A 72089-nucleotide genomic window follows, 5' to 3' on the forward strand; every position below is an offset into this window, starting at 1 on the left:
ATAGAAACCGACTTAAAAAATAAATATACTCTATTAAAAAAATGTTCTTCAAAATCACTGGATAGTTTATATGCCGTAAGTTATAGCTTATCTGGTGGTCTGTTATAGCATATCTGGTGGTCAGCACACTAATTCCCAAGATACCATAATAGATACTTGTCAACCCTCAATTCACCAGATCCGGGGGGGCACGTCTATCCGACCAGATTCATGGAAAAAAGGCACACCTTAACTAACCTACCAATATTCACAAATCATACTGTGTCTAACGGATGCATAACTAGCAGCGAAGGTCATGTGTCAATTTTATGCCCTGGTGGTGTGTCGAGGCAACCTAAATCAAAAGTTCCCTTTTAATACAACTCTTACAAGGTATCTTGATATTACCACTCCTCCTATGGGGATATCTTAATTGATCAAAACATCACTTGATTTGGGTCCCATTTATCAAACACCATCGTCACACTTAAGTAGTCGCAACACAATGACACAGTTCCAACAGGTTTGTCAACGCATAACGTTTGGATCACTTTTGATCATCAAGTATCAGCTTTTACAAATGTCCGATGACCGAAAGCGTAGTACCGCCTCGCATATTAAAGTCATGCGGAGATCTGGACACGCTTCCCGTCACAGCTATAACGAGCTTTCTGTAAGCACATGACCTTTTGGAGATAATCGTATTTTCCTTATAATACTATGAGAGTATTTAATTCTATGCCTTCCACCGAATCTACGAAGAAATCCGAGAAAAATACAAAAAAAAATAAAATAAAATAAAATAAAAAGTATATGCGACGCGCTTGCGATAAGTAGAATAACACGGATTAATCTCTGATCCTTCCTAAACCGATGTCCCCTTTCTAAAATTCTAATCCGACATGCTTCTCTTCAATTCTTCTAAACATAATCAGCGTATACCTGCTTTTTGTTCGTCTAATTGAATCAGCGTTCCAATCTTCTAATACAAATAAATGCATAAATATATAATTACATCACGATTGCATTATACACATAATACAGATCTGAAATACGTGTACATGTATTTCGACAATACTGCCATAAAACAAAAAAAAATAAATAAAACATTAATCTAGCCCTTACTGCAAGACAGTTGATTTATACGGGTGTTCAATTATTTAAAAAAAATGTCATATTTTCTTTTTATTTTAATTTCATTTTAATCCCAAATAAGGCACAGTGCCACTTTGATGTAGGAGGGACTACTATCGGGGGCAGTAGTTGAAGGGATACTATGTAGGGAGTCGAGCAGCAAGATGTCTATTCACATTACACATGAACTTCTTCATGTCAGTAAAGCTTGGGAAAACATAAACCCGGAAGGGAATTTCAGAGTCGTGTAGTTCTGGTGAAGAAACTATTAAAGAAGACCTTCTTATATCTAGGAATATCTACTGTGTATGGGTGGGACTTTGCCGTTTGTCGAGTCTGTCGGAGGTATTTACATCGAGTGGGTACAAAGGCGTGTAGTTTGTCAGACCACCCACCATTAAAATACTTGTAGAAAAGGCAGAGGGATGCAACTTTGCGTCGATGGGACAGTGGTTGAAGCTTGGATGACATTTCAGGGCCTATCACGATTGCTGAATCTCTTTTGAACCTTGTCCAGGAGCGAGAGACTAGAACAGGTGCACCAGACCAAATGTGACTATATACATGGGCAAAGGGTGGCCTTGCCTAGGAACTTTCAGGCGTAAGTAACATTCTAGAGCGCAGCCCTTACAATGCTCCCGACGTACCTGTTCCAACTCACTGATTTCTGTGAACGTTAAGCCGAGGATTATTAATGAAGTACTTTCATGTAATGTAGTTTTAACTATCTATCACAGTTGCTTTCCATTATTATTCCGAATCAAAGGTAATTAAAATAGTGAGGTAAGGCACCAAATTGGATGAAAATCGTTCGGTATACAATATATGTAAGTATATAGTCTGTAAAACTAAGGACTTATTAAGGGCATTACTATTTTAGTGGTTTTGGGATAATCTATTAAACGACTTTGTCCGTATGACGTCTGGTCGAACGAGAGGTACATATGCTAAAATTACAAGTTGCTTAGGGAAATCCGCACAGGGCGAATACTAAAATAGAATGCTATATCACTATTTTTTTTATGTAGATAGCAATGTTGAATATATATATATATATATATATATATATATATATATGTATACATATATGTATATATATATAAGTGTATGTATATATATATAAGTATATGTGTGTATATATTTACCTATACATACATAAATATAGAAAAATAAATAAGAGAGAAATATATACACATATAAGTGTGTATTTCTAAATACTTGCTTTCTCGGCGAGAAAAAATTGTTAAAATACACATTGAAAAGGTATATTTAGAATTGTAATTCAACGAAGAAACTTTTTAAATAAACAAAAATTCATTCATTTAGTGATCAAGTATTTCGGCGGAATCACGTCTTCGTCAGTGTCGACAGAGTTTTATCATAGTTTTTATTTGTCGTGGAATCATCCCACTTAGAAAAAAAACAGACTCGTCAGGTGTTAATCAATGGTTATTGTAAAATATACACGCCGATAGATTCGCAATTTCATTCGTGGAATGTGATATTAAGAATTTTTTTATCCGTTATTAAAGCGTTGTTTTTGTATAAAATATCAACAATTGAACGCCATCACGTCTTCGTCAATATTGACACGGTTTTTTATTAATACTAAAAGGATCTTGTTTCTCCTTAGTGGTATATATAGAGGGAGAGAATAATCGGTTCTCACAGGCGCGAAGGCTAAATATATAGCAAGAAAAATGGGCTAGTTTAGAATTGTAATTTATTTAATTATGTTGATTGAACAAACTTACGCCTATTTTTAAAGATCGATTTAATCCGAGTTCTATTCGTATATATATATATATATATATATATATATATATATATATATATATATATATATATATATATATATATATATATATATATATATATATATATATATTTCTTATTATGTCTCGGCAGTCGTGGGAAAAGCATATCTTATTTTTATTTTATTAATGTTATTGGGATATTTCCCTTTTCTTTTCTTTGTACATATTTGTGAATTATTCAATGGATTTCGGCGTTTTGGATTATTTTGGACCATCTTCCAATTACGTTATTTCATTGGATTTCACTTGTGCAAATGGAAACTCAATTTCTTGGAGCTATAATTTTGGATTTTACCGACATTGGATTATTTACCTTTCACCAAAATATCAATTCACGTGTAATCACCTTTTTCCTCACCATATTCCCTCTGCTTCATTTCTGTTATGAAGTAAGATCTTTGACTTACTTGTAGTTTCATCAAATACTTTTGTATTCAAAATTCGATCCAGCATGTTGCTAATTCCTACCCTCTGATGAGAAGGAAAGTATTTCTTCGAAACTCCGCGGATTAAGGACTATTCACTTATTTTGTGCTTCCTTTTTAAAATTAAACATGTAATTATCCGCGTACACGTGTTTCGTCGTCTACGACTCATCAGAGGGCTGTATCTAGAGGGATTCGAAATCGGGACCCAACTGTAATGAGCCTATATATATATATATATATATATATATATATATATATATATATATATATATATATATATATATATATATATATATATATATATATATACTAGCTTTACCCGGCCACGCGTTGCTGTGGCTCAGTTTGTTAAAATGGAGCACATGTGAAAGTAGAGAAAAGTTTGATTCTTTTTTTTTCAAGAGAATGTACACATTATTTATTTTTTTTAACAGATGTTAAGAAAATAAACAGAAAAATACTTCCATCATTAATTATGCAAAAAAATAAATAAAATGTTTATTTAGTGTTTCAATATGCTTATAAATTACGATAAAACATGCTGAACATGCACTGTTTTACGGTCGTTATAAAAATGGTACGGAAACTTAAATTTCGCTTCATTTTAATCTTTCTTCATTTTTTAATTGTACCCCCAAACGAATATAATCAAAACAGTAACATTCAACAATTGTACTTTATGTATATAAAGCACCACATATTTTTTTTTAAAATTAAAAAAAAGGTAATAAATAATTCCATTTTTAAACGAAAAAGTCAGTTTACCTAACTTACTGTATTAATGCTATTTTTTAAGCAAGAAAAAAAGGGTAAATATCCAGATACGCTACTACAGAAAACCGACCACTCTAATTTGTTTTTTTATAGGTAATTGAGGTCGCTGACAACGAATCTGATAGTCAAACTTGGGGCAAATTTACCGTTTGCATGGTATTTACCCCTGAACCCACGAACTTCTTTCCACCATTTTGCAGCTTCCGTTTATGCTACGCGTATGCACGCTGCAGCATAAACGACGGCTTCACCAAGCAAACTACGTTGGGGGGAGAGGATTTTTTTTTCCAGGACATAGAATTTCCTAATTTTCAAAAATACATTATAGCGCTTTTTGGGCGGAAAATTTTAAATTAGCTGAAAAAGAAATAAAATAAGAAAAGGAAAGTACACCAAGTTGGAGTAGGGGGGGGGGGTAATTTATCTGTTTTTTTTTTTACCTGGAACATCAAATTTTCAAATTTTCCGTAAGTAACGCACCGACATTTACAATTAGAATACCATTTACCATTTTCCGAAGATTTTACTTTGTACATTGGGGGCGCGAGCGGGAGGGGGGATGTGATGTTGGGGCGCGCAAACAAATTAGAGTCGTCGGGGTTCTGTAGTAGCGTATCTGGATATTTACCAAAAAAATATTTAGGTTTGGCTATAAATTCCTAAACTCATTTCACCCTAAATAATTTAGGTGACTGAAATAGGAATCTAATTGAATCTTTAATTTCCTGAATATTATGATAGAATTCGTTTTTCTTCGAGTTATATCGAATACATTAATACGGATTTTAGGGGCTTTTTTCGTAATGTTACTGTAAAAATTATTTTTTATTGTTACAAATTACCATGCTTTAAAAAAAGCAAAAATAAATTCTTGCGTTTTTTATTTACTACTTAATACCATAACTTTAGTAAAGTTATTTTTTGTTTAAACAAAATAAAACATTTTCACTAAGAGTTAAGTAAACCTAATTAGTTCATTATATTCAGCGATCATTATTCGAAAAATACTGCAATTTTCATTAAAATTCGTTAATTTCCTGATTTTTAGTGAATTTTTAAGTAAAGGGAGGAGTCAAAATGTGTATACACTTTGAGCGTCGGCACACGTGTGGTTAATTTAATTGAAGTTCAATCACATGGTTACATTATCAATAATCATGTAATTTAAACCCATTGAAAATTTACCGATATTGTAAACACATTCTGTTTACATTAAGCCTGTGGTGTTTTTTTAGTGATGCAATGTGTGGGTTTTATTACTGTACACATAGATTCGAAAAAGTTGTCAAAAAACAAATATATAACAAATAAATGTTATCAAAGGCAACATAAGTTACTTTTCTACCTAACTGGATATATTTTCGTGTTTTTATTCAATGTAACATGTTTATTCAGCACGAAAACCCTACAGTGTTTACCGATGTATTGGAACATTCGAGATGGAGTCTGATTCTCTCTTTAACACGGTAAGTTCGGGAAAAGATGTTATAAATAAAAAACCGGATAAAATACTGTTAAAAACTCGCTCAATAAATGTTACTGTGACATAGGTTGACATATATTCGGCGGGTTTTTAACAGTATTTTGTATAGATTTTTATTTATAACACCTTTTTCCATACTTACGGTGTTAAAGAGGGTGTGAGACGCGATCTTGAATTTTCAAATACATCGGTAAACACTGTATGTTTTTCGAGCTGAATAAATATGTTACACTGAATAAAAACACGAAAAATATATCCACTTTAGTAGAAGAGTAACTTACCTTGCCTTTGAAAACATTTATTTGTTATATATTTGTTTTTTGACAACTTTTTCGAATTTATGTGTACAGTAATACAAACCCTTTCGGAGGTTGGAATGCCTCCCCCACCTAAAATGTACTTGGAAAAATCGATTTTGTAGTGAGATTTAAGAATGGTTAGTCGAAAAAAAGGTGAAAAACAAAACAAATAATCAATAAATAATTGTTAACAAAGGCAATAAATGCTACTTTTTTTACTTACATGAATGAGTTTATTTTATGTTTTAAAGTATTTTCAATCGCTTTTCGGGTTTTCTTTATTTTTTAATAATCTAATGCGGGTGTGTGGGTTCCAAATATCTCCAGATTTTTCTAGAATTTCCCCGCTAGATTGCAAACGAAATCTCCAGATCTAGCAGGAAAACCGCTAAATTGTAACACTGGTGACGTGACAGGAAGCGGTAATAAATAATTGTCCCTATATAAAAAATGGCCTCTTGGTACAAAGAAAAACACCTATTTATCATATAAAAATTAAGTGTAATGTTATAATTAAAAAGAAATATATAAAAACACATATGGATATAGTAAACATATTATACCAAAACGTGGAAGACATCCGTCCAGTGTTTTTTTAGACAATTAATTCCGAACGAACCAACATTTACATTTATATATATATATATATATATATATATATATATATATATATATATATGTAGATATATATACAATTATGTACATAAATATATATATATAAATATGTATACATGTATATATAATATATATACATATATATATATATATATATATAATTAGATTTGCATACGTCTACATCACATTTTATATATACAACATTCAATGAAAATCTAATTCAAATTTAGTTGTGATAGTGCATGCAAATGGAGGTAAGCCCATCTGTAATATTTACATTGTTAATGTGTTATTTGTGAAATATAGACAGAATGGTTTATGGAATGCATAATAAATATTCACAAGGTTTCCAGTTTCATGAATTTTCCAGGGAATTAAAGGCATATTATTTCCAGTTCTCATTTTTATAAATGTATTTTTGATTTGCATTAAATTCATCGCATGATAACTAATAAGATCTGTATAAATTACTCTGGTATATTTTGCGGCATAAATGTAAATACATTTTAGAATTTGATAACATTTACTGGATTCATATTCTTTATTAGTTTTATTGAATTAATTTATCCGCGTCTTAAGAAATATATATATATATATATATATATATATATATATATATATATATATATATATATATATATATATATATATATACTCGGTTTTTTTATATTCAAAAGTAATGGACTAATGAATTCAACGAGGTGGTTAGATAGTGCTCAATAAAAAGAGCTGATAATACTTGTTTATTGTTATATAAACATGCTCACATCCCGCTGCTACAAATAGCCACTTATTTCAATCAAACAACAGATATCATCAGGCAGCGACTTGACTATTCAAAAGTTCAATGAATAATGGATTTTTATTTTAGGTAGGAACTCTTTAGAAGTTGGAGTTAAAAAACTTAAAACACAGGACTTTAATTAAATAAAAAAGTAAAAAGGGAGAGGCAATTTAAATAAAGTTAAAAAATTACAATGGGGAGAGAGTGATTGAGAAGAGGAAAAAGGAATAGAGACAGAAATAGAGAAAGAAAATATAGAGAAAACAAAATAGAGAGAAAAAGAAGAGAGAAAATATATATATATATACATATATATACATATATATATATATATATACATATACATATATATATATATGATATGGAGAAGAAAAGAAAAAAGAAATAAATGGTTATAATAAAGAGAATAAAAACTAGAAGGAAAAGGAAAGAATAATGAGATCTAGTTAAATAGGGAAAGAGAGAAAGTAAGAATTTGACAGTATATAGAAAAAGAAAAAGAAAAAGAAAAAAACCTGCGTGTCAACCAATTTATGAACAATTATACAATTCAGTAATGAAACATATTATTACAAATACAAACAGAAGATACAATCCAAGCGTCAGAAATGAACGTGTCAAAAAAGGCAGTGAATGTATTCGGCTAGCATATTTATCCTCTTACATACGTCCACGAGTAAAATCAACGCAATTCAAACATACGTCTACCATTAATTAGGCCCTTTATGCTAAATGATATAAGTTTAAAGTTTTCGCGTTTTTATTAGATAAATATATGAATAAAAGAATAAAATAATGATAAAACAATATTAAAATTATTATTAATAACAATAAACATAATAATAATAATAATAATAATAATAATAATAATAACAAAAACAGAATAAAATTAATATTTATTATCTTTTTAATATAACATATTTAGCCATAAGAGGGGATTAAATAAATTAAATAGGTCCAATAATTATAAATAAAAAACTACTAATATTTATGTATATAAAAAAAGAATACAATACAAAAATATATATATACACACACACACACACATATATACCCAAATATACACACACATACACACACATATATATATATATACATATATATATATATATACATATACATGCACATAAGTCAAGGCGTAACTATACTATTAAGTTGGAAGTTTAAGCTATATAAGTATAGATATAAAGTCATATTAAATCACAAAATAATACATTCAATACCAGATTACTAATAACACAGATACAAGTACACTTACCTATAAATATATTCAGGCAAAAGAGGTAATTAAATCAACGAAATACTCAAAAATAGCGACGCACAGGTAGATAGTACCCAAATTAAAAATAAGATACATATGTATATACTCACAGAGAACCAACCGACATACTAATAAGCACATATATACATATATATATATACATACACACATACATACATATACACATACATACATATATATATATATATATAAATCAACACCTCGGATTACCTTTACGTTAAAGCAGATAAGACGCAAAATTTCTACAAACTAACTACACATGAATATAACAAGCTTATTAAAGAAAATATTACAAAACATTACAAAAAATCAAATATAGATATTTGCAAAAAAATTGACAAGGATAGTAAAGAAATAACTGACAGACTTAAAATTAGTAATAGAGTGGGAATTTTACAAAAAAAAAAAACAGTCATATATTTTGCTTAAAGACCATAAGATAAATTTTGACAATAAACCTACAACTAGATTAATTAATCCTACGAAACCCGAAATTGGTAAATTAAGTAAAAATATACTAGAAAGAGTTAACTATCAAATTAAATCAACATATAAGCTAAATCTATGGATTAACACAGCGGATACCATTAAATGGTTTTACAATATACATAATAAAAAGAATTGTACTTTCTTACAATTCGATATTGTGAATTACTATCCCTCCATATCTAAGGAACTATTCGAAGATGTGATGGAGTTTGCTAAACTCCTGTCTGATATAAAAGACACTGAAATTGAAATTATACGGACATGTAGAAATACTACATTAATTAGTGGAAATGATCAGTGGTTGAAAAAAGATCAAAATGACCTGTTTGACATTTCAATGGGGTCTTTGGATTCGGCTGAAATGACAGACTACGTAGGTCTATTCATACTATACAACTTAACCAAAGACATCAATGTCATGGATATAGGCTTGTATCGTGATGATGGACTGATGATTATCAAGGAATCCAACGGCCCTAAATGTGAAAGAACCAAAAAGATTATCTTAAATGAATTCCGTAGAATTAAATTAAAAGTGGATATTATATCAGATGTTAAAACTGTAATTTTTTTGGATGTGAACTTTGATTTAAGGAAAGGCATCTACCAACCATATAGGAAGGATAACTCAAACCCAATTTATGTACACCCCCTATCAAATCACCCAAAATCTATCATTAGGCATATCCCCAAATCCATTAGTAAAAGAATCAGTGACAATTCTTCCAATCTTGAAACATTTAATAAACATAAATATTTCTATAACAGGGCCCTTAAGGATAGTGGATACAAAAACACCCAAATTGAGTTCATAGAACCAACACACCCAAACACTAATACAAATAGAAACCGTAAGAGAAAAATCTTGTGGTACAATCCCCCTTTTAATCTGAAACTTAAAACAAATCTAGGAATGAAATTCTTAAACTTAATTAAAAAGCACTTCCCTATTAATAATATACTACATAAAATGTTCAATAAAAATACAATAAAACTTAGTTATAGCTGTAATGAAAACCTTGAAAAAATAATTAAAAAACATAATAACAAAATATTAAACAAAAATAGCACACCCATTGCTACCGAAAGTTGTAACTGTAGAATTAAATCAAAATGCCCTCTTAAAGGAAATTGTCAAATTACTTCTGTAGTGTACCAAGCAACTATTTCTACTAAGGAAAATCCGAATGAAAAAAAATATTACATAGGAATGACAAATAACAATTTTAAAGAAAGATTTACCGGTCACAAGTGCTCTTTTGAAAATAATGAGTACAAAAATAGAACTTCCTTGTCTAAATATTACAATGAACTAGTAGAGCAAGGTTACTCCCCAATAGTAAATTGGAAAATTTTAAAGAAAGCGAAAACCTGTTCATCTTTAAACTCGCCTTGCTACCTATGTCTTTATGAGAAATTATTTATACTTACTTTTAGAGAAAGAGATAAATTATTAAATAAGAAGCACGAAAATTCAATTAATTGCAAACATTATAAAACCCATCTTTTAAGTAATTTAGTTTAGATATAAAATTTAAATAAATTAATAATTGTCACTGATTTCTATATTTTATTAATATTCTATTAATATACTTTCTCCTCTCCTGATTTCATTCTTTACTTCTCCTATCTTATATACCTGTGTGTCTATGTGTATATGTATGTGTCTATGTATTTATTTTATGACCTTGTGTACTTAGATCTATATATTTCTATATTATTTGGTATACCCTCCCATGTTTATTCAATCCATTTGTATGTTTCTATGTGTGTATGCATCTATCTGTACCCTTGCCAAATTATTTGTATTCTTATGTATTTCTATATATATAATTTATGTAAATTATACATACTTATGTGTGTGTATATATGTGTGTGTGCGTTGTTGTTTATTAGTATATGATTGTGTGCATATATTTGTGTATTTTTTTGTATGTATGTGTATACATAAGATTACATATATATGTGTATGTGTGTATATATATGTATGTATGTATATATATATATATATGTGTATATGTATGTATGTGTGTATGTATATATATATATGTATATATGTGCTTATTAGTATGTCGGTTGGTTCTCTGTGAGTATATACATATGTATCTTATTTTTAATTTGGGTACTATCTACCTGTGCGTCGCTATTTTTGAGTATTTCGTTGATTTAATTACCTCTTTTGCCTGAATATATTTATAGGTAAGTGTACTTGTATCTGTGTTATTAGTAATCTGGTATTGAATGTATTATTTTGTGATTTAATATGACTTTATATCTATACTTATATAGCTTAAACTTCCAACTTAATAGTATAGTTACACCTTGACTTATGTGCATGTATATGCATATATATATATATATATATGTATATATATATATGTGTGTGTATGTGTGTGTATATTTGGGTATATATATGTGTGTGTGTGTATATATATATATATATATATATATATATATTTGTATTGTATTCTTTTTTTATATACATAAATATTAGTAGTTTTTTTATTTATAATTATTGGACCTATTTAATTTATTTAATCCCCTCTTATGGCTAAATATGTTATATTAAAAAGATAATAAATATTAATTTTATTCTGTTTTTATTATTATTATTATTATTATTATTATTATTATGTTTATTGTTATTAATAATAATTTTAATATTGTTTTATCATTATTTTATTCTTTTATTCATATATTTATCTAATAAAAACGCGAAAACTTTAAACTTATATCATTTAGCATAAAGGGCTTAATTAATGGTAGACGTATGTTTGAATTGCGTTGATTTTACTCGTGGACGTATGTAAGAGAATAAATATGCTAGCCGAATACATTCACTGCCTTTTTTGACACGTTCATTTCTGACGCTTGGATTGTATCTTCTGTTTGTATTTGTAATAATATGTTTCATTACTGAATTGTATAATTGTTCATAAATTGGTTGACACGCAGGTTTTTCTTTTTCTTTTTCTTTTTCTATATACTGTCAAATTCTTACTTTCTCTCTTTCCCTATTTAACTAGATCTCATTATTCTTTCCTTTTCCTTCTAGTTTTTATTCTCTTTATTATAACCATTTATTTCTTTTTTCTTTTCTTCTCCATATCATATATATATATGTATATGTATATATATATATATATATGTATATATATGTATATATATATATATTTTCTCTCTTCTTTTTCTCTCTATTTTGTTTTCTCTATATTTTCTTTCTCTATTTCTGTCTCTATTCCTTTTTCCTCTTCTCAATCACTCTCTCCCCATTGTAATTTTTTAACTTTATTTAAATTGCCTCTCCCTTTTTACTTTTTTATTTAATTAAAGTCCTGTGTTTTAAGTTTTTTAACTCCAACTTCTAAAGAGTTCCTACCTAAAATAAAAATCCATTATGCATTGAACTTTTGAATAGTCAAGTCGCTGCCTGATGATATCTGTTGTTTGATTGAAACAAGTGGCTATTTGTAGCAGCGGGATGTGAGCATGTTTATATAACAATAAACAAGTATATATATATATATATATATATATATATATATATATATATATACTAGCAAAAGTACTGGGTTCAAAAACAACCTACAGAAAATGAACGCTGATTTATGAAAGTATGGTAGGTTATGAAAGGGAAGGGTTTTAAAGAGATAGCTTCGAATTTCGGGGTATCAAAACCAAAGCAAAATACGATAAAAGTAAAATAGATAAACGCCATAATTTATTATACCATACCTGTTCACACTGAAACACTTATCACAATATTCTCTGGGTTTATATTAAAAACCTTTTTAAACTTTGTGACATATTTTCATTCTATGGAGGTCAGGCGCGAACGAACACCCCATAATTTTATTATACCATATTTCTTCAAACTGAAACATAATTATCAAAGTATACTCACGCAGATAGATATGAAAAGTATTTATTAAAGTGTGTGTCTATTTCCGTTCTAATGATTCCAGGCGCGAACGCAGACCCCACAATTTTATTACACCATCCCTATTTAAGTTAAAACATACTTATCAAAGCATTATTACTAACATCTATATTAAAAACACTTGTAAACGTTTTTTTTTTAATTTGAAATTTTTTATTTCCATACTTTGTGAACCTGTGTGCCTGTGTCTATGACTATGCTTTTTTAGCGTATGTTTTTATGTAATCGCGTAAGTTGATTACATAATATTTTTTTCTTTCTATTGATTTAAAACTGAGCCCAGAAGTGTACGGTTTTTTTTTTTTTAATTGTAATTTTTTTGTCCGTGTTCAGAAAAGAGAAGTATAGATAGAGAGAGAGAGAGAAAGACAGAGAGAGAAAGAGAGGGGAAGAGAAAAAGAGAGAAAGGGAGAGAAAGAGAGGTTAAAAAATTTATTTTTTTTACTTGTCGTTTGCGTGAACAAAAAACAGAAATGAAGAGGGACCCAAGGGAGAGACTCTATAAAGAGGGGAAGAAAAGGCGGACACCGGTTAAAAGAGAAAGAAAAGACACGCCTGGCAACACGGGCAAGTGTAAACAAAACCGTAAAGAGAGAGAGAAATTAAAGAAAAATGCACCTAAAGAAGGGCGAGAAATAGGAAAGAAATGGGGGGGTGTAAGGAATGCGGTTGACAGCGACTGGCAGTGCATCTAGGCAGTATATGTCTGTATTTCTAGGCTATAGCAGACAATAATATGCGACTAACAAAGCCAAGAAAAAAATGTTGAGAGGGAAATAATCGAAGCGGTCAATATTCGAAGGCGGAGTGAGGACAGAAAAGGCGGGAAAATATTAGCAGAGAAATATACTATGGGTGAATGATAAAGTAAGGAAGGAAATAGCAAATTCTGCTGTGTCTCTAAGACGAGACCGAATAAAAATGCGAATGAAAACATGAAAAATAAGATTTGAAAAGAAAAAACACGCGGAAATTATCTAAGACTTAACCAGAATTTTATATAAAACAATATTTACCGTCTTCCTTTAATTTTATCCCCAGTTGTCGAAACTGTCTATACAAAGAAAAAGAATACACTCTCGTCAACGTATTTTGTCCCTTGTAACTAAAGTTTTCTATTTAAAGGAACAAAACAAAAATAAATATATATAAAAAAAACACGTTTTAAGTTATCTTTCTCTTATCTGTCTCGTTTTGGGACTAATTTTCTATGCACGTTTTAACTGTGGATATGATGGATTTTGCTCCGTGAATTTGATTGTAGAATAAATCCCATATCTAATACATCTATTATCTTCGGTTTTGTTTTCTATTTCTCTACTTTTTGTTACGTCTACAATTGATTTTAATGTTTAGTAGTAAGACTATGTCAAACTAAAAACAGGTATGTAACCGCCTAATCTCGGACATCATCATCAGCAGCAGCATCGTCGTCATCGTCGTCATCGTCGTGATCATCGTCATAATAATAATAATAATAATAATAATAATAATAATAATAATAATAATAAGGAGCTAGTATAAAAACTAAAGTAAAACAAAACCCTACCAGGAGAATTGACCAACAAAGCATAAATCGAAAATCAGACATTCTTGAAAAAGTAGCTACAGCTAAGTAGAATTAAAGAGAATCATGGAAAACGGATGTAATTCATGACTAAATTAACAACTAAACAAAATATAACTGCAAAACACGGATGACGAAGACAGTGCAAATATATATGAGAATATCGAAAACAGTAGACTTTGAAAAACATGAAAAGCTTTTTTTTATCAAATCAAAAATATAATGAAAACCAAAAACATAACACCGAACTTGACAAGAACAAAACATTCTGGTCAGATGTATAAGAAACGATATAACACAAAATTGCCGAATGAATGACAAGCATAAAAACAGGTTCAGGAAATTGTTAATGAAGAACTTTCGTGACAACTTAAAAAAAAATAACAAACAGGGAAGCGCACGGATAAGATGAGATGGGAGTACTCACTAACGATGAAGTTTATTATAGTCAACTCTACGGAAAATCGTATAATTGTTGAGATTTACGACTATACATGAAAAGTTAACATAAAAGTCGAGATATATAAAATAGGTTTCCCAAAATGTATGCCTAAATGAACAACCACATTAATTGCTGAATGATGCTGTCTATGTTGTTTTGTATGTAATCGTTTTTCAACATTTCTCGTTACCTGCGTTTTGATAAACGGATGCCTCATCTCTTATATTTAAATGTCCGTTCCCATCGTAGTTTAGTTCGAGGTTTAACAGTGTGCATATGTGTGTATATATAATTGATTTTCATTTGTGTTTAATAGAAATCATTATGTTAAATCTTAGAACATTCAATACAAAATCGACGCAACTTATTGTTCTTATGTAACCCCTCTTAAATTAGGTTAAAATTTTATCTGTTATTCTCTTTTTTATCGAAATCACCCAGACAATGTGTCCAGCTACTTTATGTAAGGTGCGAGGGGGATCGACATTAGATCATCGGAAACAAAGAAAACTATTAATTATCTTCTCTTGTAAAAACAAAGTTTATATGTAAAAGGTAAGCAGTAAGCGGAAAGAGATTTCCAGAAACATTCAGTTTCTTAAAAAAATGTTATTAGAATATAATTTATATACCAATTGGAAAACAGCAATTTTATGTGGACTACTATTCTAAGAATTCAAACGAAACAAAAGCAGTAAGGAATCGAATTTAAAGAAAAAATATCAAAAGCATGGAAATAGCGCACACAATATAAAGAAAATAGTTCACACATAGACTGATAGCAGATTTCTAGACATCAATTATAGCCGCGGAGTGGTATAGGTGTTTAAATGGAAAGAGAAAACCGGCCTTACAAGATGGGAAACCAGCAGTGCATCTAACATATGAAAGCTTAGAAAGATGGTATAATAAATAAAAAAGATTTTCAGAGTCGCTTTCACTTCAAATCTAAGGTAAAACATGCTAACCTGTAGAAAATTAGAGGCACATCTACGATTAAAACAAAACAAGCACTTTCGTACGACAATTCACAACTAAACCAAGTCCATTTATAGATACGTTGCATATTTCAACATCCGATAGAAAAAAGGCGATAAGCAACATAAAAATAGATGGATGTAAACCCTCTAGAGTTATCTCTATTTGTTACCTAATCGTAAAAGTTAAACGGTGTCGTTACATTTTCCCACAGAACCACATATTGCCTGTACAGAACAGTCGTAAATGACCAAAAGAAAGGAAAAACATCGATTCAGATTTTACAGTAGAAATACAATGCATTTATTTATGGTCTTGCCATAAGAACGCATTGCTTCTTGTTTTACAAGTAACTGTGTCATCTTACCTGTCACGTACTGTGCAAAAACTGCCGTCTCGATACAAGTGTAAAAGTGTCTCGCCGCCAAAGGTCACATGTTCATCCTAGAATGGCACCTACTTTTTCCTATCCTCTGCCGCTCATGTGTGTTCCCGTCGCTTGCTGACCACGTGTCTCCTTTTTATTCTCTCTTATTGTATTTTTTATATCTTCCGTTTTGACGTCATTCCGCCACTGGCTCGATTATTTGCACATGGTGCATGCCGCTGTTCGTAATACAAGCGTGACAGCAACTCTGTTTCATAGTCCCGTTATCATTTTCGTTCGGCAGATGCAATAACTGAAATCTATAAAAATGCGATGAAACAAAATATTTTCTTCTTTTAATAATAATAAAAATAATATATAATATATATATGTATTATTTTTATTATTATATATATATATATATATATATATATATATATATAAGAGCAAATAGTCCATAAAACATGTTTAAACACTTTGAAAAAGAGTTAAAAACATATTTAACCTGGAAAGGAAACACTTATTAAGTGGATAGTCCTTAATCAACGGAGTTTCGAAGAAATACTTTCCTTCTCATCAGTGTGTAGGAATTAGCAAAATGCGGGCTCGGATTGTGCATGAAAAAGTATTTGATGAAACTGCAATTATATATATATATATATATATATATATATATATATATATATATATATGCATATATATGTATATATGTACGTATATATATACACATATATATATACATACATATATATATATATATATATATATATATATAAAATTGAATTAATACATTCCAATAACTTTCACTCCTTTAGACTCTTGGTCTAATTTTCTTCTATAATATATATATATATATATATATATATATCTTTATATATATATATATTTATATACTTAGCGAATATATTTACAATACTTAGCAAGTAACATTGCATTTATTCAAGTCTTTTGTCTTCGATACATTTCCTCGTCATCTAATTCAATAGCACCTTGCCTATTCTTGTTATAGGTTTTACATTAGTCACTCTGCTATGTTTCCTGCCTAAACAAATCTACTAAATTCGCCATTTTACACTTTATATTCTTCCTATGTTAAGTGTTATTTAATGCTAAGCACCTAAGCTTACTTTTACTGGAGAATGCCGAGGATGTGCCTAGCCTCGTTTCGTGCGTCTGCTTATATTCGCTAGGGTTCTGATTATCCAATCCTACTTTGCGTTCATTAGATCCTATCATCAGCGTCCTGAATTTTCCGTTGAGAAAGCCGGCCATTCAATACAATAACTTTTCCAGGCGTATATATAAAGTCAAATATATATTTGATTACATTTAATATATTTTTCAATTGTTTTGTAACCATTTATATTAAAAGTGATAAAAAGGAATAATTACAGCTAACAATTATAAACTCAGAATAAAAATAGAGAAATAAAAGCAGAAGATGTCAGTCGTTGCACTATTGTAAAAAAAGAATCTTATAACCATTTTAAAGAACGGGGATTGTTTCAGCGACGTCAGCTGTAAATTAGTTGTTTTACATCCAAGCTATTATATTTCCTTTTCTTGTCAGGCACTAACAGTTAACGAGATAATATTTACTTTTAATTTTCTACTAACAATATATCAGGTTGACAATAATGTACTCGCGGTTTAAAAATGTTATATTCAAATGAACATATCTAAACTCTAACAAATAATTATTGATCGAAATATTTCGGGGAGAATTTGCCCATCTCCAATATTTACATACGTCTAGTTGGTTGCAATTTTACATACGCCCTATATAACTTATATACATGATCTAGGCATTTTAAGTACGGAAGCAATTATCTTGTTGATTGTTAACATAGGTTCACTTATTAATATTTTATATACACCCTATTATTTATATTGTGCTTGCGACAATTGCGTGATTAAGTAGATATTAAAAATAGTTTAAAAAATAAAGGGTTACTAATTTGGAGAAATTAGACAATTTTGGGATATAAATATTTAAAAAGAAGATTTCGTTGGGTAAGTATTTGAAGTAAAGGATTTCAAGAAATTATTGGTTTAGAGGTATACAGACAAATACTAAAAAATAATGTGGATACTAAAAAAATAACTAAAACAAATGAGTTTAAAATGACAATATAAAATGGTGTGGAGAGTAATGGGGTTTACATAGCTATATAACTGGTAAACAATAGGGGTGTTTAGTTAAAATATAGTCTAGATAATTAGATATAGAACGGTATAAAACTATATAAGATATATAAGAGGATGGAGACGGTACGAACATTTAATGATTAATAGGAAAATTGTTGTGTATTGTTTGTTAGTCATATGTTAACATGTGAAGGGTAATTTTTATTTATCTGTTAGTCATAAGCTAAAGTGGGTAAGGTAATAATGTTTAAGTCTGTAATTAGGCAGTTAAGGGAGTTATATTAGATTAACTTTTTTGAGAAGGTAAGATTTGTAGCACCTGCAGATAATTAATGTTTCAGCTTTAAAAGCTTAATACTTTTTTCTTGAACTTTGAACTTATTTATAAAGAATTTTCCGTATGAATATTCGAAATAGAGGGCGTTTAAACATTTACATACGTATATATATATATATATATATTTGTTTAAAAATTTTGCCTACCAAACTCCTCCGGGAGTCCTTGGTTCATAGACATGAGACTTAATATATAAGATATTTGAACCGATGCACAAATATTTGGGTTTTAGTCCAGTAAAATCGGCAGAAAAGTGTGAAAATTTATTTTTTAAAAAATGGAATTTGCCAGAGAAAAGGGCTAATAGCGGCATTACAAATATCCATGCATAACATAATAAATCGTAGAGTAAAACGTATTCTTTTCCATTCTTGGTGTTGACGCACGACTCTATTTGTTTTTAACTTTTTAAATCATTACTGTAAATATTAGCTCTAATATAATCTATGAATATAAAAGCGAAAATGTGTGTATGTATGTTTGTTCGCTTTTTGTGTATGTCTGTAAAAGGCTTTTTTTCCAAGTAGCGGTCGGTCGGCTCACAATTTTTTAAAACTTTTATATCACATATAAATAATAATATCTACGAGTTAACAAACGAGGTCGCCTGTCTAATTTGCTCGAATTTGAAAAGATAAATATTCAATATTTTTCGCTCGCCGCATGTGGATTAGGCTTTTTCGCATAATAAAAGCGACACTAATTCTGTAGGTATTTTTCCCCGTCGCGATCGCTGGAAATGTTTGAAAGCAATCAGCTTTGACAAATGGGGAAATTTTCCTTATATCAGACAATTGCTATTACATTTGGATAATCCCCTTGTTATGGGGAGCTGGTCCCCCCGCCCAATATATTTTCAAATAAAAATAAAAAAGCGTTCCCGCAGTAACTAAAATACTGTCCCGCAGTCAAAGTTGACCTCATCAAGTCATTAAAACATGCGCCTGCCAATTCTAAATAGTTAAATAAATTCAAACGTGTTTCCGTTAGTATTTCGCGGTGATCCAATGGTTAACGTCACATGTTTTTGTTTTCACATTTTAATTTCCAACTTTGCCTCAAGGGTTCGGGTTCGATCCTCATACATACTTACCAAAACTTTCTTTTTTTTATTGTAACCCCCTCTCGGAGTTTTTATTTACCCAAAACCACACACACCTCCAAATACCCGGGCAACGCCAGACACCCTCCACTGGTCAATAATATAAATGTCACTGTATGTATATATGTATGTGTGTATGTATGTTTTACGTCTGCCTAAAACTGTCTTACCTGTCCGTGTATATGTATGTATGTATGTATGTTTGTTTGCTTGTATGTCTTTCGATAAAATCGGCAGATTTACACGAGATCAATATCGTTTTGAGGCTCGACCCTTCAGAAGACAAATATAAAAAATGGCTAAAGCTATTTAATCCTTCGCCCTGAACTGGGCACAATTGTACAGGTATGGCTCGCTTTTTTCGCCGGTATTTACGAAGTCGTCCCCTCTTTCGATTGGCTTGCTTTAATTTAAACCTACACAAATTCTAGTTAGCGATAGGCACAACAACAAAAGCGTTATGGTTTTTTTTCACTTTCTTTTCCTTCTTCTAGGTACGAGTTCGAGCCTGTCTGCCTATTGCCAATTTTTTTTTTGCTTAGCACACAACTCCAAACACCCGGGTAATGCCGGCACCAAGGCTAGTCTAATATATGAAAGGCAAAATGGGCGCGCGTGTTTGTGTATGTCCACGAAAGACATTTTGCGTCGGACTTCTCGCGTCGGTTAGATTCCGGGAGAAGTGTTCTTATACTTCCTAGATCGTAATAACTCTTGTTTTTGTAATCGAGTCTTAAAAAATCGCTCGTTTCGAGGGTTTATTTGTCTTTTCCGTATAAATAAAGCAAAATAAATCGAATGCAGCGCCTGGCCTTCGCCGGGGTAGTATCTGTTCTGTAATCGGTCCTTGGTCAATGTAGAGAAACAATTCATACTTAGACAATTTCTATTTATTTTGATACTGCCAGAGTACCCCCTTTTTTGGGGAAGTAGCTCCCCCCCACATTAAAAACGAACTTCCTAGGACGTTTAATGTCGTTTTAAAGAGGCACCATTTCCCGGAGTCATCTTTTTTTATTAACTTATTTAATCTGAACGCTTCCCAATTCAGGTTGCATTATGGAGTATAGGTAAGACATCAGTTTTTTTTTACACTTTCTTTTCCGACTTGCCGTCACGGGTTTCAGCCTGCCTGCCTAGGACCATGTGTTAGTACTCAACTTAGACCTCCAAAAAGCCGGACAACAACGGGCACCCCCGCTATTCTATAAAATAAATCTCTCTTGTCGGGTAAATGCATATATCTATGTATATATGTATGTATGGATGTATGTGTGTTTTTATTTCTCGGCTATCTATTAACAGAGACGACGAATCCATATAAAATTGTTTCATCTTGCAGAATGTCATCTCGGACGACAAATATCGAAAAATTTGTAAAAAGCTGTAATTCCTTCACCTTAAATTATGTCGTTTTGTACAAGGAAGGGTCATTTTTTTTTCGCCGACATTTTAGCAAGTCAACTTCAACGTTGGATTGCCTTCGGTAATTTCAACGCTTTTGACTTCCGCTCGCGACATGGCGACATCGACTAAGACGTCATATTTTCTTTCACTTTCTTTTCCACCTTCGCTTCACAGGCTCTAGCCAACCTGCCTACTATAATATTTTTTAACACCTCTCCTCATCCTGGCGTCCTACTCTTGTTTTGATTCCCTCCCCTAGCTACTACACTTTTTAACACCTATCTTCGCATTCACAGGTTCGAGCCTGCCTGTCTAATACCATTTTTGCTCTGCTCAACACACACATCAAACACCCGGGCAACGCCGGGGACGCATTTTAGAATACTAATAAATACGAAATCTGCAATAATCAAATATCATATTTAACCGTATTTTTCGACCAGGCAATGCAACTTTTAATAGCTAACAAGTTTTTTTTTCTTTGTGGCGTCGATGGGTATCGGGTCGCTTGACGAAGTCTCATCGACTGAAACAGAGGGCTGTTTAAGCGACTATATATAACTGTTTACCCCCAACAAAAAATGTGTTGCTCTTGTTATTGAGCACTATTTAAAAACCTCGTTGTATTCATTAGTCCCGACTTGTGAACATCTCAAACCTGTATGTATATACATATATATATATATATATATATATATATATATATGTGTGTGTGTGTGTGTGTGTGTGTGTGTGTGTGTGTGTGTGTGTGCGTATACAATCTCGTTTCGAAAAGATAAGCTGCAGCTGGCGCATAATATTCATGAATTTATTTTAAGCTTTTTACATGAAGTCTATAATTTAATAATTCGTCAACGTAACGGTTTTAGGGTATTTTTCAAAAAAATTATTTTCAATGTGTTCGCATACGATAATAGTAAAATATGTAATTGCAGCCTCGTTGTGTAAATGTAAATGTTTCGTATCAACTGGATTTAATATATTTAATTGAAACCAACGGGACTGAATCAATTTTGATTGATTTGCATACATTTACCATGCAATTAAGTCCGCTGCCTTTTTCCCCATATTAATACGGCAAGTCGTTATTAATTTTTACATCATTTACATGTTTTAGCTTTGTGGTCTCCTGTGTTGACTTGCAATGTACGAACAATGAAGTTACTTTCGTATGATATCAAGAGTTTGCCATGATATCCAGAGCTTTTATTGTAATCAGCATAGGATTTCTGAATTAGTTCCAAAAGTATGTCTTGTTACCGAACCCGAGACTTTATCCTATTCCTAACCCAACACCGTCAAAATTACCCTGGCTTAATCTATAATCCCTGGGTACTTACCCCTAACATTAACTTTAACCAGAACCCTTATTCTACTCCATAACCCTCTCGTCCCTACCGTTTACATTAAAGTGTAAGCATATATTAACCGTGAGCACTGCCAATTACTTTGAAGCCCCAAACCAAAACTCGAACTGTAACTTTTATTCTACCCCTTAAGCTACTCTTAGGTCTGGCTACTAACCCCTAACATTAAAATCTAACAATAACTTAACTCTAATCACTAAGCATCAAGGTTCTATTACCCCAAGTAAAATATTAACATTTTTTAATTTCAGTTTAACCTAAAACAAGGCACAGTGACACTTTGATGTGGGGGTACTATCGGGCCCAAAAGTTGAAGAGCTAGCATGTATGGAGCTTGTCAGCAATGTGTCTGCTCACATTAATCTAGCAATACTGCATGCCAGTACAGTTGGTAAAGCTAGAACCCGGAATCGAATTCCAAATCTAGTTGTTCTGGAGAAGAAACTATGAGATTAGATGGTCTTCTTACATCTAATGATCTTTTCTGTAAGTGTGGGAGTTTGCTTACTGTCGGGTTTGTCGGAGAGCGTGTAGTTCGTCGGAGCATCCACTATCAACTTATTTTTATTGCAGAACAGATGTATAAATGCAAGAGTTCGTCGATGCGACAGAGAATGAAGCCAGATGATAGTTCAGAGGTTATCAGGTTGGCGACTCTCTCGTATAACCTTCAAGGAACGAGAGATTAGTAGCGGATACACCAGTCTAAATGTGACAAGTAAATGCCATATATGCGCAAGTTTTGGTCTTGAAGACGTACAAGATACCTTCTGGATGAATAACGTTTTAGCACGGAAGAGAAAGCCACCTTCTCTCAGCAGCCCTGGCAATGCTTTTAAGGTATTTGTACTAACACATGTTCCCTGTGAACGTTAGGCCAAGGAGTTAGAAAGAAGTATTGTCAGAATGTTTATTTGGCTAAAACAATGGATGTTTGAGAAGGTTTCTTGTAATTATTGTAGGAAACAAGCTTAGTCTTCGTAGCATTGAATGTGAACATCAACAGATTGAAGGGCTTTCGCTAGTGTTTCTGTCATTTCCTTAGATATGTGTTAATTTGTTTTCCCTTCTTGCCTGTATCAGAGCGTGGCGTCATCAGCAAATATACACATCTCATAGATAATTTTATCAGGGAGGTAATTTATGAATATTAGGAATAATAAAGGTCCAAGAATAGACTCCTTAGGAACACGTGCATTTTTTTGTTTAGATTTACGACGGAAAACCTGGACTTTTTTTCTTATTTAAGAAGGATTTAATCATGTTAAGTATTCGTCCAGTGATACCGTATGATCTGATTTTCCTAAGAAAACCATTGTGTCAAACGCAGTCAAAAGCCTTAGATATATCTAGGATTACCGTTTGATCAGTCGCTGTTTTATCCAGCGTATGGTATATACGTTCGGAGATTACAGTTAGAATATTTGCTGTAGAACGGGCTTGCCTAAATACACATAGTTGGTCAATCAGAAGTTTAGCAGCTGTAAGGTGATAACTTAAATCTAAATTAATTATGGACTCATATTTTGGCGATAATTCAATGGGCCAGTTCTTAATCTTTATCATAACGTTAAAAAAGCATTTCAGTTAATTATTTCATGTAAAAGCTGGAGAAACTGATTATTCTATAGGCTGGAGAACATATTCTAATTATTATCCAATCAATTTTCGTCAGTTGTTTAATAATTCCGCTAAAGTCCAGAGGATTTAATCAGCAGCCAATATGTTGTTACTCACACTAACACGCTTCCAATCATCTCATTTCCTGCTTATCCTATTCCAGCCCTTTTTACTCCGTTGATATGCCTTCCTAAATTCCATGTTAGGGTAGTTAATTATTCTAAATTTCCTTTTTGCAAGAATATCTATCAAAGAATTGCATATTTTTTGGATTCTCGTTTACTGTTTTCCTACATAATTGACCTTTTCAAGACTAGAGTCAATAAGAATATCTTGTATTTCTGTCGAGTTCTTGTTGAGCTGTCTTTTTAAATAATTTAATCGATTATTCCTGTATTTCTTCACTTGCTTCCCGACCATAATTAGCCGTTCTTTTTAAAGTAAACTTTAGGTCTTGGTAAGCAGTGGCCACTTAATAAAAGAAACACAAATGAATATTAATCTTTAATTGTTCAGCGACTTCTATTAAGAAAAATCCTGTAAGTCAATTATTTTATTTATTTATTGTTTACTAGGTTCCAATCTCTTTGGGGGTTTTTTTTTTGCGAAATTCTGGAGAAAGGATAGTAAATTATAATATATGTTTCTTACCCAGGATATTCTATCAAAGCCATACAGGTTGGTAGACATTTGCCGACTGCTTTTCTACTTTTCTTATCATTTCAAGTATATCGTGTCTTTCCCTCACTCATCGTGCATTCTTTATACCCCATTACTGTCCTGTGCAGCGTCTTCTTAGCAACTTCATTATACTCGTTTTCAAGTCAAAGCTAAATAGGTTCTTGTCAGCTGTCATCTAAATATTTTAAGTGTCAACTTTACTAGTCATCACGGTTTTCCTTTACCAACTTCCCGACACTGTTATTGGTAATCGTGATTTCCTAATAAATCAATATGAATTCAATGTATTCGTTTTGTTCAGCGTTTGTTAGTCAGGTAAGTGTACTTTGTTATCATACATCCAGTAACTTTACAAAGAATTGGAGGATATTAGACTCTCTTCCTGTTGATTGTTTCCTCTTTCCAAGCTACGTCAAAATGCAATATTTTATTAAAGATTAGAGATTATTATAGTAACGTTCGTCATTTATACACGTATATACCGCCCTGTAAGACGCTGCTTTTTCTGTTTGTAATGTTTCATGAGTGGTCGATTGTTTTGTTTGTTAAACTATAACAAATAAACAAAAATTCATGAGGAATGACACACAAGGAGACGGTCGCTGAGTTTTCTACAAGAAATCTGTCATCTCTACTCCGTCCTGGTTCCAGAAGACTGTGAACATGACGTAGCCAGCGGAGGGTTGCACCCTTGCCTCCTTTGAAGGCGGCGAGTCAAAGTGCTTCCACTGCATTGACTGGACTTTTGTCTCTGGATCATAGTGATGGACGCAGATTTCATCCTGTGTAATCAGCCTTTTGAAAAACTTTGACTCATCTTCTTGGCACATCTCCAAATTCATCCTCGAGCACTCGACGCGTTCCCGTTTCTGGAATGACGTGAGCAACCTAGGAATCTATCTGGCAGACACCTTATGCATATGCAAATGGTCATGAATGACAGTTTCCACAGACCATGTACTAATCTTGATATCTTGGGCTATTTGGCGAATAGTATTTTTTTATTATTACATTTTCACCCAAAACAAGGCACATTGACACTTTGTTGTGGGGGCTACTATCAGGGAAATAGACATCATGGGTACTGTGTGGGGAGTTGGGAACCAATATTTCGGTTCCTGTTGCACTTGAACTTCCGCATGTTAATACAGTTGGCAAAGCAGGGACCCGGCAGGGAATTCCAAAGTCTAGCACTCCTGGGGAAGAAACTATTAGAGTAGAAGGCTCTCTTACATTTAGGGATCTTTACTGTGAAGGGGTGTGATTTAGCTGCGTGTCGGGTTTCACGGGGGTATTTACGTCGGGGGACACAATTGATTGCAGTTCGTCAGATCATTGCCGTTTAAGTAATTGCAGAAAACGTAGAGGGATGCAACATTTCTTTGATTGAACAGTGGCCGAAGTTTAGATGACAGTTCAGGACCTATCAGATTGGCGACTCTCTTTTGAACCTTGTCTAGGAGCAAGAGACTAGTGGCAGATGCACCAGCCCAAATATGACAACAATACTCCATACATGGGCGAATGTTGGCCTTATAGAGGTATAGGATACTTTCAGGCGTTAGTATCTTTCTAGCACTGTAGAGAGAACCTACCTTCTTCACAGTGGTCCTGGAGATACTCTCAATGAAATTGTTCCAACTCATGTTTCCTGTGAACGTTAGGCCAAGGTGTTTAAAGGATGTACTTTCAGATAAAGAGTCATCGACCATTACTATTGGTGGTAGAGAAGGTTTTTTTGTAATTATTGAAGGAAACGAGTTTAGTATTTGCAGCATTGAATGTGACCATCCATTTATGTCTCCATTCCACTACGGATCGGAGGTCATTCTCTAGTGTGTCTGCCATTTCTTTTGATATGTGGCCATTTGTTTTCCTGTCGTGTCCGTTATAGAATGTTGTGTGGTCGGCATATATACTCATCTCACAGGCAATTTTGTCAGGGAGGTCATTTATGAATATTAGGAATAACAGAGGTCCTAGAATAGACCCCCCAGACACTCCCGCATTTATATCATATTGTTGAACAGGCTTGCTTAAATCCATATTGTTAATTAGTCAGAAGTTTTGCATCTGTAAGGTGATGGACTAGAGCTTGCTTAATTATTGTTTCAAATATTTTGGCAAAAATTGGAAGGAGGGTAATCGAGCGATAACTTACTAGGTCAGTCCTTTCGCCAGAATTCTTGAAAACTGGTACCAAAGATGCAGTTTTCAAGCAGACAGGAAAGCAAGATTCATTAAGGCATTTGTTGTAAAGTTTGGAGAGAACTAGAGCTACTTTGGTGGTGCATTTTTTAATAGCACATCCGGGATGAGATCAGGTCCATATGCTTTTGCAGTGTCAAGATTTCTTATGATAGCATACACCTGAGAAGGGGTGATTTTCAGATCGTCTAGTGTGGCGTCTGTCCACAAAAGAAAAATCAGGGAGGAGTGGTTGGTAGGGGCTAGTGTGGAGTTGGAGGCAAACCGACTGGCAAGCATGGTAGCCTTCTCAGTTGCAGAGCAAATAACCTCATGTTTGTTGGATAGTGGGGAGGGATTGTTGATTGCCCATTATTTACAACACTGTTGTAGATTTTCCAGAAGTCGCGGGTTCATAATTTCTGTGCTTCGATGCGTTTTTGGTGGTTTCAGTAAATTCTCTCTTAGCTGTTGCTATTTCTTTCTTACAGTTACTTCTGCCTTCAATATACTTCTGCCTGTTTGAATAGGACTTATGTCGGTTAAATCTGCGGTACGCATATTGCCTTTGCGCGATGGCGGCTGCACAAGTAGAAGTAAACCCTTGGGGAGAGTTGGGCTTGCTATAAAATTTCCGTGTGGAAACACGTGCTTCAATTGATGTTTTGAACCATTCAATGGTCTCATTTGTGCGCCGTTCAGCAGGAAGTGAAAAGATATTTCGCCATGGTGTGTGCCAGATGAGATCCCTGATGGCTTCCCAGTCAGCCTGTTTATAATATCTCGTTGATTTGAGCAGTGGCTCTTCAGTTTTGGCTCTAAATTTTAGGGCTATTTCAACAATTACCACTACATGATCGGTGTTCCCAAGTGGGTCGTGGGTATTAGTTACACAATCATCAGGAACTGTGGTCAGAAACAGATCTTTACTTGATGCGTGTTGTTTTTACTGGTCTGGGAAACGGGTTTCAAACGTAACCATCTGTGATAGGGAATGTGATATAGAGAAGTTGGGGGTTTTCATACCAGCTGCGTCTGTGTGAGTAGAAAATCAAAGCCAATTGCTGTGGTGAACATTGAAGTCACCAAATACATGCATTTGTGCGCTAGTGTCGAGGGAAAGTGCTGTATCTATGCTGTCAGAGACTTTGTTTATAAGGGTACAGTTCTTGATCGAGGGAGAGCGGTAGAGAAAATAAAAGTAGCTAATGTTATGTTGCATGTTAAGTCTAAAGCACAAAAAGGCTTGATCGTCCGATTCTAGTTTAGTTTCTCTAGTCAAGGGGAGGGCGTTCAAAATATATATTCCAAGTCCGGGCATATGTCTGTCAGAGTTCTTACAGCACAGTGGGAGATATCCAGGCATGTTAAAGACGTTAAAGTAGAGCGGATGGAGGAGTGTATATTATTCTCACTTAGTGCTAAGATACCCGGGGTGTTTTTTTAGGAGAAATGCTTCGACATCATTTAAATTAGCTCTAAGCCCAGGGATGTCTGTCAATGAAAGCCTCAAGCAGGTTGGTTTTGTTTGAGTTTGGGCCTGGTTTTAGCTTAATTTTTTTATTGTATTATCACTTTTCTTTCAAGAATATCAGTTTAGGTAAGGGGTGCTGAACAAGTGGTTATGCAGAATACCAGACATGCAACCCAAGCAGATCATCAGTTCTCCTATCATCTTCTAGGATTGTGGCCTCGGGATAACCTATAGGGGATGAGCGCAGGGTTCCTTTCCGTGCGCGACAGAGCACTACAAACAACCCGATACTATACAACTGTTAATGGAGCAGCCGCTCTAAGCGCTACCAAATAGTCAGTCGGGAACAGCAGCCAGGAACTGTCTATCCGGTCCCCTCAACCCATCAGACGATGGTCAACGTAAACTACTTGTACTGGTATTATAGCATTCAAGCACTCCCAAGTGCTCAGTTTAAGGGATGGAATATGATGGGAGTGGGGAAAACGGCGTTCATTGTCCTAGTCAGGAAACAACACCGACCACTGAAGGTCTGTCGACTCCCTGTGATTCGACCTCTACGCCTAGCTAATAGGCAAAGAAGGAGTATGGAAACCGGGCGATAGACAGTTCCTATCTACTCCTAATGCAGTTTAGGTTTGCAGACCGATAATTTGTTTAAGTCACCAGATATAGGAAGGTCGTCATCCAAGACTAGAGAGACCTTCCTCCCCTTTAGGTTTAGCTTCAGAGTTTTCCTTCTCCTAGACGGATGACCTGGGAAGATCTACGGGTCCATCAGCACCGAGAGGGGTTTCCCCGCGCCTGGATCCTAATCCAGATATTTCTGCGCCCCCATGTTGGTGGTTAATGTTAACGGGTTTATTTATAAAGGTTATATATCAACTAAAAATTATACTCCTCAAAGTGGTTACAAGGCATTGCTATATCATTGTTTGTTACTGGAGGAGGGGCTGAGTAAGAGTTAAGCAGTGAAAGCAGCTATATTTGCAAACAGGTATGTTGGAAGGAGTTAACATGGTTTGTTTTTTCATTTAGGTAAAAAAAAATATTTTTCTTATTTTTATGTTGGCTTAGGAATAGGATAATGCGTTGCAGAATGGCATGATATTACGAATTAACTAGAAAAATTGTACAAGCTCTGAATATTTTAGATGGTAGGAGAGTTAAGTTGTATATTCAATAGATACAAGTAACGCCATTTTTTGTTTGAAGTACATTACAGGACAGGTATATTTGGGAGTAAAGTATATGCTATGTCGTATACATTATGCATAATATAATAAAGAGATATATGGGCATATTTCCAGTAGATGCGAATATACGGAGATTGTAAGTATTAAGTAGTTTACGAATTCTAATGAATAAAATTTACATATTTACACATTTGAACGTAACGACTATTATTCTATAAATAGATAGGCACACGTGCACAAGTCATCCGGAAATAGAAATTTACTTCCTCTATAAAAATACATGGCCATATTCCAGTCGCCCCCCCCAAAAAAAACGGACGCCGAACCACTGTGCCAAACAGACGTTAAGTACTAATTTTAAAATTCACCTTAACTCCTGACAAATGTATTTCATGATGTTGCCTTGTTTAAATTTGTTTTATTTATGCATATTTATTTATTTGTCTCTATTTTTCTTGTCTTGCAAAATATTTATGATGAGGTTCTCCCTCATTCTTCCCGACTAGTATTCGAACAGGCAACACACTGCTCACTCATGTTATATTCAAATAAACTAGCGATAAAAAAACCCGGGAATTATTCTCTATTACTTTAGATAAAGTTAGGACTTTATTGAAGTTATATACTTAATACATACTATTACTATAAGCTTGCTTGTGTTGAAAATGCTTACTTCCTTGCTAGCCAATCAAACCATCGAGTATAGGTAGTCTTACCTTCAGTTATATTTGAAACTAAAATACACACTGTCATTAGCTACGTTGCTAGAACTATTACTGAATAGATACACAATGCTTTGAGCTTGACCAAACTGACTGAACTTAATTATTAATCCTAGGGCGCTATATACTGATAGTTTTTCTCATTACAGTACAAGCACCCCTACTTAATTGCTACGTATATCCAATATGTACTTGCCTCCAAGGCGACTGCCTATGTCTGATTTAGAATTTTTCTTCTCTCCTCTAACTAAACTTTACGTTGCACTCAAAACTCTAATAATTAAGTCTACTGTATTCTGTAAATTTATCCTCTCCTGAAAACTAATAATCTGTTCTACTCCCCAAGTTGCCACTTACACTCATACAATACACCCGACTTAGATGGGGGTATTTAGCTTTCAGCTCTTTACCTTCGCATGCTGGCCGATTGGAAGTCATAATCACTAAACATCTGCACATTTCTACCCCTTAGGTAAGCATTAGTTTATTCTTATCCAGGTAGATACTAACAACAGTATGTACTTAGATTTACAACTATCTATATTACATAGCAAAAGCTGTCCCTTCCTTAGCTTTGCAATGTTAAATACAAAAACTGAACCGATACTCTATAATGCAAAATACAACTTCATGATTTTTAAACAAAGGATGAAGATATCTTCATCCTTTGTTCTATTTATAAATAATAGTCGTTTCATTCAAATGTGTAAATATGTTAATTTTATTTTAAGTTTTTTTTTTTTTTTTTTTTTTTTTTGAAATAAAGTCCTAACTTCATCTAATGTAATACGGAATAATTCTCGGCGATCTTCCAAAATGGCAACCTCAACTTAACGGACAGATGTCTCGTCAATGGTTCAAGGGGGTGACCAGGTTTAGGAACTGTTTCCACAGACTTCCAGCCATGTTTAATTCACTATGTCAGTGTTTTACAAGGTCATATGATGGGACATTATCACTATAAGTTTCGCTTATTTCATCAAACGTCTCCTGTGGTGTGCGTCCATTCAAATACAAAAAAACGGATCACTGCTCGACATTCAACCGGCTCCATTTAACACCTGACTCAGTTCAAAAACCGGTAGAACAGAAACCACAATTAGTTCAGAGCTGTAATTTGCCACATAACCCGTAGAAATATAAATCATTGCACATGCTAAAGTTTAGCTAGATCAGAAAACTGGAAGTTGGTCAGGTGCATTACTTATTGCATGCCCCTTGTACATAAAGAGGTGTCAGTTCAGTTTAATTTGATCTCTTTTAATGAAATGCCGATGGAAAAGTTTACATTTGATTAGATTATGTCTTAATTGTCAGAACGATAGCATTTTTTTAGGTCTGTATAAAAAGATGTTGAAACAATAGATATAAATCAATTCCTTAAGCATAGGTTCTGTTAAAATCTAATAAGAATCAATAAGAAAATTCATCCAAATTTAAGGAAACGAAATAAAGGAAATAAAATCCTTAAACTAATTTTTTCACTATATATATTTATGTCTATATCTATATCTATATATAAATCTCTCTCTCTCTCTCTCTCTCTCTCTCTATATATATATATATATATATATATATATATATATATATGTGTGTGTGGGGGGGTGCATGTTTCACTTTTTTATATTCATTTTACGTCAATAAGTTTTAAGAGATCAAGGGGCTCCCCCCCTGGATCTAACACTTGATTTTGTTACGATTTAAATTTATATCCAAAGGCGCTTTTAAGCGTAGATGCTGTTACGTTTATGGTGGTGTGCGTACGTGTATGTTTAAAAAATGAATTCAGTCTCAACACCAAGAATAGAAAATTTAAGACATGTACATGGAGATGCTTTCTATGAATTCAATCTGGCCATGCTTCTAGCAAAATCTGATATATGTATTGCGACAATTATCGGTCGCTTTAGTTTTCTTAATTCAAAATCTTATATATCCTATGAAAGCCGCTTTACAAAGCAAGTCATCTTAACAAGCGGATGTTTACTCTATAATCTGTATTTCCTACTTATACACAAAATGAGACCGGGAATTTGTACACATTCGTCGCACTTTTTTCATGCAAGCACCGTACGGGTTTACTTTTCATTACAATATATTTACCATTGTTTCTTTAAGCATGATAACTTACAATACCGAATTTTCCTTCGAAAAATTCGGGAAACTTTATAAGCTTCTTGAATATGTTCATTAGATGAGGAGAATGTCAGATTCACTTATTTTCGTACGGATTCTAACTAAACAAAGGGCAGTCAGCCAACAAACAAGTTACATTCGACTGATTATTTTTCCAGAATAATCAGGCCAGTATTTCTCAAACATAATCTAAGACGAATATAGTGCCAATAGGTAAAACAATCGATAACTTATTATTTAAGAGACTTTCAATTCTACAAACATCCTTTGTTACACGTGAACGTAAGAGAAACGATCACAAACACAGACGCATTTATATATCGTATTTTTCCCTACTTTGAATTTAATTTTTACCCTTACATTTTCTTTTTGCTCACATATTTGCTATTCCCTTTAAATTATGTCTATCTACGGAGGCCCCGAAAAAATACTATACTTATTTTTCTCCTTCACAGTGCCTATGTTCGTAACACGTTAGAAAAGCATTTTGTGTCAATTATTGTTGTTCGTACAAAATATCTACGGACTCTACGAATGAATCAGATACCTAATTTTATAGCTGTCGAGTTTATTCTTAGTTTCGAACAATTCTAATTGGTAACGGTGAAAACTCTTACGAAACTTTTAGGAGTTTTCAAGTTAAATTCAAATTTTACGGTATATTTGTTTGTTAGATTGTGAGATAAAAGCACTGAATTTTTTTAAGTCACCACACTTCAGCTTCTAACTAATAGGTTTCTGTATTATAATGTTGGTTCCCGCATGGCATTTACTCGTTTTTATTACCAAGCAAACTGTTTTAATTACGAATGTTTAGTTACGATATAAAGTTTCAGTTGGAAATTTGTAGGCTAATATAGCAATTAAACTATCAACATAAAAACCACCACATAATAATGGTCGTCTCGGTGAATTACAAGGAAATATAAGAATGGACAGTAAATTGTAGGTCTTTAAACTGTTGAATCAAAATAACATCTCTTTGACAAAAAGAATTCTTAATTTAAACGTGTCTTCTTTTCTAACATAAATGTCGGAGAGAGTTTCACTTTACAACTGGTTTTCAAGAATTTCGCTGCCAGTTTTAAATAGTTAACATTGGTTCCTAAAATAACCCATATTAAGAACGGTGTCATAATTGTAACATTTATTAGCTCAGCACACTGAGCTAAAGGAAGATTATTTCCTAAGTTATTCTTATCACTAAGGGTATCGACTATAATTCTGTTACACATTATTATTATTATTATTATTATATTATTACTATTATTATATTATTACTATTATTATTACCATTGTTATCATTTTTATCATTATTTTTATTATTATTATCATTATTATTATTATCATTATTCTTATCATTATCATTATCATTATTATCATTCTTATCATTTTTATCATTATTTTTATTATCATTGTCATTATAATTATCTTTATAATTATCATTATCATTTTATTATCATTATGATTATTATTATCATTATTATTATCATTGTTATCATTTTTATCATTATTTTTGTTATCATTATCATTATTATTGTCATTATCATTATTATCATTATTATTATTATTATCATTATCATTCTTATCATTTTTATCATTATTTTTATTATAATTATCATTATAATTATCATTATATTATTATTATTAGTAGTAGTAGTAGTATTAGTAGTATTCACTAAAATCTTTCACACAAACAATCGCCTGAGAATTCTCTTCGAAAACAACCTGTGGTTTTCCCTGGTATCTGAGCCACAACAAGTCTACTAAAAAGTTCGTTATTCTTTCGAAGTTTGTTAGTATTGTTCGTAGTGATCCTACTATTATTGGTGGCATCTTAATTTATTTCATCTTTTATATTCCTTTTTGCTCCCTGATCAGAACCGTGTATTTGCTTTGTTTTTCACTCTCCCTCGTTTGCAGGGGAAAAAATGTTTAAACATAGTTTGGTAAATTGCGTTATTTTATAAGTGTAGTGTATTGCTGCAACTATTAAAAAAAAGCAACAGAGTTTATGTGTAAGTTTTAAACATTAGAGAGTTCTAGCAAAGGGCAACCTCAAACGCATGATTCTTAAATGATTACAATACTTATTTTTCATCTTCACATTGTCTATGTTCGTAACACGCAAGAAAAGCAATTTGTGTCAATTATTGCTGTTTGTACAAAATACCTACGGACTCTGCGAATGATTCGGATACCTAATTTTATAACTGTCGAGTTTAGTCTTAGTTTCAAATTTATTTTAATTGGTAACGGGTAAAACTATGACGAAATTTTTAGGATTTTCTCACGTTAAATTCATATTTTCGGGGTATATTTGTTTGTTAGATAGTGAGGTAAAAGTACTGAATTTTATTTAAAGTCGCCGCACATCAGCAACTAAATAATAGGTTTTTATATTAGAATGTTAATGTTTTTGCACGGCACTTACTCGTCTTTATTACAAAACAAAATGTTTTAATTACGAATGTTTAGTTACGAAATAAAGGGGAAATTTGTAGACTACAATATCAATTAAACTACCAACATAAAAAAAACACTTTCGGTGATTTTAAACGCACTACCTAATAGGCTTCACATAATAATGGTCGTCTCGGCAAATTACTAGTAAAGTTAAGAATTAACAGTGAATTGTCGGCCTTTAAACTGTTGGGTCAAAGTAATAGCTCCTCTGAAGGGTCCACACGTCTAGATTTCATTTTTGAAATTAACTCGCTGCGACAATAAGGTTTTAGTAGGGTGTATTCCAATTCCTGCTGTAGCTGCTGCTTTGAACTTGAAACCATATATATTGGTCAGTCATCTAATAAGATGTATAGCAATAAGATATTAAATTTATAAGTGTCTACGACAGTATAAAATATCAGTATGAAAAGTGTGGGAACTTATTGAAAGCACTTCGTACAGTGAGTAATGAATGAAAAGAAGTAGAACCTTTGCTTAAACTTAGCGTGTGTTCGACATCTTAAGTTTTCGTTACATCTAAAAAAAAAAGCACAACACTGTGAGAGATAGTAAGAAAATATATTCCCACTATATTAGTGTATGTTTTTCTTTCTGTCATATGCTGACACAATAATGACCCGCATCATTTTCCGCATAAATGTTTTGACTAGTAAAAAATGTTTTTTAATATAAAGATCACGAATATATCTTGAAACGTTGGGAAATGAAAAAAAAACACAAACAATTAACGTTCAATTAAAAGTTTATTGCTCAATTGTATCACACACATGTTCCTTGTATCCGATCTAGGATATGGAGGTGTATTTTAAACCGAAATTGCAGTAGTAATTAAGTAGTATTGCGTCCAGTTATTGTCTAGATATGATTACCGAACCACGATGGCAGTGAAAGATAAAAGCCGATTTTAATGTCATGACATCAAGCTTCTCTGAAAAGAAAATACATGGTTAGAGCTTGGAAAACAGCATATTGTTTTTATTGTTTTGTCTCTCGATTGTGTATCCGTTGATATCTTATATGCTTTTATAGAGAGTTGTATGGTTCTCGTTGATTACCCGTATCTAACTGTGTCGGATATCAACTCTAGAGTCAAAACAATGAAAAATATGTTGTTGTCAAAGCGCAAGTTATGATTAAGAAAAATAGTAAAACTGAATTAGTCTAAGAGTGATTCACCGTCTCTGCCTAAAAACGTAAAAATATAGTATCTATAGACATAAAATGAGTTGCACTTTATCAAAATTTTGTAATCGGAGTTTTTTTTCTGTCTGTTTCGATTTACTCAAAACCGCACACACCTCGTCTTCTCATGTATCGTTCTCTTCTTCCTCTTCTATTTCTTGCTCTTTTTCTTCTTTTTTCTTCTCAGTCGTCAGAAGCGTCGTCTTTGTCTTGACTACGTTTTTCCTTCTCCCTTCTTGCTCACAGTGACCCGTTTTTATGCTATACTGAACTCTCGTGTGTGCGAGAGAACACGAGATTTTGCGTGATTACTTGGCAATATTAACTGGCCGCCGCCATCTTGCCATATTTTTTTTATTGTTTTGTTTCTCGATTGTGTATCCGTTGATATCTTATATCTATAAAAGAGAGTGGTATGGTCCTCGTTGATTAACCGTATCTAACTGTGTCGGATATAAACTCTAGAGTCAAAACAATGAAAAATATGTTGTTGTCAAAGCGCAAGTTATGATTAAGAAAAATAGTAAAACTGAATTAGTCTAAAAGTGATTCACCGTCTCTGCCTAAAAAACGTAAAAATAATATAGTATCTATAGACATAAAATGATTTGCACTTTATCAAAATTTAAAGCCTATTATTAGACCATTAAGATGGAAATAAGGTTAAATCCTTCTAGTAGTGCATCAGTACTTTTTTAGATAATGACGACACGACATATCCGAAGAAGTTTGGAGATTATGAAAGTCTATGAAAACAATGTGCAAGAAATGTGTAGACAACTAATAAATTTGGTATCGAGGTTTAAAGTTAAGGTTCTTTTGGAAACCTGACAACTGCGTCTTGATTAATTGCGGGAAAACAATCGGCACGTCTGTCCAAACTAAAGTGCTGTTGAAAGGCGAAGTAAAAGTTACACGATGACAAGTATAAAACAACGTAATATATATATATATATATATATATATATATATATATGTATATATATTGAAATATATTGATATATAAATATATATAAATGTACGTGCATATATATATATATATATATATATATATATATGCATATTCACGTATGCATATATGTGAACCAATCCGTATTACCACATGTATTAAAGGAAGTCATATATATGTGTGAGTTAGTGCTTGTATATATATATATATATATATATATATATATATATATATGTATATATATATATATATATATATATATATATATACACGTTGATTGTTACGTACATCTACGTATATGCTCAGGTTTGCATAACTATTCATGCGGTTTTGGTTCAAGTTGATTAACTCCCGAAGCGGATTTTACGTTTGAGCGTTAAATCAAATCTTTTGCGAATGTAAACACACGTCCTCCATCTTCTACTCTTCAACCCGAATTACAAATCAAATACACCCACCCACTCCTCTTAAACAGCCAATCACTTCAGACCTGGACGCCCACCCCGTGCCTAGCTTTCATATCGATCGAAGGAGAACGTTAATGGTAAAGTGAAAGCTGAGCAACGAAGAAAAGATAGATCGATGAATTAAGAGATCGGTTAGCATATATATATATAAATATATATACATATATATATATATATATATATATATATATATAGTGTATCACAAAAGTGTGTACACCTCTCACATTTCTTCAAATATTTAAGCATACCTCTTCATCTTGTTGACAAGATTTTAATTACACTACAAACTCGTGAAATGAGCTCAATCCCGATTACGGTCGCGATGGATTGATGCACGAATGGATGGATGTCTTCAGGGGACAACAAAGAAAAAAAAATTTTATACACAATAAAAAGTAGTCTGACTGCAACATATATAACAGATTTTATTTATGTCCCCCTCCAAATAACACAAAATATAGCCATCAAAAGCTAAATACCAGAAAACAAAAGCGAGTACATCTCTTACGAAAAGTTGTCAATAATAACATACAGCATGTCAAATGTCAATATGTTGTATAACCACCATCGTCGTCTAAAACTGCTTTTACTCTCCTAGACATGGAGTTTACCAAATCTTTGAATGTAGCTAGTGGGATGATCTTCAACTCTTCAATTCAGACATCGCAGAGCTGGCGGATATTTTAGACTTTGAAGACTCCACCTTCTGCTTGTGGATGCCCCAAAGATGTTTTATTGGGTTTAAGTCTGGAGGCATGCTTGGACAGTACATCACCTTTACCCTCCGCCTCTTTAGTTAAGCATGGTTTATTTGGATTTATGCTTTGGTCATTGTCATGCTGGAATTGTGCTCTTCGACCAAGATTCCGGATGGAGGGAATCATGCTCTGCTGCAGTATTTGACATGTTAGATTTCATGTTTCGCTCAAGTAAATGTAATTCTCCAATACCTGCAGCACTCATGCAGCCCCAGACCATGACATTCCCACGACCATGCTTGACTGTAGGCATGACACACTTATCATTGTACTCCTTACCTGATCTTTTGTATCGTTTTATTTTTAACTTTCGAAACAGCTATTCACATCTTTCACTGCAGGACATTTACAATGGACTTTTAACGCTTGGATTTACTTGAAGCGGTTTTACATATCATGTTCTCCTATTTTTACAAACAACACTTTCCACAAACAATTTATACACACTTTTTTCTACAAACACTATTGACATTCCATGAACACAATCATTGGATGCTGATCCAGAAATAATAAAACCAGCAAATTTTCCAACACTGTTATCAATATATCTTTCTAAATATATTTCACTTCCTCTGAAGAAAGAATCCTTATATCCTTTGAATCCCTGCTGAATAAGGACGACCACCTAAAAATATGTTAATTTTCCGAGTACTTAATTATTTAGATATAACGAAATTTATTACATTTTAAAATTGAAAAATAAATTATCCAAACAAAAACGTTCATTTCGAAAGTCTTATCAGATTCTTATGGATTCTATTGTAATAAAACATCTCAAATAAACTTGTGATATTTGTAAAATGTGTTTACTTTAGTCAATTCGCTTCTTTCTTCTTTCATCAGATATATTCGATTATCGATCATCGATACTTACCGATGACATTTTGACACTAACCTATCTAAGAACACTGTCAAATTTATACGACGCATGTTGATGAAATTTCATAAAAATCGGTCCAGCTTTTTGTGGAATCAAAAGGAAGGGTCTCACAAGCTTGCATTTTTTTTATAATAGCAGTTCAGCCCAGTTTTGCGGCTCGGGGCTTATATACTCTTCATAACATTATGGCCATATATATATATATATATATATATATATATATATATATATATATATATATATATAATGGGTTTTATTCATGTCCAGGTAACCTACAACTAAAAGTTACCGTATTTAGACCCAAATTGGGTGAGGAGTTTAGTAGTGTCAACGAAGGTCAACTCTTTCAAATTTGACTCCTGGGCAGTTACATTTTCGCCTTAAAACAGAATAAGGATTTTGCTGCATGTACGAATTCTTTTTACGTGAAATTTCGAATGTTTACACCCGGAATTGTCATGATAGTTTCAAAGAAACCGCAAAAAGAAAGGCTTTACAACTTTGACAGCAAAATGCTCGGCAAAACCCATTTGAAAAGCTTGTTCTATGTCTGAATACACTTTATGTAAAATTTCAAATGTTTAGACAAAACATAGGCTGAGTAATCTGCTAGTAAATACAGAGGCCAATAATTTTAACTTTGCCCCCATTTTTGATCCTGTATTATTTGCTGTTTTGGGCCCAAATAAAATTAAAACGTTTGATCCATTTCCAATTTATCTACACCTAGAATTTCAACTGTTTTGGTGACAAAATAAGCAAAAGAGTTTTGTAGGGTTTCCAAATGTAAAAGTGTTTAACTTTGGTCCCTTGAAAGCCAAATTTCTGGCTGAAAACCGAACAAAACGATTCTCCTAACACTCGACACCCCTTATGTCAAATCCATAGTATGTACACTGAAAATTGACTAAGGTGTTTGGTAGGGAAATGTACACACAGGGACACACACAGAGACAATTTCACTTATATATACATATATATATATAAATATATATATATATATATATATATATATATATATATATATATATATATATATGAGTAGATTTTGGTTAAGGAATTGTTTATGGATGAAAAAGCGCTAAATTTTATCACCTTATTATATAGCGGTGTGTACCATATTGTATTTCGTTCTTATATTATAACTATCACCCTGCTCTTGTCTATATTTAATATCGATATTTTGTAAGCCACTATTAGATAGCCGTGTTCTTTTACTTTTTAAAAACTGTTTCTTCAATAGTATTACTACTTAGTCTACTACGAGAGAGATAGAGAGAGCGAGAGAGAGAGAGAGAGAGAGAGAGAGAGAGAGAGAACGGTAGACAGACATACAAACCAATAGAGAGTGTAAGAGAAATATATCGAGTAAATATAAAGAATGAATGTACATTATCCTTTACAGTTGATAATTTGAAGCCTTAAAATTAAACATAAGTTCTGTATATTCTTTTTGTGGATAGACAGCTCAATTTATATAAAAGTACATTTTTTAATCGAATTCTTTTGGATTGGATAATGTTAAAGGTTATCATGTAATTACATGATGGCGTATACCATATTGTATTTCGTTTTAATATTATTATAACTATTACTCTCTTCTTGTGTATATTTAACGTAAATAATTTGGAAGGCAGTATTAAAGAGTATGTTTCATTAATTTTTAAAAACATCTCGGCCACTAGACTTACTATTAAGTATACAAAGAGGTAGAGAGACAAAGAGAAAAAGAAAGAGAGACAGACATACACACACAGACCAATAGACTGTAAGAGAAATATATCGAGTAAATATCAACAAGGAATCTATGTACATTATCTTATACAGTTGATAAGTTAAAGGCTCCAAATTAAACACAAGTATATTAGGTATATATAATTCGTTCTTGAGTGGGATAACTGTTATTTTTCTCTGGGCAATATGTTCCGGTTTGAGCGAGATTTCTATCCATTGTATATTAGGTTAAATGTAATAATCAATAGAGAACTGTCTCCATAATAATAAATATATAATCTGCATGAATTAAGATATCATATTTAAGCGTATTTTACGACCGGACAACATTGTATTTATGGATGTATACTCCCTCTCCTCTCTCTGTCTTTTCACACTTCTCTCATCTACCCATGCCCTCTGTATTTTTGTGTGAATTTTGTTTTCATACTGTTTGTTTTAAGGCATATCAACTCCTTTTGATTTATTTAACACCTTACATTCATTAACCCTTATCCTCGAGTGGCCTTTATATATATATATATATATATATATATATATGGATAGAAATCTCGCTCAAACCGGAATATATTGTACAGAGAAAAATAACAGTTATCCCACTCAAGAACGAATTATATTTGCATCGAAGGTAGAACAGATAATACACTTTGATGAAGTGTAAAAGGTCAGCGGTGAATAGATAAAAAGAGCAGAGCAGAATAGTATTTAGTTAGCGAAAGAGATGCAGATGTATTTATCTTTAATTTTTATGCAAGCATCTATGAATATACGCATTTGTTGGCAGAAGCGTGCAATTTGATCAGTAGAATCAAATAAACAACTGCAGAACTTATCATTCACTATTTTAAGACTCTGGCTTACGCTTTCTGTTTGTCTTGCTCTCCTTTTCTGGTTGCTGGCCGCCTCGCCAATGGCCTTAAAAACTTCGATTATCCAACGAAAATGGCCGCCATCCAATCAACAGCCAGGGAACATTAATCATTATTTTTTTTACTATTGGTAGATCCGATAAGCCTTTGAATGGGACAATACTTAGGTTTCACCAATTCAATTTAAACACAGGAAGTACATCGGTGTTTCGAAATAGGAAAAGGTATGGGTATTTTTATTAATTAAGCGAGTTCAGCTCTAGTGGCAGGGGATTTAAGAGAAAGTAGCACATATACATGGCAACATACACGCAGGGACACTCAAACACACACACACATATGCATATATATATATATATATATATATATATCCTTTATTTACATCCAATACATATACACACATATCCATACATATATAAAGAGAGGCAAGGACGATTCGTGTCTACATTTTTTATAAGTAATTCACGACACACTAAGACGCAGAAGCAACTCGTCGATAAGTGTTTACATCTGGACAGTCCTCATAGTGATAATAGTGTAATAATCGTTCGTCATTGAAGCAATAGTTAGATTATTTAAGAGGTGGGTTCAATAATATCTTGTACATGTTTGATTTGAGTCCGACAATATTGGTTCTATTTCTCTCCAGTAAATATATTAGTTTTCTTGGTTCTGGCAAGAACTGGCTGATTTAACTGTTTTCGTCGCATTTTTCCATAAAAGATTATTAATAAACATGTCATGATATTTACAGACATATACTTTTTCCTTGACATTTTATTAACTACAATTGTATGTTAATAACGTGTGATTTAATCGATAAAAAACACTTTGGTTCTACAAATATAATATAAAGTAATCGGCGTAAATATTGATAGAACAATTCGATCCGTAGTTCAATAATTTGAAAATTTCTCTAATTTACTTATTTAATGTATTAATGGCTATACAAATTGATATAGGTGGCTTATATTATAATAAATTTGTAATTTGTTAAGGATATAACATCTTATAGAAAATTTTAGATGTATACTCGTATAGTTGTTGTATATTCCTCATTAAAACATGATGCCCCACACAATTAATTTTTATTTATTGCGAACTATTATCATCATCTTTCTCTTAGTTGTTTCACGACGTTTCGGCCGACTATTCCTCTGGCCTTCGTCAGGTGGTAACCCTGATGGATAGGAACTCTGAATCTCCTGGCTGCATTCACTGCAATTACTGCCTTTTGTAGTTGTTGTCGTCTCACCACGTTTTGGCCAAGGTTTGAAACTGCTATCTCCAGACAATTCTCACCTGGAACCGTAGAGAGTCAGTGTCTCTATCAATCCTACCCAAATCTGGCCAGAGGCTTACTTGGCCGAAACGTGGTGAGACGAAAACAACTACAGAAGAGAGTAATTGCAGTGACTGCAGTCAGGAGATTCCTATCCGTCGCGGTTCCCACCTGACAAAGGTCACAGGAATAGTTGAGAGAAACGTCGTGATAAAACTAAGTTAAAGATGAGGATAATAGTCCGCCAAAAAATGAAAGATCAATAAACAATACTCATCTCAATGAATTCCAATTAGAATCATATGCCTCATACAATATATACCAATTACAGAACTCTACAGAAGCTTAGATGGATTCGATGTAAGTGGTTTTCAGTTAATATATTACATTGCTATAGAATTTCTATTGATATTCATCTTTTTTTTTTGATGAGTCACTGTAAGTGATATGAAATATTAACAGTAAAATATGTTTAGTTCATAAAAGAAACAGATATGTATATGTATCGACGTCTATATTTGGCAAAACAATGTGTCATTATTTAGATGAATAAATCTTTTGGGGTTTGGAAACTGTCAGAATTAGTGTGTTTTTATTTAGATACTCTCTTATTATATCTTGAAAAACATCCTGCTTAGAATTCGATAATTTTCTCTTTAATACTAGACGAAGAGGAACAATACAAAGAAGGCGCCTGTGCAGTCGCCAATACCAATATTAACACGAGAACCAAAAGAAACCGGTTAGATTATTCCGCCAGATGTATCAAGACGGCCAAGATTCAAACGGGCTTCAAGACTTGAACGAGATCAAATCTGAGAGACACATATATCTATTGATTATAGTGAAACGCCCATGAAATACTTTGCATCAGTCAACGTGCGTAGTATCAGTTCAGCTTCTGCGTTGTTGATGAACGTTGACCAGCCGTCATCAGACTTAGGTAAATATCTAGGAAATGTGACAATGAATTGTATAAAATAGACGAACGAAGCATTTCAACAGAAACCAACGGTTGACGCAGCTACAGTCAACAGTGTTGATGATTTTATCAAGTTCTTCATAGGGTTATTAGACGTATTTGGAAACTCTCCGGGGAAATGGAACCTACTTAAAGGAAGATGCTCTGCAGTACATTGATTCACTACGAAAATGTCCAATTAGTAGACGAGAGTTGCTACAGCAAGAGCTTAACAGACTAAAAAAAAAGAAGTTCTTCTGGACATGATTAGATTTGAAGGTTAAATGAGATTTCCTGATCGATATAGATATGTCTGATACTCACTCCAGACTATTCATTGGATCAGCTCTATTTACAATATGAACTCACATCATTAAAGATCGACATAAATATTTCAGTTAATTGACAAGTCGTGTATCAAAATTCTTGTGAGGGAATGGATGTAAAAGCTTCCAAAATGCACGTTTTCTACGGAAAACAGTGGTGTATTAAGGAAAGTCACAGAACCCAAAGGTCTTCTAACAAGCGGATGAATAACATGGTATGTAAGGATCCCGGATCATCAAAAAGATTCGGTTAAATTAGTTTGGGTGCAGATAAAAACATATATAACGAAAGTACACTAAATAATACATAATTTTATTTTGTATATGAAATTAAAATAAGTTTAGTCTAATTTGCTCTCTCTAGTAAATCTTTGAAACCACAACACATCTATATTTTTCTTATGCATCAGCTTCATTCGTCATAGTTGCACAGCCAATCAACAGCCACTCGACAACGTAACAATTCAGACAGAGCCACATGTTTAAGTTACGACTGAGCTCACATGTAAACAAACATCGATATTTTTTTTACTATCGCTCACTTGGGATAAAGCACCTGTGCACCAATACACGTTTATGTGAGAAGACTGTCTGCCTCTCTTCGTTTCATATTCATTTAATGTTTTGTTTTCCTAGACAAAAGTTACAGAACGGGGATTATTTTGCACCACTTTCATACGTTGCTCAGTCTTTTCTGAATAAGAAATGAAGATATATTATTCTTTTTTTTTTTTTCAATACTTCGAACAATTTTTCGAATCTAGTGTGAATATTTCACAACGTGTCGGTCAATTTAACATTTGACCATTATTAGGTATAGCTTGTCGGTCACTGAAATGACATGTAACATGTGACGTCGTTTTGTAAGATCCAATTGTAAATTACAATCTTCTAGAGGTTGAAGTTCCAATACTCAGTTCGGATAGCTCATAAAAGATGATTGCACATTATTAAGAATATCTATCCAGTTATATCTAACGAAAGAAAGTAATCTACCACCGTTGATTAAATAAAGGGTTCCTTCGAAAATACTCACGAATTGCGAAGTTAGAAAGATTACCGAATTTGACCACAATATTCTCTAGTTCAACTAAATAATTTCCAAGTTCAGAGGTCAATCGAAAATACGTGGCAATAACAGTCAATATGATAGCAATATGAAAGATTCCAAACAATACTGTGAATCTGTTAAATATTTTTTTCCAATTTTGAACAAAAAAATATTACGTTATTTTTATTCTAGAATATGACTTAACTTGAGTGTTTGAGCTTAAGATGTCTAACGAAAATAACTAAACTTAATTACATTCACATTGCAAATGGATAATTTGTTAAAGTTAGGCGTGTGGTTAATTCTTGAAATCCGAATGAATTAATATTGATTTGCGCTATTTGCGAAGAGTCTTAATACATTAATTTCACCGTTTATATATGAACTACATATGTGGCTTTGATTGTAATTATTGTTTAAACCTTTTCTTGTATTGAACACAAAGTTTATAGAAACGAATAAAATTAATCCGAATCGATCAATTTTTCACAAAATGTTTGTGCTATTGTTAAAACGTCTTCTATAAATTCGGAAATTCTACATTATATGAATTGAACTAATATATTTCCAGTATTGCTAAGGATATGAAACGCACTTTTTAATAAAAATTTTGATGATAGAGGTGAAGCCAAATATGTCAACCGGAGAGTTCCACGACAAATATACAATTTATTTTGAGTTGTTATAAAGACCGCACTCGTGCAATATTACAACATTCTATTAAAGAGAATAATTATAGAATAATTTTCTTTTAAAAGGCTACAATAACTTGGTCCATTAAAAATTCAACTGCACATGTGATTTAACACGATAATTTAGTGAGGAAAGAGCATGGGATATAAATGCGTCCTTGGTTTTACTATTAGAAGATGTACCCACCGAGGCCTGTATGAAATATAACGTTAAATTCATTTAAAAAAAAAAAACTGAAGTAAAAAACGAAAAAGAACTGAGACGCGTTTATGTGAGTATTATGTTTTTTTTTCTGAACAGTTCACTCCTTGTAATTACAAAAAATATTCAAGCCCAGATAGAATCCAAAGCGTAAAAGAGTGCACCGAGTACCATAACCATTACCCCAGCTTGACACATTCTTTGTACATTCTTTTCAAACCTATTTATTATTAACATAATGTGAAAGATTCGCCCATACACATACGTGAAACATATGTATAACATATAACAATCGAATGACAACTAAGTGACAATTCTTGAATGTTGGCTCCTTAGCAGAAATTGTTTCGGATGAAAACCAATTAAAAAGTTTTTCACGCGTCTGAATGTCTTCTATACAAAATTCCAAGTTTGCAGATCAAACAGAGTTTGAGAGTATAGGTTGTGAAATGTCCTCACACACATTCTAACTTTATAGATATATAGATAAATAAAATAACTACATTTGAACATTTTATATGAATGCAAATGCAACAATTATAATGCACATAATTTACAATAAACCAACATAGACAATTATCTAAATATTAAAGTACATTGACATCTGTTGTTGTGCATCGTGCCGGGCTGACATTGCCGAACGCGTTCTTTATCACTTTTTTTTTCAGTGGTTGCTGGCAGCTCTGAAGGCGGCTTTAATCTAAGTACATCTATTACGTTGGAAGCAATGGAAATAGTAAATTCTGGGTGCAATGGCAGCAGCACATTTGGAGAGAACCATGGCTTACTGTTAGGTTTTTGCTGGAAATTTTAGGCGGGTGTAAAGTGGTCTATACACACAACTTGCCATTCCGTCAGATCTTATACTACGGAGGACAGATTATTTTTAAACATAAAACGCCGAAGTAGATCTATTATAAATGCAAGTTGCAAATGATGATCAGTCAACCTAATTATATATAAAATCTTTCAATCATTCATAATTTTACTGCCTGCAAAAGATTTCCTTAAAAATATAGGACAGTTTATATAACTTTTTAGGGAATGATAAATAGGTGAGAATAGATAAAACATTATCCATACCTTTCTAACGAGCATCATAATTTTATACACACCACACACGTTTTCAAAGTTATTGCCTCTGCGGGCCAAAATTAATCGAACAATGAGCCGCATGCATATTCAGACCGCATGTTTTACATTCCTGAGTAAATCTACCTCTTAAATACGTGGCGCGCACATGTTACCGTGTCACCTTCATATCAATATCGTCATTTACTCGTTTCGGTGGGTTTCTATGCTTTGAGAATAAAAAAAAAATGCATTTGCAGATATAATTCATACATCGTTTGCTTCACGCAATATCGGTCTCGTCAGCATTTACATTTTCCTACGTATTAATCTACATATTAGATGAGATGTAATAAATGCGTATATAATCAATGCAAACGATCCCTTTCCTGTAGCTGGAACCACTATAACAACTAAAAATAAAGCAAACAACTATAATGTTCATTGATGGAGGTAACAGTAAACCCTTTAATTACATTATCATTTACAATTTCGGAAACAGGAAATATTATTGTGCTAAGGTAAAATTGCTCACCAAACTCTGAAACAAACAAACAAACAAAAACAAGAAAGAAACAACATTAAACATAGTGGCTTGATCGAAATTTATCTTAAGTAAGTATTTTTTTTTATGGAATCTGAAATTCAGAAGCTGTCCTCGGGAACATGTAAATTTCGTTTAGCTGAGATACAAACGCAAGAGAACACAGCTCTCCCAATAACATATCAAGGTACTCCCAAATACAAACCTGTTATTCTAATATTGTAACCTATCTCATACTGATCAGACTCATATCGCTCATTGTGAAAAAGGTGTCAACTTTACATACCGTATGATATTATAATCGCCCAATTTTAAAACTAGTAGCGTAAGAATAAATAATGTAAAATAATCGGATATGCTTGTTCATATACAGTGTCTTAAAATTTATTAGGTCAACACTTATTTACATTTTTAAAATTTATGAATTTGATTTCATTGTTTGATGATATTGGTTGGCCTGAAGATCGTCTGATTTAAACCTCTGCGATTTTTTTCCTGTGGGGATATTTAAAGTAAAAATCTATTCTGTCACCGCCCTCGATCTTTTGAAGAATTAAACTGAGCTATTCGTTTGACAGTTGCTGCTATTCCACCTTAAAATGATCGAGAGAGTTATTTAAGGCATTCGTGAACGTCTACAATCGAGTGTTAGCAATGATGGGACACATTTGGCAGATTTAATATTTAAGACTGTGAAATAAAATGTCGTCTTACGTAGATTTAAAAAAATATATATACTTTTTAAATGTAATTGTTATCATTTTTTTTACTAACAGCTGTACCAGATCATTTTGGGATACGTTGTATTTTCCAACAGCTATAACTGTTGGTTAAGAACACGGCGTAATATGTGTTTTGAAAAAAAAAACTATATTTTCTCTCTTGATTCATTCAAGGTGATATCCTTATAGACGTAGATATTTTTATCACTAAAGTCACGATTCCACTTAAAAGGGAGCTTAAATTCCACGTAGTTAACACTGATTTGCTATATCTTCCCGCTGAAACAAATAAGATTCTATCCACCTAGTGTAGTTGTCGATGAAAAGAAAATATTACACACACGCTATTCACGCTGTTGGATGAACACGCTGTTTAATTAACTATTCTAGCAAATGCCTTGAGTATATTCTGCAGAAACGCACACAGATTGAATTACTAAAAGCATTGGTCAAATCTAATTACGTGATAAGATATAAATATATACAATTATTATTAATACAAAAATGTCCAGACAGTTAGAGCAATTTAATTTTTTAGAAATTGAAATTTAAGCTAATACAAAAAAGACGGGCTCAAATAATATACTTTTCTACATATTGACCAACCTTGAGACACATCTTTGAGACTGAATTTAGAAAGTACCAATCATAGTTAACTTACAGAAGGTATTGTGAATTTTCTTAGGTTGCATCACTTGTACATCTACGACACACGTAGGTAAGGCTAACCCGAGAGGTAGCAAAAACCCACTATTTGAGTGTTGCGCGCCTGAGATACCGAAAATCTTTCTGCTCTAAAAATGTTTACACTCGGATATCTGTAACTTCGAATTCCGTCAATGTGTATTGCTTACATGACTGTACTTATTTGCAGAAATAAAATTCATGGTGAACATACATCTCGCTGCTAAAAGCCCTTTTCAATCCCCTTGTTAGAGACAATCACAAATTCGGTGTGTTGGCTTTCACGGCTCTTGTGGGCTTGTAACGCCCAAATTGCAATATGCCTTACTCCAGGTTGAACTGTGTAAGAAAAAAACTATAGAATTAATACCGGTTTATTTTGCCAATTCATAAATTTTATACGAAACTACGCTAGAACCTGATTGTCGGCATTGGTGACGGGTGCGAGTTAGTGAAAAAGAGTATCTCACACGCAAATATTACCATGGTCTTAAATCATCAATCAAATGTCGGTAAACATTTTTTTCTAATGTTTATACAGTACGTGACATATTTCAAACAGAGCTGTCAATAGATAAATGACTCCAGAACGTATAATTCGACGGATACCATTTCAAACTACGCATAAAATTCTGCAATTGGTTTTAATCGGCAATTACTTTATTTCAAACAATCAATCATAATTTATTTTCAGGCAGATGTTCGACTTCAACTAAGGATAAATATATTTTCACGCCTTATATCATTAAAACTAGTGACTTTCAATCTAGGCGTGTGTCCATACTAGTGTACCTACTTGTGTTAAATAAATTTTAAGTCAACACAAAATGGTATATTATATAACCGGCAATTATTTATTCCACTATATTTGTTTTATTAGCAGCCACGTGTAATTTAACTTTTTGAGAAAATATGTTCCAAATTTAAATATACTTAGCCGATAATATTTGCTTTCTCAAGCTTATTTCTCGCCCTAAATCCCGTGTATACAGAGTGGTAAGCCTATATTTTCTCTGTTACTAGTGGTAGCCGTACATGTGTAGTTGAATACGTGTACACTTAATTTACATTCTAAAAATCAAATTATCTTATTTGTTGTATAGAAATGAAGATCCCTTTTCATTAGTATCTAGGGACAGATGCAATAGGTTATCTTCTATAATAAATGTAAATACAACCCACAATTTCCGTGCTTGTTATGAAAATTCCTGTCGTTCCAACTAGTTGGCGTTTTTGACATATTGACGTTTTCAAAGAAGTTAATTTTTTGTTCATGCGTTCCTTTCACTGCATCTCCCAACTTTAGTAAAAAAAACAAAAGCTATTGTTCAAAAGTTTGAAGCTACTTTAAATTTTCACCTAATATGCTTATCTTTGTTATTATTTCACGATGTTCGAGAAGAAAAAAAAAACTCTCTATTTTCGTGATGCGTAGACTGTGTTTTAATATTTACTTATTTGTATATGTACTGTGGCGGCGACAAAGCTGATCAGATTGAGCTGACTTTCTCCAAAGCTGATATAGGGCAAATTGACCCTAATTTAATTTACTTGTACTTTAAAGTATTGTCGCGTAGGCCTTCAGCTACCTTCCGACACATTTGCACCAGTTATGAAGACGGTTTTTATTGTCTTTTTGATGAAACACGTGAGAGCATATTCGTACTCTTGAACTGACTATATAGTATAGGACATTTTATCTATTATATAAATCTCACATGTCTTTTTAAATGTATGTATGTATGTATGCATATATTACGTGTGTATATATGTATGCATGCCTAAAACTTTCGACAGAGGAGACGGATTTTCACAAGATACGAACCCTTTCAGAATTCGAGCCTTTGGATGACAAATATCGAAAAATTGGCTGAAAACATTAATTCCCTCAGCATCAACCGGGGAGTTTTCTACACTTGCGTCGCCATTTTTGCAAGTCATCGTATCGGTTCTAATGACTTTATTAATTTCAATGATCCAAACTTCCGGTCGCGTCATGGAGTAAGGGTAAGCCGTCAGATTTTCTTTCTCTTTCTCTTCCGCCTTTGCGTCACATTTTTATGCCTACTACCATATCTTTTTGCTCAACCACACCTCCAAGCACCTCGTCAACGCCGGCCATCCAGGCTAGATTCATATATATGTTGCTTTGTTTAAAATAGCCTGTTCGAATATTCCAACTATATATTAAAATTCAAACTAATGGTTATTACGTTCATATGTAGGTTCCGATCACGATTTTACGTCTGTATAGCAAAAATAACTTTTTTTTACTTGTTAATAATAATATACGCGTGTATATATCTTGTTCTCATCATCAGTAAATAAATAAACTATGTTTGTTTTTGTTTCATTTTCTTTTATAAATTCATGTTTTTCAGTATGTAAAATGTGTTCTTTTCACAGGATTTTTACACCACCTAGTAAGGCCCGGCTGCCACTCGAGGATAAGGGTTAAACGGTATACATAAGTCAATGTGATTATAGCGGAGTGAACATATGCAGTGGGAATTTTGTGAATTAAATTACTTAGGAGGACGCTTCATCAAGAACTTGTTTCCGTTGTACTTGTAGGCAATCAGATTGTAGGCAGCTGGAAAGCAGGCAATCGGAAGAGAATTCCACAGGCGTGTAGTTCGAAGAAAGAGGTTTTGTTCATGGAATGTACATTTACATACATTAATACAAAATTGGTTTATGCGCTTTTAGTTTTAAATTCAATCTGCTTCCTTAAAATGATACTCATAATTTCACCTATACTACTGTATCAGATCATAGTTCTAAATTATAATCAGTTCTAACTGACAGGGTTTTAGATACTGGGTATTAAATACTCAGTGCGGGCCTTAATAAAAATACAATTCCAAATAACTTAAAAAATGAGCAAACGAAACGAACGCAAACTACTCATTTGATTAAATAAATGCGTATGTTGAAAATATTATGAAATATGCTAATTTCGACATTGTTTTTTTTTCGATTTAAAAAAAAATAGAATCTTAAGAAGGTCTAAAATTTTGAGAATATAAACTAAGATGGGAAAGTACACTAAATTAGCCCAATAATAAAAATTACTAATTCTTACCTCGATGCTTCCGAAGCATGTTTACTTAATGTTTGAGTGTTTGCATAAGAAAGAATGGTATGTTTGATGATATTATTTAGATGTCATCGTTCGTGTGTTATATTTAGTAAACATTTTGACTATAATCATTACCTCTCTCTTTTGCATTGTTATTATTAAAAAAGGTTTTGACTTAGGTTGCGTTTATATCAAGTTTTGTGGTGTGTTTTTTTCCAACAGAACATTGGGGCTATCATATGCGAAGTGTAGATATTGATGGTGGAGACGATTATATATAAACGGTCAGGAATATATAAAACATTTAAATGAGTCACACGACCATGAAATTGCAGTTATATGCTAAGATAAGTCAAATGTATTTTCACGTAGATGATACAATATTTATCTGAAGTACCCGTTCTGTGTGAGATATTCTAGCGCTTTGTTCTATTTATGGAAATCATTTAAATGTGTATGTTATCCCTATGCATGGATCTGCTGCCTATTGCATTCTCCTTCTGTGTCTGTGTCTGTCTGTTTGTCTGTCTCTCTCTCTCTCCGTCTCTCTCACTCTCTCTCTCTTTCTCTCTCTCTCTCTCTCTCTATATATATATATATATAGAGAGAGAGAGAGAGAGAGGAAGAGAGAGAGACAGAGAGCCTTATTTCCACCGGGAGACAACATTACAGCTCATAAGAGCCATGAATGCCAACAAACCGGAAGTTCAAGATCTCATTAAGGCACAGGCAGACTCAGGTTTCAGAATTACTACAAACACTCTACCAAATTACTAAAGGCGGTGCACACAGGAAAGCCGTTTTAACTATCATAGATTAAGTAAAGCGCAACGAAATTCGACAGTGGAATGAACCTACCTTCTGTCTCAAACAAGGGATATGATCATCGCAATAAGTCTTAACCCAAGTCGATGTCTCATTAGTAAGAATTTTATACTCGCGATGTCTCACGAGGAAGAATTTTATACTCGCTTACGGTCTGAGACAGGATTCCACAAATCAGTGTACTCAATATTTTTACCTCCAAGATTACTTTTCAGCTCATCATTTAACCTGACCAATGGCCGGCCAATAATTCGATGATGCCTTCACGTCATAAGGATCTTTGAAATTTTTTCATCTTGCATCCGTACAACATGGCCAGCCCATCGTAACGTTGGCTTCAAGAGGAAGCTCACAATTCAATCAATGTTCCAGATCATTAGAAGATCAACATTTGATCTTCTATCATTCTTGCTTAATCCACAGGTTGCTATGAAGCATCCGTTTTGAAAAACGTCCAGTTGCTGAAGCTGTCTACGAAACAGTATCCAGAATTCAGATCTATAGAGAAGAGTGGTAAGGACGGCAGCTTTGTACACTTAGGTTTTGGCCTCAAGACGAATACTGGTCCTGGATATGACCTTAAACTATATCCGATGGTGAGACCCCAGATTGCAGGGTTTGGGGAGTGTGGTGCCACCCTTTAATTGCCATTGCTCCCAGGTCCACTCTGACCCAGAGTGGTAGTACCTGTTTGGCCCCCAACTATGTGTTAAATAAAAACCGACTTGCAAAACACAAATATATTCTATTTAAAAATATTTCTTCCAAATAACCTTATTCGGCATTAAATAACCTGAAAAGGGTTGATATGCCGTAAAGCAAAAACATCCAACCAACCAACCAAGAAGAATACACTTTTCATTCCAAAGATGGTGATATTTATTGGGTTTCTTTTTACCAGTATATTGTTTTATGTTTAAATTTAAGTCAATATCGAGACGTATCGTCTCGGCTATTTTTTCAGTTACTTATATGGCATTTTTTAATCACAGTCTATTTTGTGCAAGAAAATAAAACCGGTGGACGTCAATTTCCCTTTTCAAGACTTAAATAATAAATTAAAATTTCGGTAAATATTGCAGAGTTTAAAAAAGTTTTCAGATTTACTTTCAGATTATTATACATAAAAAGTGATTTAAAAATATTATTTGGAAACACTTTGTAGCCATTCTTTTCAGTGATACTACAAAATTTGAAAGTAACTAAACTGACATTTTCCAAAATAAAGATAAGTTTTGAACCCATGGAATCAGAAGCGTAGCCTGCATTTTTCGATCTGTCGTTATTTTTCGGCTTACACATCTTAGCTGAATAGAAAAACATATATTTTTATGAAAGTTTATTAGATTGATTATTCCAGGCAATACTTCATGAGGATAGTTGGATCGTGATACAGATGAATAAATAGAGAGATAGTCGTTCAACGAAAAAAATACTTCTACTTTTTTTTCTAACTAAGAGTCACTATGTTATGGAAATTGCTCGAGACAAGTTATAAAGCCGCTTGATATAAAAACTAACAAGAACGAAAGCTGATAACTGAAAAAAAAAACAGGAGATGCCTATTGGCCTTAATCTTGAAAAAAACGAAGGCTGTAGGGAGAAGAATAACAGAGAGCAAGAATAGAGTTTGGTCACTTGTAAAGTAATAACGTCTTTATCTGCGCTGAATACCTATAGAATGCCAACATCAATAAACATTAAATATGATTGAGTTCGCTGTGGAATTCCAACATATCCCGCTTGTAACAATTACTATTATTATTATAATTATTATTATTATTATTATTATTATTATTATTATTATTATCATTATTATTATTATACAAATCTGAATAAATCAACGCGTGTTCCTCTAAGGTTTAATCTCATATAATACTTAAATAACACAAGACCCGTTCTAAAATATATATTCAATCTTGGATTTTTTTTTTTTTCAATTTAATTCATGATTGTCCTATTAAAATACACCTCTATTTGCTATTTGTGTAAATGTAATCGTCTCTATTCTTAGTCAGCCACATTATTGTATTTCGTAATGTATCGGTGAGTATTTAGAGTATAAGAGATTATTTTCTTTAATTTATATGATTTGTGCATGTGCACACTAAAAACACGCAACACTGGCGGCAGAATTATGAGTTATTTAATGCCTCAATAGTAATAATAACAATGGAAATAATGATATTAATAAGAAAAAGAAGAAGAAAAGAGACAAAAGAAAGAGTAGTAGTAGTAGTAGTAGTAGAAGTTGTTGCTGACGAAGAAAAAGAAGAAGAAGAAAGAAGAAGAAGAAGAAGAAGAAGAAGCAGAAGAAGAAAGAAGAAGAAGAAGGTTGCGCGGGTGCGTTGTAAAGAGTATTTTGGGATCGATAAATTCGCTTACATTTTAATATGCAGTTAATGATACATACACAAACCAGAGGCAGTGTAAGAAAATGAAAAGCACGCCATTTTCTGTGATATGTGAGTATATAAAAAAAGGAATAGATATTATAATAGGTAAGAAGGAATATAAAATTGCTAAATCATCTTATTTTGAATATCAAGCAGACACGAACACGACGACGGAAAAGTATATATGACATTAAATAATTGTAGGAAAAATAGAAAAGCATTTTAAAAACTCACTTGGATAAATGAGAATTCAAAGTAATTATTATGAACACACAACGAACTAGAATGATAACAATAGCCGAAATTTTAAGGAAAATCAACGTTTGCAGAGACAAATCCATATAATTACGCTGGGCCTAACACCTACGCCTGAACGTATGAAATTTGATTGCAAGTCGCAGTGTTATAGTGACTTAACTTATGGATGCATAACTTGAAATTATTTCTCGTAATATATATTATTCAATAGAGAAATGATTCTATATAGTAATATTACACACGCAATCTACTAAAATATCATGTTTAAACGTATCGTATGATCGAGCATCGCCGGGCCTTCAGCTGGTAATAAATAAAATTAATATATAACAAATGTTTATGTCTCGGCTCATACAATACAAAATTTCAAGGACGATTTAAAGAGTTGAAAAACAAGGCATTGATCCGACCTATAATTAAAGCGTGCAATAGGGATTGGGTACGTTAGTAAATAGTATGCAATCTACTGAATGGAACTTGAATGCCTGCTGGATAGAACTTGAATGGCCATTATACACTATCTTAAAGTGTCTATGAGTTTTCCCAAGTTTGTCAGAAAACCTATCACGATTATTGTCTAAGCTCGACTGAACGCATGAAATTAAATAACTACAACACAAAAGTAAAATAGAACAGATATATTGAAAGCAAGAAAGTATATGCAATATTTACATAGAGTCCTTGGTATGATCATGGTGAGACCATCTCTGGAGAAAGTGTCGGATGGGTAGTAATCGACTCTCGATATCGTGTCTCTCTGAGTCTCTTGCGGAGTCTATCGTCGGGTCTTTTATTACTGTACCAACCATAATTATATAGTTGACACTCAACGTATGCTAATTAGGTAAATCATGCCACAACAATTATACGTTTCGATATTAAGATCAATTTATACAGAAGTTCGCCAGTACACCTAGAATGATTGTACTTTTTACTACTTGTAAACATTGATCAAATATTCAAAATTACATAGTATTTGCGGCCTAAATAAGATCTCGTATATATGGAAAGATAACACTGACTTTTACCTTCTCCAAGTAAGGAATTCAAGTAACAGCAGAAAACTGGATACTACACCAGACTAGATGAATACATGTACTGGAAAAGCAGTGATAACAAGAGACCATAGATATATGTAAAGTATTTAAATGGTTAATTACGGGGGAGCGATAATGTACTCAACCGTTTTTACTAATGCAGTGTTTAAACATTTAGGAAGAACTTTCTGGAATATGTTTTTTTTTTTTTTTTATTACATTTTTCACCCCAAACAAGGCAAATTGCCACTTTGGTGTATGGGGGCTACTATCAGGGGAAACAACTACTGGGGTACTATGTAGGGATTTGGGCAGCAAGGTGTCGGTACACTTGAACTTCTGCACGTCAGTACTGTTGGGGAAGCAGGGACCTGGAATGGAATTCCAGAGTCTTGCGGTTCTGGGGAAGAAACTATTGGAGTAAAAAGATCTTTTACATATAGGGATCTCTACAGTGTGGGGGTGGGATCTAGTAGCCTGTCGGGTTTGTCGAGGGTGCTCGCGTCGTGGGGGCACAAGTGATTGCAGTTCGTCAGAGCATTCACCACTAAAATACTTGTAGAAAATGCAGAGGGATGCAACATTTCGTCTATGGGACAGAGGCTGAAGCTTAGATGCCAGTTCAGGGCCTATCAGGTTTGCGACTCTCTTTTGAACCTTGTCAAGGAGCGAGAGACTAGTAGCAGATGCACCAGCCCAGATGTGGCAGCAATACTCCATACATGGGCGAATGGTGGCCTTATAGAGGTACAGGATACTTTCGGGTGTTAGTAGTTTTCTAGCACGGTAGAGAGAGCCTACCTTTCTTGCAGCGGCCCTGGCAATGCCTTCAATGTAATTGTTCCAACTCATGTTTCCTGTGAACGTTAGGCCAAGGAGTTTGAAAGATGGACGCTCAGATAAAGAGTCGTTGGCCATTGCTATGGGTGGTAGAGAGGGTTTCTTGTAATTATTGAATGAAACTAGTTTAGTCTTGGCAGCATTGAACGCGACCAACCACTTTTGTCCCCATTCCACTACAGATTGGAGGTCTTCCTCTAGTGTTTCTGCCATTTCTTTAGAAATGTGTTCATTCGTCTTCCTGTCGTGTCTGCCATAGAGTGTAGTGTCATCAGCATATATACCCATCCTAGAGGCAATGTTGTCGGGGAGGTCATTTATGAATATCAGGAACAATAGAGGTCCAAGGATAGAACCCTGGGGCACTCCCGCATTTATATCATATTGTTTAGATGTGCGACCGTCGAGGGCTACCTGGATTTTTCTCTTATCTAAGAAGGATTTAATTATGTTAAGTATTCTACCAGTGATACCGTATGATCTGATTTTACTGAGGAGACCCTCATGCCATACCCTGTCAAAAGCCTTAGATATATCTAGAGCTACCGCTCTGCCTTCCCCCGCTTTGTCCAGTGAATGGTATATACGTTCAGAGATCACAGTGAGGATGTCTGCTGTGGAACGGGCTTGTCTAAATCCATATTGTTTGTCAGTCAGTAGTTTAGCATCTGTAAGATGATGGACTAGAGCATGGTTAATTATGGTCTCAAATATTTTGGCAAAAAGTGGGAGGAGGCTAATGGGGCGATAATTTGATGGGTCTGTCCTTTCGCCAGAATTCTTGAATACTGGTACAACAGAAGCAGTTTTCCAACAGCCCGGAAAGCAAGCTTCATTAAGACATTTGTTGTAGAGTTTGGAGAGAACTGGAGCTACTTCGGCTGAGCACTTTTTTAATAGCACAGCTGGGATAAGATCGGGTCCACATGCTTTTGAGGTGTCAAGGTTTTTTATGATAGCATGCACCTGAGCAGGGGTGGTTTTCAGATCGTTTAGTGTGGCGTCTGTCCGCATAGGAAAGTCAGGTAGGGGGTGGTTGGAAGGGTCCAGTGTGGAGTTTGAGGCAAACCGACTGGCAAGCATGTTAGCCTTGTCGGTTGCTGAGGAGACAACCTCGTGATTGTTGGTTAGTGGGGGAATTGTTGATTGCCCATTATTTGCCATTTATGTATGGAGTATTGTTGTCATATTTGGGCGGGTGCATCTGCTACTAGTTTCTGGCTCCTAGACAATGTTCAAAACAGAGTTGCCAACCTGATCAGTCCTGAACTTACATCTAAGCTTCAGCCTCTCTCCCCTCGACGAAATGTTGCATCTCTTTGCCTGTTCTACAAGACTTTCATGGTGGATGTTCCGACGAAATTCAAGTCCTTGTACCCCCTCGATGTAAATATCCAAACAAATCCTACACAGTAGAGATCCCTAGGTGTAGGATAGCTTTCTACTAAAGTAGTTTCTTCCCCAGAACTGCTAGACTTTGGAATTCCCTCCCGGGTGCCTGCTTCTCCAACTGTACTGACATGCATAAGTTCAAGGGTAAGGTGAACATACAACTTGCTACCCAACTCCCTACTTTACCCCTGTAGCTTAGGTCCTTGATGGTAGCCCGGTACATCAAAGTGGCAACGTGTCCTGTTTGCGGTGAAATTGTAATTAAAAAAAAAAAGAAGAAAAATACGAATATCTATGTATCTCATATAGAGAATCAATGTTTTAGTAAAAAAATGCTTCTTTGGATTTCTGTGAACTTCATCTTAAGAATAAATGACAAAAAAGTGGAGAGCCATCATCGTTAGCAGAGAGAAATTAAATGCAAACGTGTGTTGCGAAAATGAAATAATCAATTGTAAACTCTATCGAAAGAGGTAATGATTACTTGTTCCTCGCATTAAAAAAAATACACAAAAGGGTGCTTGTCAGTGAGTAATCTCTGATGAAGCTCAGTGAGAGAACTCGTAGTGAGTATAAAAAAGAAAATAATAATAATAATAATAATAATAATAATAATAATAATAATAATAATAATAATAATATCGGTGAAGAACAATACCGAACCACATTGAAAAAAAGAATGCATTAGATTTGAGTCAGAGAGATTGTTGAGAAGATGCACTGATAACAATAATGAAAACTGCTGAAATACTAAAAAAAAAGCCTTAAATGCGAAGACTAGCTGCAGTCACAAGCCGAATCAACAGAAACTGTTAGGCATGTAAAACACAAAAGAACGTTTCATTGTATCATAAAAATTGAAGAGAGAAAACAAGTCGCTGAATAAAAATGGAGAGGACATTGAGGAGTTGTATTGCCGCTCAAATTTTAGTGACGACCAACGGTCGATGCCAACAACAAATCATTAGTAAGCGGCTGTTGCGATACAGCAAATCCATTTCCACGGGTTATCGAATAAGCTGGAGGGTAACACAAATCTAGGGAGACTTTTTTGCCAATCAGACTCTAGAGAACACCCCAAGTTGTTGTCGAAGAGAAATATTTGTTGATTACCTGTGTAGCTCCTACTGGTGAGTAAAAACAATAATTGAAATAATATACACATTAATTATTATTCCTTCACGTAAAAACGCTTAGAATATATGAAAAAAGATTATGAATTCTAAATAAACAATATTTGTGGTTTGACTGAACAGGGCAGGTAAAAATTAGTATAGTACACAATTTACATTACATACTATTACATACGAAAACTCGCGACAAGTTAATAGATTTGCAAACACCAACGTTACTGAACTCAATAATTGAGTCTAACAAAGTAAATAATTCTATTTATTCATCCAAAATATTAAGAAAAAAACTATTTATTATCGTATGTTTTTCAAATGCTTTTCTGTAATTTTCTCATTTCCTTCACATTTCCTTGTATATTTTCTTCTAAAAAGACTATTTATCCCTTCCACTTAAAGAATGAATAAATGAACAAAACCAAATATTTACGCGACAAAATTGTATGAAAACACGGGTTACCTAATTTAAAAGTGCAAAGTACCATATCGTGATAAGACGAGACTAAAACGTGAGATGGCGAGAGTTGAAACTAACAGCTGTCTCAGTGAGGTTCTCACATCAGCGATCACGTAATGGAACTAATCAATTATGGCCTGCTATTTTGTCTTTCAATCTTCCTATTCAGAAACGGTGTTCTATGAACTTACGACAGACGATATCAGGTGCATCGCATAACACATGAATAAGTGCAAACCATTTTGATGAATAACTTAAATTTTCTCTCTTCTCTTTACGTACTGTCTGGCATATATGAAAATCGGTACATGTTCCTTGCGAAGTATGAGTAAGCACTAAAGTCAATTATCCTACGACACGAACGAAAGTTGAGTAATTGCTTGATTGGCTGTACTGTTTTACCTCATATGAAATATCGATGATAGACGCACGCACCTATTCTCGTTTAGACACCGATATTAAGCGATATTGAGTCCGATTAGTCGCATGTTGGTTGACTATTTTTAAATAAAAGGCATTACTTACAGTGGATAGCGACAGTTTCATTTAAAAAAAAAAGGAAAAACTAAAGTTGTTATATTCCTGACTGAGATATAGATGCGACTTGAAATCGCATGTGAATATCGTATCCCTTTGGGAACTTGCTCAACCTGTATAAGATTCATTGTATAAATTAAATGTTACCTCCTAAAATAATAAAATAATTACCTAAATAACATTATTATGAATTATTTCGTTTCGTCTGTTTTTCGTTATGTTTGACGTATATGTAATAATCGATACGGTTCAGTTTCAGTAGCATATTTGTTTGTTTTTTCTTATTAAACCCAATTTTAGTAGATGGTTTATAGACTGTCGTTTATTACGAAATATAGTTCTGGTGTATATGCAAGATACCTACATTGATATACCTATCGCGTTAAATCATTGACGCTTGATAATATATTAGGGCGAATATTCGTAGTTTCTAGGTGCTATATGTGATAGGAACGTACAAAAATAATTACATAATTTCGATGAATTGATCAATTTTTTGGTTTTCTTTCTTTTGTATTTCTAGATATATGTTAATAATTTATACCCCGTATTTATTAAGTGTCAGTAATTATTAAATTAAATTATACTTAATTTCTGTTGAACAGAATTTTAATAGTTGCTTGTTTGGCTTTTTTGCCTGTTATATTTAAGATATATCTCATTAACCTGAATGTTAACACCATTAATCGTTCAATGACCAATGCTACGCGGCTTTGTAGTCCCTCCTTCTGAGTTGTGACTATCTTAAAATAGTAGGTGCTATTTATGGGACAACTACGATAACTCTTTTTTACTCAAAAATGAAGGAAATTAAGTAGAAATAGAAAAAAACCGAAATATGTAACTGGACATCGTTTGTGAATTTATTATTTTAAAAAATTCCGGATAAGTTTCCTTGAAGTAAATGTTGAGGAATATTTACAAAGAGTTTTATGCAAGGTCAGTTTTGTATGGAGTCAAAATCAATCACTTTACAAAGGACACCCTATAGTAAAATTAATGCTGCTTGACACATCTGAAAAATCGATACAGTTTGCTTGTTTAAATGTTAATAACTAGTTTATTATATTGAATCATCTTTCCTATTGAACGACATTTTATTTGTTGCTTTATTGTCTGTAAGGTCTAAAGTTATGTCATAATTTAATAAAATTGATACAACTGTTTTGATAAATAATTAAAAATATGTGTTTGGTCTGGTTAGTCGTATCTTGGTTGAATATTGCAAAAGACTGGGCATTGCATACAGAAAAAAAGGTACAGAACCTCAAAAAATGAAAAACTAAAGTGGCGATACCGCTGATTGAACTTTGCAAGCGACTGGGCATCACTTCTGAATTTATTATTGTCAAGAAAAAATGGTATTTAAGCTGATTACGGATGTTACTGAAATGAAAAAGTGCCTATTTAGAAACTCATACTTAACACGTGGAGGGTGTATTTTTAACTATTCTGTACGTTCATCTAATAGTTTAATAAAGAAATATTATGTAAAATTTTAATTTAACTGTAACATGATATACCAGTAAATAGCACTGTCGGTATTTAGTATGTTATTGATGAGGTCATTTGTGAATAGGGTAATATCATAGCTCCCTAAAATAAGGTAAATCAGAGGAGAAAAAAATAAAATCGCAACAATAAAAACATCATTCCTCAGTCGTGTAATGATATAATATTTATTTTAATTCAATCTTCACCCCAAACAAGGTAAGCCCCACTTTGAAGTAGGGAGCTACCATCGGGGACATGATTTGCGGCGTCATCATGAAGGGAGATGAGTGGAAAGATGTGTGCTCACTTTACACTTAAACTTCTGCATATCAGTACAGTTGGGAAAGCAGTATCTCGAATAGGGAGTTTCAAATACTTGCAGTTCTGGGGAAGGAACTATTGGAGTAAAAGGCTTTCTTACACCTAGCGATCTCTACTGTAAAGTGGTGTGACTTAGTTGCTTGTCGGGTTTGTCGGGGGTAGACACGCCGAGGAAGTACAAGTGCTTGCACTTTGTCAGAGCATTCACCATTAATGTATTTGTAGAACAGACAGAGGGACGCAACATTTCGTCGATGGGACAGAGGCTGAAGCTTAGATGACAGTTCAGGACCTATCAGGTTGGCGGCTCTCTTTTGAACCCTGTCCACGAGTGAGAAGTGAGCAGCAGATGCAATAGCCCAGATGTGACAGCAGTACTCCATACATGGGCAAATGGTGGCCTTACAGAGGTATACGATACTTTCAGGCGTAAGTAATTTTCTGAGAGATAGATAGATCACCTTCTTTGAAGCAGCCTTGGCAATGCTCTCAATGTATATAGTCCAGTTCATGTTCCCTGTAAACGTTAGGCCGAGGAGGTTAAAGGCAATACTTTCAGGCAGTGTGTTCTTGGCCATTGCTATTCGTGGTAGAAAAGGTTTCTTCTAGTTATTGAAGGAAACGAGTTTAGTCTTGGCAGCATGAGATGCGACCATAAATTTTTGTCCCCATTCCACTACAGATTTGAGGACATCATCTAGTGCTTCTGTTATTTCCTTAGATATGTGTTCATGTGTTTTCTCCTCGTGCCTGTTATAGAAAGTGGTGTCATCAGCAAATATACCCCTCTCCGAAACAATTTTATCAGGGATGTCATTTATGAATATCAGGAATAATAAAGTTCCATCGATAGACCCCTGGGGTACTCCCGCATTTATATCATATTGTATGGATGTACGACCGTTAGGGACTATTTGGATTTTTCTTTTACTTAAGAAGGATTTAATTACATTACGTATTCTTCCAGTGATGCCATATGATCTAATTCAATGTTGTAAAGCTTTACATGTTTTGTAGAGAATTATTTTGTTTGTAAATTTGTTTTGTGAGTGTATATTTTGCAAATAGTATGTAATAAGTGGTTTGGATTTGTACCGTAGATGCTGACTCAGAATCTATATTGGACAAAGTGTAACTAACGCATCTTAAGCTCATGAATTGGTATCTCATCATTGAATATCGATTTCTGTAACCACTAAGTCAGGTTTCAATTTACTCTAGAGCATTGGTTTACCAAGTTAAACTGAAATCGTGCAATGTCTTATGTACTGAACATTGAATACTGAAACCTGTATGTTGATGCCTATGCTTTTTCCAAATTTTCTTCTGACCATTGTGAAATGACTAGTGACATTTCACTCTTACATCTATCTGCAAGCGCTGTATCGTTTACATTGAGCATTTACCTTATGGAAACACAAAGTAATTCAACCAATGGATTAATCGCACATATGTAGAATAGAACATAATGGATAATGGAATGGTTTTATACAGGAATAAACACTAATAATATATATGTGAACCAACAATTAAGAGTATTGTATTGAACTGTAAATCTAATGTTTTCATTTTAACAGTCCATATACAAAATAAAGCAATCAAACGGCGGAGGATTTTTAATGTTCGTTGTTAGATTGAACAGGATTCTTTTACAGAAACATTTCGCTCTTGGCGATTATCAAACTTATTATACAGGTTAACATATTATTAGCGGCAATTTGAAGAAAGGCTTGGATAATTTAGAAACTTATGCAAAATAATCAACGGAAACAAAGGTAAAAAGAAACTGAGGCCGCTAACAATAATTGAATGGAAAATCCTGAGCATTTTTACGAACTAGAATTATAATATTATTGAATTAGTTTGGAATTATTTTATAGATGACTAAATTATATAATTTATTATTTTATTATTTGGACTATTATCCTTATTTTCTAGTTGTTGTTTTTCTCGAGATTTCGGCCAATTATTCCCCTGGCCTTCGTCAAGATAACCGCGACGATATTAGAATGTCGAATCCTCCAACTACATTCACAGCAATTGCTGCCTTCAAAAGCTGTTGGCATTTCACCACGGTTTGGTCAAGTAATCCTCTGACCGGGTTTGGATGAGATCGAAGATGTTACCCCTAGAGAATGCTCACCTGGAATCGTAGATATGCCGCATCTCTATCCACTGTACCACGGGCCTTAAAGTGCAATTTAGTTTAACCTGACGAACGCCAGATGAATTATTGGCCCAGACGTCGTGAAAAACAACGACTAGAAGATGAGAATAATAGTTCAAGAAATTAAATAAAAAATTGTAGAATTATAATGTTTTCATCAAAAATATAATACATTGGTAGAAAAGAGACTACTGATATCTGAATATTACCATGTTTATTTTGTGTGGAAATATTTTAGACACATAATTATATTCGCTTAACTTATTTATTTACTTTATTGTTCAAGATAAATAAGTAAACGCAACGAACAGTAATATCTATGTATCTTGCATTGGGGATTATCGAAGTCATTTAGTTCACACATCGTTATCGGGATGATTGCCTTCCGCAAACCTAATAGCAGACTCATCTCCAGACCTCGTTACTTCAGAAACCGTACATCCGTGATATCATGCTATTTAAGACAAACAGATATTTCAATACAAGATAGTGAAAGGAAAATATAAACTGCATCTTAACGTGCTTCAGAAACAGTTTTTCTGTTTATTCAAAGTTTATAATATTATTCAAAATGTAATTTCAATTTTATTAAACTACGGCACACCTGTATAAGGTTAAACATCACTGACGACTTCAAACAAATCTAGCTAACGATTCTTTGATAAAACAATAGGAGTGTGGGCATTGCAACTGTGATTAAAGTTTAGCAAGTAAAGAACGTTGTAATATCTGATGCAGGCTATAGAATCCGAACTAAATAATACCTATTTCGATGAAATAAAGAAAGACGGGTTATAATAAAATACTTTGTATCTTAAAGTATTTCTAAAACAGTTCGTCTGTTTTTTTAATTTTTTTATTTTAATTCACTGATGTACTAAAGAGGGTATAAATTCAATTATATCTATCTAAATACGCACACACACACATCAACACACACACACACATCCACACACACATACATCCACACATCCACACACACACAAACACACACACAAACACACACACACACACACACACACACATATATATGTAATTTTACCACAAAGTATGAGATAATTAATATATTCTTTATCAGTTCAGTTTTCTTTTTGCTTATTATTATTATTATTATTATTATTATTATTATTATTATTATTATTATTATTATTATTATTATTTAATACTTCCTTCCGTATTACTGTAATACTTTTAGTCGCATGGTCTTATTGCTCCTATCAGTAGAAAGTCCTTCCTCTTCGTTTATCGCCGTCTTTGTTTCACCTTGTATGCTACTGGATCCTTTCATTATTTATCTTATTCTTCCTCTGAGTTTTTCTTTCACCATTATCTTATTTATTTATTCCTTTGGTTATTAGCGTATTTCTTTTTGCTCATTTCCTTTTTATCTATTTATAAACATATTTTTCTCCCGCTTATTCTCTTACTATGAATTTTATTTATGTTATTACGTGTTGGCGTATTACTGTCTTCTTTTTCCTACTTACGACTGTCTCTCCCTACTCCTCTTCCTCTATCTCTCTCCATATATATATATATATATATATATATATATATGGGGGGGAGAGATAGAAAGAGGAGATGAGGAGACAGTCATGACTATACATACGCATACAGAAACACACACCCACACACCTACACACACACACATATATATATATATATATATATATATATATATATATATATATATATATATATATATATATATAGGAGAAGATTCGAAGCGGCCACGAAGCCATCTCTAATAGTATTTGCAAGGATAAAAAACTGGCTCGGCCAACGTTAACTGCGACGAGGAATGTATTTGAAATTGACACACATATAAATGCAAATGCCATTCAAGAAGGCTTAGAGCTATGTTGTGATTTTAACATCAGGATCTGCGCACACGCGCTTAAGTGACCCACTAATTCCATACCAACGATTGCTGCTCGAAAATAAGAATCGAATTCTTAAAGTGTCAGACATAATTATTACTCCATTTAAATTTTTTATTACCTAAAGACACTAGTGTTTCATACCTTCGGGGGAAATCAGTGCAAGGAGTCACGATTACCGCGGCCAAGAAACCATCTTTGATTGTATTAGGAAGTAAATAAATTGCAGGTCAACGTTAACTACGGCGAGAAATAGAGTAGAAATCACCATTAGGCAGAGACAGAGAAGACAAAGGACGTCCGTGCCTAGGTATACGTGATTTGGTGCGGCAATTAGTGAAATTAGGTCAGCATGATAATTCTATTGGGTGTTTTTTTCTTTCTAATAATCATTGTTTCCGAGAATGACACCTGCAACGAAAAAAGTCAAGATTGCGTTTTTTTTCTCTCGATTTTATTTAACGTTTCGTGTTTTATTTTTTCACTTAAATTAGGAAATTTTATCTTTGAATAGAGCATATCTGTTTTCAATAAAACGGTATAATTTTTTTATGACAAAACAACTAAAGCAAACAATAAGATATATGCTGGTTTTTAACGTAAAAGAAAACCTCGATTGTGTTTACATAACAGCTAACATTTCAAACTCACAAAAGATTTCCTCAAATTTAATAGATTTGAACCGATAATGATACCTTTTTATTAAATATATAAGGTCATAAACAAAATGCATTACTACGCAGTATTAAGAATAATACATTGATATTATGTAAAATAAAGTTAAGCTACATTCATGTACATAAAGATGTAATTCTATCCAGTGTTTTTATAAGGAACATGGTGAAAGCGGAAAATATAAATAAGCCTTTCTTTATAATATAAGAGGGCAACTAAAAACGATATCTAGAGCATGGGCTAGGTTCCTGGCATTTGGGGTTATTCAAGGTCTTCATTTTTAAATATCATTAGTATGGTTTAATGAGGTTCAGAATTCTAATCATTTAATGTCATGCCATGAGGTGACACCCAGCTATTATACTTTAATGCCGATGTATCTGTTGATGTATAAATGTACGTAAGTAAAATAAATAATGAGTAAATGTTGAGTTGTCTTAAAAATTCCAAGCAGTGCTATATATATATATATATATATATATATATATATATATATATATATATATATATATATATATATATATATATATATATATATATATACAGGGTGCCCACAAAGTCTGGCTACATAATCTACAGGATGCTTCCACAAAGTTTGGATACATAATGTAGCCAGACTTTGTGGACACCCTATATTTATATATATATATATATATATATATATATATATATATATAAATATATATATATATATATATATATATATATATACTACTATGAATTCGTTTTCCTTTGTGTGTAATGATATTCATATTAAAACCCCTCCTTTCTATTTATTTAAAAATAAAATACAATGTTCTGATACATGGGTTGTGGAAATGCATTCACTAGCTAACGATCTAGCTAACTTGCATATTCTTTTAAACATTCATTGTAATTAATTCCTCATTAGTTTTTTTTTTTCGTGTTTCTAATAAGCTGGTCTTTTAGAGTTAAGTATTGCGTATAATTATATTCATGCAGGTATTCTACATAATTTATACTTGCATTATATTGTCGTAAAATCTGTACAGTAAATCAAAAAATTGTTTCCATATATATTAATGTATACCTATATATTTTGTTTAATCTATTAGTTTATCTATCTATATATCTATAAAAGTGAAAGTGTCTGTGTGTCTGTGTACATTTCTCTACGCAATAACTCTGTCAATTTTAAGCCTACAAACTCAAATTTTATATACATGATACTGAGATTTGGGAAATCTATGTGATCCGTTTTTGGCCGGAAATTTGGCTGGTAAGGCGTCAAAGTTTAACGATTTGACCTTTGAGAACTCTACCAAACTCCTCCGACAGTTTGGGGTCTACGATCTAACTTTATAATATGATTTGAGCCGAACACAATAAATGTTAAGGGGTCCTAATCAAAGTTTAAAAAAACAAATTGACCTCTGCGGTCTCTACCGAATTACTCAGACTTTCTGGTCTAAATATTTGAAAATATTCAAAAAGAGTATTCAGAGATAGGGCAAGTTTGTGCATCGGTTGGATCGAACATTTTTGGTTACCAATATATATATATATATATAAATGTATGTATGTGTGTGTGTTTGCATGTCTGCCCAACACTTTAAACAGAAGCAGCGGATTTTCTCAAGATCAGTATTGTGTTGAAGTCGAACTTTCAGACGGCAACTATCGAAAAATTGGCTAAAAACATTAATATCTGCACATTAAACTGAGCAATTTTCTGCAGGGTGGGGGTACTTTTTTCGCCGATATATTTTAGATCATCCTCTCCTTTCGATTATCTAGCTTTAATTTAAACCTACGTCATTTCCGGTTTGCGGTGGTCGTAACAGCATAGATGTCGGTTCCCCCCCCCCCCGTTCTTTTCCTCCTTTGCAGTACAGGTTCGAGCTTGCCTTCCTACTACCACTTTTTTTTGCTCAACATACACATTCAAACACCCGGGCAACGCCGGGCTGAAATGCTAGTATATATATATATATATATATATATATGCATATATATACACTTATATATACACATATATATCTCTACAATCATATAAAAGTACCTTTAAACGTATCCCTTGGATCCTGCTTCATAGCTTTCGAAACCTGGGCCTATTGTTTGCAAATTTCACACAACTGTAAGTTAATTGATTGCAGTTTTCCTAGATATGTTTTTTACAGAAATCTATCCTATAACTATTCAAAATCGAAAATATCCTATCCTAAAATAAGTCTATCTTATAGAAAAAATAAACTTTTTTTTCAGTAGGGAATATTTTACGTTTCACCGACGAGGAAATCTAATAAAATCTCAGAAAATCATTTCACCTTACTAAAATAGGATCATTCTAACCTGGAGAGGTAGCTAAGTGGTAAAGCATTTGACTACGGATCGAATGATATCCCTGTTCAAGCCTGGATGTACCTTACAATTTTTAATTATTTTTTTCTTATAAATGAATTCAGTTAGCGATAAAAAAAATAGAGGTTCCATTTAAAATCGCTGCAATTCTATCTTCGTTTGCATATTTTTAAACTGAACATTATTCAGAAGTGATATTTGCAGGGCACTACTCGTCAAGCCCAAATATTAGCTTGCATGATATTGGAAACACACACTTGCGGAATTTGAAAAATAACACCATCATTTTAATTTTTTTTGTCCGAATTATTTATCGTCTCTTATATATTATTTTGATTGCAGAAATTTCCCTCTGGACCAATGTACCGAATGTTTGAAACAACAGATGGCGCACACATATTTATTATGTCTAGACTATTAGTCACTATCCTATGTAAATTTAGAACGCCTTTTAGACATATTTAATCGTTATAATAGAATACCAAATTTCATCATAGAAACAACACCATCATAATCGAAACCATCTTGAAACGAAGTAGTTCCTATTTTCTCATCTAAATATGATGTCCTTCTTCCGCCCTCAAGTAATCATCGGGAGGAGTGTTGCAATTTCAACAGATATGGAATTTCACTTTTCGTAATTAGATCATAATAACATATACATACCGTTAGTTTTCTTTTTTCTGACTAATTAATTAAAAGTTTTCCCTATCCATATTCCTCTTTATCTGATTGGTCGAGACCTAAGATTCTTTTATTCCGTAATGAATGTATTGAATGCATAAACAGACGCTTCAATAATTCGCAAAACTGGCGTCGCTACCTACAGGAGACACGATCATTCGTAGAGATTGTATATTTTCTTAATAGAAATATTTTGGAACAAATCTACATATGTATATAAGAAAAACTTGTTTTTTACGCTATGTAAACTTTTTTTAACAGTACGATTGACTTAAATCATTTTTCATGCTAAATATTTTTCTGTATCTATAAATTGTGTAGCTTGTTATTACATAATGTTTTGGATCTAATCGACACATGTTTATCAGCAAATATTCCTTACTTTACTCTATGTAAATAAGTAGGATTGACAAAAATAACTAGTGTTGCACTTAATAAAACTATTTGGTTAATAAATTGCAGATGTTTTGATAAATAGAGTTTTCCGATGCATCGACACATGTCTTTAAGTAAAAATATTTTATTCCAAATAAATTGATAATTTAAAGAGTTAAAATATTTGCTTCTGTGTGATTTTGCAGCCTTAAAACTTTCTATTTCTAGATAGTAGCAACGTGTGTCTGCGCGTGTGCATATATGCGCGTGTATAACGTGTGTGTATGCGCGTTCGTGATTGTGTGCATATGGGTGCGTTTGTGTGAGTGCGTGCGCGTGAATGTGTGCATGCAAGTACGTGTGCTTATGTCTATGTGCGTGAGTCCGTTTGTGTGCGTGTGTTGATGTGTCTGTTGTGTGTGTGTGTTGCGCGTGCGTGCGAGTATGTGTGCGTACGTGCGTTTTTGTGAGCGGCTTTGTGTGCGCATGAGGGAGTGTGCATGTATGTGTGCTTGTTTTTCTGTGTGTGATTGTGTGTTGACGTGCGTGTGTGCGTACGTGTGTGCGTGCGTGTGTGCGTGAATATGTGCGTGTCTGTGCGTGTGTATGGGCGTGTCTG

This window comes from Euprymna scolopes, chromosome 28 (genome assembly GCF_053919585.1).
Source record: "Euprymna scolopes isolate OS-2025 chromosome 28, ASM5391958v1, whole genome shotgun sequence".
NCBI classification, from domain to species: Eukaryota; Metazoa; Mollusca; class Cephalopoda; order Sepiida; family Sepiolidae; genus Euprymna; species Euprymna scolopes.